Raw genomic sequence first — 72,089 nt, forward strand, 5'->3', positions numbered from 1 at the left:
TCTATCTACCTCTGCCTTAAAAATATTCATTGATCCAGCCTCCACCACTCTCTGGGACAGAGTTCCAAAGACCCGCAACCTTCTAAGAGAAAAAAAAAATCTCCTTATCTCCATTACTTTGAAACTGTGTCCCCTGGTTCTGGTCTCTCCCACAAGGGGAAACATTCTTTCAGCATCCACCCTGCCAAGTCCCCTCAGACTCTTATGTCTCAATAAGATCACCTCTCAATCATCTAAACTCCAATGAATGCAGGCCCAGCCTGTCCAACCTTTCCTCATGGAATAGCCACTTCCCAGGAATCCATCAATTGAACCTTCTCTGAAAGCTTCCAATCCTTCCCTAAATAAGGAAACCAAAGCTCTACATGGTATTCCAGATGTGGTCTCGCCAAGGCCCTGTACAGCTGCAGTAAAACATCCCTACTATTCTATTCCATTCCTCTTGCAATAAACTACAATATTCTATTTGCCTTCCTCATCACTTGCTGTAGCTGCATGGCTTCAGTTCCTGAAGGCAGCTATTTTCAGGCCCATCGGTAAATGGTAACTCAGCGAGTGAAATGTTGTTCTTGAGAGGGATGTGTTATTTTGGGGGAAATCACATGCTCTAATTGCATCCACATTCTTTTTTTTGTGTGGGAAAGACAAATGAATGGTGTTGATTGATTGGAGTGGTCCAGGTTTTTTTTTATTAAGGACAAGCCTGCCTTCTGTCGGCCTATTTCTGGTACGATGTAATTGTGTATGGAGCTTTGCAGCGGGAGCCTTAGGCAGTGGCCCAAGACCTTTGCTTCCTTCTGCTTCTGAAATTTCTCCACCCTTTGCCCTAGGAAGCGCTCTCAGCCTCCGAGGGTGAGTGCTTAGCGTTGGACAGGGTTCAGCCCTGGCCTTCGCCAATCTTGGCTCGATTCCGCTGTGGACTTTGAGGGTTAATGATCTTCAGCAGGCAGCCAAGGCAGTTTGAATGTGACACCAGTCAGTATCGTGCAACCTGGCTTTCCTGGTCTAGCTGTAAATTGAGCCGTTCCAGTGGAATTTCGGATCCTTGGGTGTGACCTGAGCCTCAGTAGGAAGGTGTCCTGTGTAATACTTATCCAGAAACCAAGACCACAGGGAAAAAAACCTCCCCTTAGGCCCCAGCGAGCAACAGTGGGGTGGGGGGAGGAATGGAAATGAGGGAAACACGTGAGGCCAGAATTGGAAAAGTGCAGAGACTTTGGAGGGTGGTAGGGCCGGAGGAGGGTGCAGAGATGGGGAAGAGGTGAAGGGTTTGAGAATTTTAAAACTTGAGGTGTCGGTGGACTGGGAACCAGTGAATACGGGGCGGGGGGGGGGCGGGGTGGGGTGGAGGAGGGAGGGGGTGATGGGTGAGCAGCATGGTGTGAGTCTATGATATTCAGGCAGCAGAGCAGATGGGAGGCGCACCAGGAGAGCATTGGGAATGCCCATCCTGGGGGGAATGCCGAGGGTTCGGTAGCAGCTGAACTGAAGCAGGGGACACATTGGCAATATGAGGGAAGTGAAAGCGGGTGGCCTTGATAGTGAAGATAGCAGGTTGGAAGTTCAGCGCAGGGTCAGATAGGACGCTGATATCGCAAAACAATCGACTTTAGCCCGAAACAGTAGTATTTGGACTCCCGACTGCCAAATCTTTTTTAGTATCTCTATGCCTTGATCCATCTTTTTGTGAGCAAGCTCCCATTCTTTCATTCTCAAAAGCCACCTTGCTTTTCTCTGTACTAAACTGGGTCATCCACTCCCCTGTCCCACTCCACAAACCTCCAACTTCTTTTAATGGCTGACGATATGAAAGCAGAGATTTGGCAAACAGGTTATCCAGCAAGGTTATTGTGAACAGCAATACAACAGTTTTCATAGCGTGCCAGCCCACCAATTGGGATGCTGGAAAGGTATATCTCAGAACGAGCCATTCAACCCATTGTGCTTGTGTTGGCTCTTTCATCATTGATCTGTAAAATGTTCTCCTTCATCAAGCAGTGATGCAATGCCCTTTTGAATGAAGCACTGGGTTGAATGTCACAACTTGGCATGGTGAGATTTGAACTTGGGGCCTCTTGAGTCGCTGGTCCAGTACCATGACTTTTAAGATACCTTATGGAAGGTGAGTGAGCAGATGCTTGAGCACTGAACCTCATTCTTCAGTGTTACAGCACACTCTCCTTTCAAAACTGCCATCATCACCACCACCTCAATAAGTTGTGACCCCAATTATTCATCTTGCTCCTGAATTGCATTCTCTGCAATCTGTGAACATGGATGGGGTTCACCCTCTTCCATGCTACTTCATCTAATCTCATCAACATAACTTTCTATTCCATTCTCCCTCATATACTCATCTAGCTTTTGCTTTATGCACCTCTGCTATTCCCTTCAACTAACCCTTGTATGGCAGCGTAATCCACATTCTAACCTCTCCCTGGTTAAAGAGAATTCTCCTTATTGGATTTATTAGTGATAATTTTGCGTTTATAAGCCCGAGTGTTGGATCCCCCACAAGAAGAATCATTTTCTCTATGTTTACCCTATTAATTGCTTTTGTAATTTTGGAGAACTCCTGTGAGGTCAACCTGCAGCCTTCTCTTTTCTAGAGAAAATAAAAGAGCTATAACCTGTTCAGTATTTCCTGGTTTCCCAGAATGGACAGGTTATAACTATTGACAGTGACCAGACTCATTTCACAATTGTTCCGCTTCCCATCCCTGAACCATCACAACAATGTGAATTGTTTCCACACTTTTTCTATCTACAGACTTTACCGTAGCAATATCATCTATAGCCACGTGTTTCCTTTCATAATGACGTCTGTCGTTATCTCTCCATCTCAACCTTCTACTGTCTGCCCTATACAATGGGGATGATTTTCAAATTGCTGGGGTATACAATCTTGAGCACTGCCACACACTTTGTTCCCTGACTCCTGGCCTCATCTTCACCCCCCCACCCCCTGGCCATTGTCTTGGGCTGAAGCAAACTGTTTTCCATCCTGCTTGACCCCAAGCTGGGCTTCTGAACCTACCTCATTCACCGGTGTCCACCGACATAACATCTGCACCCCCAGCTATGACCTTAAATCACAGCTGCTGGGACTTCCCCCTCCCCTGATTGTAATCCTCTGGGACTTCTCAGCCCCAAATATTTTGGAATTGAGGGAAAATTATCGAGCTGGTTAGGAGGTCGAGAGAGTGACGGCACAGTGTATGGATGAAAGCAGGTGTTCTATTGCCAGGACAGGATCAGTGATGTCCCACTAGAATTTGTGTTGGGCTGTCAATTATTCACTATTAATTTACAGCTGAGATAAAGACACAAAGAGCCACGTATTCCCAAGTTTGTCAATGCCACAAGATTTGTAGCTTTGTAACCACTGTAGATGGAAATGTAAACTTACAAAGAAATATTAATAGATTCAGTAAATGGACAAAAAATATGGCAAATGGAGGCAAATGGGAGGTCATTCAATTGTGACTTGAAAATGAAGTACTTTCTAAAAGGTGGGAAGCTAGAATCCACGGGGATCCAACAAGATGGGGGGGGGGGACAGTTATCCAGGTACATAGAGCATTAAAACATTGTGAAAAGGCACAAAGTAATTGAAAAGGCTGATAGTATGCTAGGTTTTATATCTGAAGGAACAGAACTGTTGGGGGATGGGGGCAAGAGCTGAGGGGGCAGAGGTCAGGTTTCTGTTGATGGGTGAGTCTAGGACTCGGGGGACATCATCTAAAAAGTGGAGCAAGACCTTTTAGGGGTGAAGTTAGGAAACAATCTTACACAGGGGGTAGTTGAAGTTTGGAACTTTCTTCCAGGAACACCAATTGATTTGCTGGTTTTACATCTCACATTGGCAGGTTTTTGTTAACCAGTGGTATGAAGGGATAAGGGGCAAAGGTGGGTATTTGGAGTCAGGTCACAGATCAGCTGCGATTATAGAACAGGGCTCAATGGGCTGAATGGCCTCCTGCAGTACCAGTCATGCAGGCTGCTCCAGGTGTCGCTGCAACTGCCTGCAGGGCGCCAGGCGGCCGGAGGAGGGCTCCCTCTCGGGCATGCGCAGTTGCCCGGCTGCCACTGGGCCTCGCCCGGCGCACGCATGCGCCGCCGTCAGCGTTCGCTGACTGGTAGTTTTGCTGGCGCCTGCGCAGTGGGGCCGGTGCAGCTGGCAGGCGGAGAGTGAGGGGGCTCTGGGAGTCAGAGTGGGACAACAGGCTGAGGAGGACTGGGCTCTGCGGCTCCGACAACAGGCCTGGGCCGAGTGCCAGCAGCCTGCAGCTGTCGCCGGACAGGTCCGCAGACAAACAGGAGCGGCGGAGGCAGAGACGGCCTCCTTCCCTCATGGAGTAATAACTGGGGGCCGGGGATTCAGGAGGACACGTTGAGGAGAAGCCAGGCCGCTGGGGAGAGGAGGGGCCAGAGTGGGAGGGGCCAGTGAGGGGGGCGGGGTCAGAAAGGGGGCGGGGTCAGAGAGGGGGAGGGGCCGGTGAGGGGAAGGGGGTCAGGGAATGGAGGGGTTAGTAAGGGGAGGGGCTAGCAAGAGGAGGAGCTAGTGTGGGGGTGGGGCTAGTGTGGGGAGGGGGGCTGGGAAGGGTGTCAGGGAGAGACGAGTGAGTGGCAGGAGCTAGTGAAGGAAGGGATCAGGGCAGAAGTCAGGGAAAGAGGAGGGGCTAATGAGAGGGGGAGGGCCCACAGGGAGAGGGAAGGGCCAGTGTGAGTGAGGGGAGGGGTGGGTGGGCAACAGGGGCTGGTGAGGGGAGGAGATTGTGGGTGTCAAGCAGGGGTCTGTAAGAGGAAGGGGAGGGGCCAATGCAGTTTGGGGAGGGGCCAGCTAGGTGTGAGGGGTGGAGCCAGTGAGGGCTACAGAGGTGAGAGGTCAGCTGGGTGAGTGGGGCTGCAGTCATGTCGTTCCTCTTGCCCTTCGACAGCCTGGTCTGTACCCTGCTGGGCATCTCGCTGACTGTTTGGATCACCCTCCTCCTGGTCTTCATCATAGTGCCTGCCATCTTTGGTGTGTCCTTTGGCATCCGCAAGCTCTACATGAAAACCCTGCTGAAAATCTTTGAGGTAGGTCTGATAGCATTGGAACAAGTGATGAATAACACTGGGATCCGGGAACGAGGGGTACAACTCACTGTATAATTGCCCGACCCATCCCGATGGAATTATTCGGCTATTTTAGTGGACATCTTCATCATTTATTTCAAGGAACTCTTAAAATAGCTGAGTGATTCTGTGTGTCGGGGCGGGGAGGGTCTGATGGTCTCCCAGTTGTACGCGGTAAGCAAAATGACCAAGATGCTTGTGACCGGGCACTATGCTTTGGGAAGGCTCCCACCACCTTCGAGAAGAGATTTATTGGAATGACACCAGAGTTGAGAGACTTTAGTTTTGTGAGAAGGTTGGAGAAACTCAGGTTGTTCTCCTTAAGAGCAGAGAAGAGAAGATTTGATAGGGGTGTTCAAAATGACAAATTGTTTTGATGGAGTAAATAAGGAGAAGCTGTCTCCAGTGGCAAAGAGACCAGTAACCAGAGAAAACAGAATTTAAAGGGTTTGGCAGGACTCCAGAGTATCTAATTGGATAGCTCTTTGAAAGAGCTGGCACAGGTATTACAGGCTGAATGGCCTCCTGCGTGCTGTACCTTTCCATGGTCTATGGTATTTTAGTCTGCCTGAATGCCTGATGTGACCTCGCTCTGACTGTATGCTATCAGGATGTGTATGTCAAGATAGTTGGATATCACTGGGAATTCTGTACACTGTCCTGGTTCAAGTGCAAACACTTCACACTATGTTGATTTTAATGATGAAAAACTGCCCAGTGGCACACTTGCAGATTTTGTTTTGTGCGCCAACGATTTTGACAATTATTTGTAAACTGTGCTGATGACATAATGCGAACTTCAAGCAGCCAAAATTAATATTATAAAGAATTATTTTTATATTATTTGAATCTGTCCCTCTCGGGAGACGATGGACTGCGCCCTGGCGCCTGTCACCTCCATATTGAACACCGTCTGCTGTGGCCATAGAAGCTGATTCGGCAGTGGCAGTCCCATCCACAGCTGGCACAGGCGAATAATGTTGGCCAAGGTCGACTGATGTTTTTTCCCTCCGGCAGGCTCTCCTTTCCACCATCTGACCATTTGTCCTCAGCTTGTTCCACACCCTTCCTGACTGCTTTTATTACCAGGTGCCCCAGCCAGGAGCAAGGACTTGCCATGCACCGACTCTGATCCCAGGTTTTGCTTGTAACCCAGATGTGGGCCTTGTGCCCAATAGCAAGCTCATCATGCAGCATAGAAAGAATTTGCATTTTTATAACCCCTTTCACAGCCTCGGCTCATCAATTACCATTGTAACCATTATCATGTGTGTCAGAATGTTGGGATTCAAACTGATGACTGATGGAGGTGTTTGGGAACATAGGACTGAACAGGGGGAGGCCATCCAGCCCCTCAAGCCTGACCTGCCGCTCGAGGAGATCATGACTGACCTGTGACCTAACTCCACAAACTTGCCATTGCTCTATAATCACTGTTAATAAAAATCTATCAACCCCAGTTTTAAATTTAACAATTGATTTAGTGTCAATTGCCATTTGCGGAAGAGAGTTCCAAACTTCTACCACCCTTTGCCTGTTGAAGTGTTTCCTAATTTCACTCCTGAAAGGTCTGGGTCTAATTTTTAGACTGTGCCCCTTAAGTCCTAGACTCCCCAGCCAGTGGAAATAGTTTCTCCCTATCTACTCTATCTGCTCCCTATAATATCTTGAAAACTTAAATCAAATCACCCCTTAACCTTCAAAATTCCAGGGAATACAACTCTGCTTTATTTAATCCCTCCTTGTAATTTCAACCTTTGGATTCCAGGTATCAATTCACCTCCCACTGATCTTCTGTCATTTGACCCAGGAAGAAACCTGTCCTGTGAAAAGAGGGAAGGGGGCAGGACATCATTTCCAGTGATTGAGCGGGTCAGAGCAAGGGAATGGCATGGATTCTAGATCGAATTTAGGGTCGGGAAGAAGAAACAGGCTTTTCACATAGATGGTTGCATGATTGTTGAATGGGTTTGCAATTGAAGCAGAATATCATTTAAGAGCTGGTTAGGTAGCTGAAAAAGGTGGGGAGAAAGAGGTATAGGGACAGAACACACAAATGGGATTTATTGACTGCAGTTTATGATCAAAGTTTTCAAGACATTAAAGGGAACGGATGGGGTGGGTAGACAGAAACTATTTCTGCTGTTTGGGGAGTCTAGGACTAAGGGGCAGAGTCTAAGAATGAGAGGCAGACCTTTCAGAAGTGAAATGGGGAATGGGATTTAGACGCCAGTTTATGTGCCAGGTAAACACCATGATGGACTGGTCCCACCTTCTCAGTTCTGTGAAACAATGTGCCTGGGTTAAGGACCTCTTCCATAGGAGGAGACCATCCAATCCATCGGCCCTGAAGCATCTCTCTAAAAGCAATCCCATTCCCTCTTCTTTCCTCTTGTACACTTGCCTTTTCCAAGATTTGTCCCCTTGCCTTTGGAAAGCGACTTTGAATTCTGCTTCCACCTGCTCATTGTGGTCAGGATTTTCACGTGCAAATCCTCTGTGTAAAAACAAGTCATTCCAATCTCTCCATTTTGATATTTTGGCAATCAGAAATTTACCTCCTTCAGTTGCCAACACACTGATCATTGAAAGTTGTTTTTCCCGATTTGCAAAATCAAATTCTCTCAATTTTCAACCCATCTTCGCCTAATCCCCCTTGTTCCAGTGAGCAGAGCCCCAGTTTGGTCAATATCTCCACACAGCGAAGCTTCTTTATCTTTGCGACCATAGTGCATACCTTCTGCACCCTTTCAGTGGCAAGAATAGGGTAAAGCCCCTAAAACTTAACACTGCAGTCTAATCAATACTTTGTGCTGGATGAGCATTGCACCTTTGTTTTTGGACTCTCTACCCTTGTTCATGAACCCTATGCTGTTCTGACAGCTTTATCAATTTATCCTACCACTTTTCAAGATTTCTAGCAATTGTTTACATTGCATAGAGACCTTACAAATAGAACTGTGCTCTTGATAGTGTTCTTGCTGAAGGGCAGGGGAAGGACCACTAACTAAGGGCCATGTAACTGTCTTGTAGCCAGAGACACAAGTAGCAAATTCGCTAAGGACCATGCTGCACAAGTCCCTTTGAGGTGTGTTATAATTGCTGCCAATGTATGATAGATTTGGTGTTCCAGTAACATGCAAAGAGCTATAATCTAATCTTAGTTCTAGTTTTTTTAAGACCAAAGTTGCAATCTTAGAAGAATTATATATCTGGACTGAGAGATTAGATTACAACTTTGAGCAAGCTCTCTTTATTTACAGTACAGTACACACTGTTTCAACTCCATTGAGTCGGGGACAGTTGCTCCTGTTATTACTTGCTGTTCTTGTGTCTGACATTCTCTATATGGTTAAGTGAGGGCCTTGCTGCATTTAGGTTCTATAATTAATTGGAAATTCTGTATTCATTCCACTGTGAGTTTGCAAGATCACAAGGCCAGAATTTGTGACATGTTCAAGTTTGCGAGCTTAGACTCATTGTAATGAATGGGTGGATCTCATGGGCTGGTGAGGGCAGGAGCAGAAAATCCCAGTTCAAAAGCTGTGACTGAATACTACCCTTGCAAACTTGCAATCGCTCTTTCGCCTTGGACTTGTGCTGGCTCATGTTCCCACAGGCACCTGCTGTACCCCAGTACTTAAGCCAAGTGGACATTGTTCACAGGTGACCCAGATATATGGTTAACCTCAATCTAATTGCTATAAATCCCCACACAGAGCACACTTGCGGTTAGCGGTTTTTGGCTCTACATGAAAGAAGAGTGTTGAGGCATTGGAAGGAGATCAGTTCAGGTTCATGAGGATATTCTTTACTGTGAGGAAGTATGAAGAAAGACTCTGGGTTGTTTCCATCAGGACTGCAGAGATTAAGGGATGATTTGATGCAGTTGCCTAACATTATGAAAGATAGGTCACCACTGGTAGCTGCGCCTTCAGCTGCTAAGATCCTAAGCTCTAGAATACCCTCCATTCTGCCTCTCTGTCTCCTCTAAGACCCTCCTGAAAACTTGTCGCTGCTCTAATTTCTCCTTATGTGGCTCAGTGTCAAATTTTCTTCAGTGTCGCTCCTGTGACATGGCTTGGGACATTTTACAGTGTTAAATGGGACAATAGATGGAAATAGATTGTTTCCTGTCTAGAACAAAGGACGTGGGTGTAAGATCAAATTGAAGCGATTTGGGATATTAGATTTGGGAATCTTACACGGAGGGTTTATACTCTGAAACGAGTTAGTGCTTGAAGTAGAGACAAACACTGAAGAATGGGATAGGAAGAAGGAAATAAAGGGCAATGGAAACAGGGCAGGTAGATGGGGTGGTTGTGTGGAGGACAAACGCCCAACACTGACTGGATGGGCTCAATGGCCTGCTTGTTGTTTGCGACTTTTAAGCACTCACATTGCTTCTTGTTCATTCTGAGCCCCCTCCACTGTGTATCAAGAAACAAGAGAGAGCCAGGATCGATGGAATTAATTCTCTTGTCTGCAAGTTCTTACCTCGGGAAAACTCTTTTCTTAAAAAAACCCCTTCTATTCAGCTAAACTTCAGTTTTCCTTCTCCTTTTCTCCTGCCTGGGGTCCACTTATCTAGGCCAATAGGTGCACAGCAAGCTCCCTCAAACAGTAATGTGATAATGAGTAGATAATCTTTTCTTTTGGTGGTGTTGATTGAGGGATAAATATTGGACAGGACCCGGGGGGTGGGTGGGGGGAGAACTTGCCTATTTGTCTTCGAAAGTGTGCCATGGGATCGTTTACATCCATCAGACCAGGTGGAAAGGTTTAACATCTCATCAGGAAGACCTCTGACAGTACAATGTAGGCAAGCACATCCCAAGGGGTTTCACTGAAGTGTAAGCTGATGAACGTTGAGGTGAAGCAAAGAAGGCGCTGTTCTGAGAGCTGCCCGGACGCCTGCTTAAAGAGGTGGCTTTTAATGAGGGCCTTAAAGGAACTGAGGGAGGTGGAGAGGCTTTGGGAGGGAATTCCAGAGCAGAGCAACTCGATGGCAGGTTACCAGGCCATCGCTGATGGTGATGAGCGAGTGAAAGCACAAGAGGCTGACGTTAACAGAATGCAGAAGGTGGCCAGGAGAGCAGTGAAATAGTTTTGTTTGGAGATATTGAAAGCATGATGTGTTTCAACATCAGATGGGCAGATTGTGGCGACAGGCTGGTCTCTGTGATGAAGAAGGCCCTGCTGGTGGAAGCTCAGTTCAGGGCACCAAGGTTGGAAAGTCTATTTCAGCTGATACAGTGGCTCGGCGGGGAAATGGAGGCTCTGGTCTCTGGAAATGATGGCTCTCCCAGGCCTGGAAGTAGAAGTGGACGCTGTAGTTTGTACAGAAGCAGTGAAAGGGAAATGTGGAGTAGAGCAGGATTCATCAGCGTACACAGGAACAACAGAGAAAACAAACAACTCAGATGGTGCCATTCTCTCAGTTCCTTCGCCTCCGTTGCATCTGTTCCGATGATGCTACCTTCAAAAACAGTTCCTCTGACATGTCCTCCTTCTTCCTTAACCGAGGTTTTCCACCCACGGTTTTTGACAGGGCCCTCAACCGTGTCCGGCACATCCCCCGCGCATCCGCCCTCACGCCTTCTCCTCCCTCCCAGAAACATGATAGGGTCCCCCTTGTCCTCACTTATCACCCCACCAACCTCCACATTCAAAGGTTCATCCTCCGCCATTTCCGCCAACTCCAGCATGATGCCACTACCAAACACATCTTCCCTTCACCCTCACTATCGGCATTCCATACGGATCGTTCCCTCCAGGACACCCTCGTCCACTCCCCCATCACCCCCTACTCCCCAACCCCCACCTATGGCACCACCCCATGCCCACGCAAAAGATGTAACACCTGCCCCTTCACTTCCTCTCTCCTCACCGTCCAAGGGCCCTAACACTCCTTTCAAGTGAAGCAACATTTCACTTGCATTTCCCCCAACTTAGTGTACTGCATTCGTTGCTCCCAATGCGGGAGAGACCAAACGTAAACTAGGCGACCGCTTTGCAGAACACCTGCGGTCTGTCCGCAAGAATGACCCAAACCTCCCTGTCGCTTGCCATTTTAACACTCCACCCTGCTCTCTTGCCCACATGTCTGTCCTTGGCTTGCTGCATTGTTCCAGTGAAGCCCAACGCAAACTGGAGGAACAGCACCTCATCTTCCGACTAGGGACTTTACAGCCTTCCGGACTGAATATTGAATTCAACAACTTTAGGTCTTGACCTCCCTCCTCCATCCCCATCCCCCTTCTGTTTCTTCCCCCTTCCTTTTATTTTTTTCCAATAAATTATATAGATTTTTCTTTTTCCCACCTATTTCCATTATTTTAAAATATTTTTAAATCTTTTATGCTCCCCCCGCCCCCACTAGAGCTATACCTTGAATGCCCTACCATCCATTCTTAATTAGCACATTCGTTTAGATAATATCACCAACTTCGACACCTATGTGTTCTTTTGTTCTGCCGTCCGTGACATCTTTTGATGATCTGCTTCTATCACTGCTTTTTCCTACAACCACACCAACCCCCTCCACTTCTCTCCCCCGACCCAAACCCACCCACCCCCACCCAACCCCCGCACCACCACCTTAAACCAGCTTATATTTCAACCCTTCCTGGGATTCACCTAGTTCTGTCGAAGGGTCATGAGGATTCGAAACGTCAACACTTTTCTTCTCCGCCGATGCTGGCTGACCTGCTGAGTTTTTCCAGGTAATTCTGTTTTTATTTTGGATTTCCAGCATCCGCAGTTTTTTGTTTTTAACTCAGATGGTGCCTTTCACAAACTGGAGATGTCTGAAAATGCTATCAAGTACTGGGAATGAAAAACGTGCCAGTAAAATCCGTCTGAAGTGTAGTCACTGGTGTAATGCAGGAAAGCAGCAGCAAATTTGGACACAAAGAGCAGCTTGTGATTTCAGTGATGTTAGCTGAGGGATCATTGTTGGTCAAGGCACAGGGAGAACTGCCGTGGGAACTTTAATATGCACCTGAGAAGGCTCATGGGGATTAAGCTTAATATCTTGTGTGACAGTCCGATAGTGCAGCGCTCCCTCAGTGCGGCGGTCCCGCAGTACTGCCCCTCCAACAGTGCGGCGCTCCCGCAGTACTACCCCTCCAACAGTGCGGCGCTCCCGCAGTACTTACCCCTCCAACAGTGCGGCGCTCCCGCAGTACTTACCCCTCCAACAGTGCGGCGCTCCCGCAGTACTGCCCCTCCGACAGTGCGGCGCTCCCGCAGTACTGCCCCTCCGACAGTGCGGCGCTCCCGCAGTACTGCCCCTCTGACAGTGCGGCGCTCCCGCAGTACTGCCCCTCCGACAGTGCGGCGCTCCCGCAGTACTGCCCCTCCCTCAGTGCGGCGCTCCCGCAGTACTGCCCCTCCAACAGTGCGGCGCTCCCGCAGTACTGCCCCTCCAACAGTGCGGCGCTCCCGCAGTACTGCCCCTCCGACAGTGCGGCACTCCCGCAGTACTGCCCCTCCGACAGTGCGGCACTCCCGCAGTACTGCCCCTCCGACAGTGCGGCGCTTCCTCAGTACTGCCGCTCCAACAGTGCGGCGCTCCCACAGTACTACCCCTCCAACAGTGCGGCGTTCCCGCAGAACTGCCCCTCCGACAGTGCGGTACTCCCGCAGTACTGCCCCTCTAACAGTGCGGCGCTCCCGCAGTACTACCCCTCCAACAGTGTGGCGCTCCCGCAGTACTACCCCTCCAACAGTGCGGCGCTCCCGCAGTACTGCCCCTCCGACAGTGCGGCGCTCCCGCAGTACTGCCCCTCCGACAGTGCGGCGCTCCCGCAGTATTGCCCCTCCGACAGTGCGGCGCTCCCGCAGTACTGCCCCTCCGACAGTGCGGCGCTCCCGCAGTACTGCCCCTCCCTCAGTGCGGCGCTCCCGCAGTACTGCCCCTCCAACAGTGCGGCGCTCCCGCAGTACTGCCCCTCCGACAGTGCGGCACTCCCGCAGTACTGCCCCTCCGACACTGCGGCGCTCCTCAGTACTGCCCCTCCGACACTGTGGCGCTCCTCAGTACTGCCCCTCCGACACTGCGGCACTCCCTCGGTACTGCCCCTCTGACAGTGCGGTGTTCCCTCAGTACTGCCCCTTCGACAGCACGGTGTTCCCTCAGTACTGCCCCTCCGACAGTGCGGCGTTCCCTTAGTACTGCCCCTCCGACAGTGCGGCGTTCCCTTAGTACTGCCCCTTCGACAGCAAGGTGTTCCCTCAGTACTGCCCCTCTGACAGTGCGGCGTTCCCTCAGTACTGCCCCTCCGACAGCACGGCGTTTCCTCAGTATTTACCCTCCAACAGTGCGGCGCTCCCTCAGTACTGACCCTCCGACAGCGCGGCGCTCCCTGAGTACTGACCCTCCGACAGCGCGGCGCTCCCTGAGTACTGACCCTCCGACAGCGCGGCGCTCCCTGAGTACTGACCCTCCGACAGCGCGGCGCTCCCTGAGTACTGACCCTCCGACAGCGCGGCGCTCCCTGAGTACTGACCCTCCGACAGCGCGGCGCTCCCTGAGTACTGACCCTCCGACAGCGCGGCGCTCCCTGAGTACTGACCCTCCGACAGCGCGGCGCTCCCTGAGTACTGACCCTCCGACAGCGCGGCGCTCCCTCCGTACGGACCTTCCGACAGCGCGGCGCACCCTCAGTACTGACCCTCCCAAAGCGCGGCGCTCCCTCAGTACTGACCCTCCGACAGTATGGCGCTCCCTCAGCACTGAACCTCTGACAGTGCGGTGCTCCCTCAGTACTGACCCTCCGACAGCGCAGCGCTCCCTCAGTACTGACCCTCCGACAGCGCAGCGCTCCCTCAGTACTGACCCTCCGACAGCACAGCGCTCCCTCAGTACTGACCCCCCGACAGCGCAGCGCTCCCTCAGTACTGACCGTCCGACAGCGCAGCGCTCCCTCAGTACTGACCCTCCGACAGCGCAGCACTCCCTCAGTACTGACCCTCCGACACTGCGGCGCTCCTCAGTACTGCCCCTCCGACACTGCGGCACTCCCTCAGTACTGCCCCTCCGACAGTGCGGCGTTCCCTCAGTACTGCCCCTTCGACAGCACGGCGCTCCCTCAGTACTGCCCCTCTGACAGTGCGGCGCTCCCTCAGTACTGACCCTCCGACAGCGCGGCGCTCCCTGAGTACTGACCCTCCGACAGCGCGGCGCTCCCTGAGTACTGACCCTCCGACAGCGCGGCGCTCCCTGAGTACTGACCCTCCGACAGCGCGGCGCTCCCTGAGTACTGACCCTCCGACAGCGCGGCGCTCCCTGAGTACTGACCCTCCCAACGCGCGGCGCTCCCTCAGTACGGACCTTCCGACAGCGCGGCGCACCCTCAGTACTGACCCTCCCAACGCGCGGCGCTCCCTCAGTACTGACCCTCCGACAGTACGGCGCTCCCTCAGCACTGAACCTCCGACAGTGCGGCGCTCCCTCAGTACTGATCCTCCGACAGCGCAGCGCTCCCTCAGTACTGACCCTCCGACAGCGCAGCGCTCCCTCAGTACTGACCCTCCAACAGCGCAGCGCTCCCTCAGTACTGACCCTCCAACAGCGCAGCGCTCCCTCAGTACTGACCCTCCGACAGCGCAGCGCTCCCTCAGTACTGACCCTCCGACAGCGGAGCGCTCCCTCAGTACTGACCCTCCGACAGCGCAGCGCTCCCTCAGTACTGACCCTCCGACAGCGCAGCACAGCTCCCTCAGTACTGACCCTCCGACAGCGCAGCACTCCCTCAGTACTGACCCTCCGACAGCGCAGCGCTCCCTCAGTACTGACCCTCCGACAGCGCGGCGCTCCCTCAGTACTGACCCTCTGACAGCGCGGCGCTCCCTCAGTACTGACCTTCCGTCAGCGCGGCGCTCCCTCAGTACTGACCCTCCGACAGCGCGGCGCTCCCTCAGTACTGACCCTCCGACAGCGCGGCGCTCCCTCAGTACTGACCTTCCGACAGCGCGGCGCTCCCTCAGTACTGACCCTCCGACAGCACAGTGCTTCCTCAGTACTGACCCTCCGACAGCGCGGCACTCCCTCAGTACTGACCTTCCGACAGCGCGGCACTCCCTCTGATGGTGTAGGCGAACTGTACATTGTAAATTAATATTTGCTGCACTGAACTTGTGTAAGTTGGTAGTGAACATGAAGTCATTCAGTTGCAGGAAACCTACATTTAAAGCAGGTATGTTTTTGCATGGAATAAAGCAATCTTTTTATTAACCAAATCTCTGTTGAGGTGTACAGTTAAATGAAGAAGCACAAAGCTTGTTTGATGAGAGTCTGATGTTTTTGCTGATGGTGAGTGCCAGCAGGAACTGGATGACCTGTTATGCAAACCAGGTGACAGCTGCTCAGTAACTGAGCCTGACACTGCGACCTAAAGGAACATGCTTGTCAACAGAGCACTGAAGCCTGAATAACCAGCAGCAACGTACTCTGCAGAGTTAGCCACACTGTAAGGATGGGAATGTAACATTAACTGGAAAAATGCCTGTGTCGCCACAGAGATAAAGCAAAAGGTCACGTCAAATCTAGGCGATCAAAAGTGCGTTGCTGTTCAGTGAGATGTTAAGCATGTGCCCCCCCCCCCCCCCCCCCCCCCCCCGCCCCCATCCCCACACAATATACTCCAGCAGTCGATGAAGTGTCAGGTAAGGGATACCCAGTGACGGTAAGTCACAGAGCCACGAAAAGCTCGTCCTTACAACCAGTGCACAATCCTGGACGTGGTCATCACTAGCCGGAGAGATACAGATAGTGATACAGTCACTGGTGCAAGTGTTGGGGAAATGCTGAGAAAACCTGCTGGCAGAGATTAGCGACATGGCAAGGTGCTGTACGCTGATTACAGTAGATTAACCAGTATAATACCTCTTCAAAGCTGCACATAGTTAGACTTCAGCTGGGATCTGATTGTCGTGGATCATAAATGTGCACGTTTCAACAATCGCTAGAGCTGTGTCATTGTTTCGTCCTTCTGCTCAATTTCTATTTCCCAGAAGGCGCGGGACTGTATCCCCTGGAGTTAGAAGTATGGGAGGTGATTTAATTGAAACATATCAAATTTTCAGGGGCTTGACAGCTCAAGGAGTTGTGAATCTTTGGAATTCTCTGCCCCAGATTGTTTCGAATGCACCTAATGATCCAGTAAAGCTCAACGCAAACTGGAGGAACAGCACCTCATCTTCCGATTAGACACTTTACAGCCATCCGGACTAAACACTGAGTTCAACAACTTCAGGACAGGAACTCTCTCCTCCATCTTGACCCCATTTTTGATCCCTTTTTAAAAAATATTTATTTTTTTGATTTTTATATATTTTTTTCCCACCTATTTTTATTATTATTATTTTTAAAATTTATTTCCATTCATTGTTTTATCCCCACTTTTTAGCCTATTTTGATCTTTTCTCTCACACCTTCCCCACCCCCGGCCATCTGTTGCTTGCTCATCCTGCTTTCTACTCTTAATGTCATCATTAGCACCTCCTTCAGCCAGTATATCACAACCATCAACACCCCTTCGACCTTTTGTCTATGACATCTTTTGCAATCTCTCCTTTGCCTCCACCTGCCACTGGCCTTCTATCCAACTCTACCTGTCCCACCCCCTTAAACAGTATAAATTTCACCACATTTCTACTTCTCTTTAGTTCTGAAGAAGAGTCATACGGACTCAAAACGTTAACTCTGTCTGTCTGTCTCTCTCTCTCTCGCTCCACAGATACTTTCAGACCTGCTGAGCTTTTCCAGCAATTTTTGTTTTTGTTTAACAATTTCAAAGTTTGTGGATGACACAAAGCTTGGGAAAATTGAAAATTGTGAGAAGGACAGTGCAGAACTTCAAAAGGACATTGACACATTGGTGGAGTGGGCAGATAGGTGGCAGATGAGTTCAATGGGGAGAAGTGTGAAGTGATACACTTTAGTACAAAGAACATGGAGAGACAGTATAAAGTAAGGGTGTGCAGGAACAGAGAGATCTGGGTGTATATGTGTATTAAGTACATAAGTCATTAAAGGTGGCAGGACAGGTAGAGAGTGTTGTTACTAAAGCATACAGTATTCTAGGCTTCATTAATAGGAGCATAGAGTACAAGAGCAGGGAGGTTTTGATGAACTTATATAAGACACTGGTTTGTCCTTAGCTGGAGTACTGTGTACAGCTCTGTGCACCACACTATAGGAAGAATGTGAATGCTTTGGAGCGAGTGCAGAAGAGGCTTACGAGAATGGTTCCAGGGATGAGACACTTCAGTTCTGAGAAAAGATTGGAGAAGTTGGAACAGTTTTCCTTGGAGAGGAGAAGGCTAAGAGAGACTTGATAGAAGTTTTCAAAATCATGAGGGATCCAGACAGATTAGATAGGGAGAAACTTGTTCCCGCTTGTAAATGGATCGAGAACCAGAGGGCACAGTTTTAAAGTGTTTTCCAAAAGAAGCAAATGCAAGGTGAGAAAAAACTTTTTCACACAGCGAGTAGTTAGGGTTTGGAATGCACTGCCTGGAAGTGTGGTGGAGGCAGGTTCAACTGAGGCATTCAAGAGGGCGTTGGATGATTATTTAAATAGAAACAATGTGCAGGGTTACGGGGAAATGGCAGGAGACTGGCACTAAGTTAAAATGCTCAGAAAGCCGGTGCAGACATGATGGGCTGAATACCTCCTTCTACACCGTAACAATTCTGTGATTCTGTCAGAAGGGCGGTCCTGAGGGAGTGCTGTACTGTTGGAGGGTCAGTACTGAGGGAGTGCTGCACTGTCCCAGAGTCAGTACTGAGGGAGTGCTGCACTGTTGGGGGGGTCAGTACTAAGGGAGTGCTGCGCTGTTGGAGGGGTCAGTAGTGAGGGAGTGCTGCACTGTCTCAGGGTCAGTAGTGAGGGAGTGCTGCACTGTCCCAGGATCAGTAGTGAGGGAGTGTTGCACTGTCCCAGGGTCAGTAGTGAGGGAGTGTTGCATTGTCCCAAGGTCAGTAGTGAGGGAGTGTTGCACTGTCCCAGGGTCAGTAGTGAGGGAGTGTTGCACTGTCCCAGGGTCAGTAGTGAGGGAGTGCTGCACTGTCTCAGGGTCAGTAGTGAGGGAGTGCTGCACTGTCCCAGGGTCAGTAGTGAGGGAGTGCTGTACTGTCCCAGGGTCAGTAGTGAGGGAGTGCTGTACTGTCCCAGGGTCAGTAGTGAGGGAGTGCTGCACTGTCCCAGGGTCAGTAGTGAGGGAGTGCTGCACTGTCCCAGGGTCAGTAATGAGGGAGTGCTGCACTGTCCCAGGGTCAGTATTGAGGGGGTGCTGCACTGTCCCAGGGTCAGTAGTGAGGGAATGCTGCATTGTCGGAGGGTCAGTACTGAGGGAGCATTTCACTGTCAGGGAGACAGTTCTACTTTAATTGGGAATTATATAGAAAGTTTAAAAAAAACAGGCACCATCTTGGTGCTGTGCCCCGAAGGCATACCTGGTTTAGCAAGCAGTTTTAGTCCTAATTCTGGACTATCAGAACTGGAACTTGCCTGGAAATGTTAAAGTGGACGCCTGCAGCTTTCGTACCCAAGTGCTGACTGGACATTATTTTCATGGAGCAGTTTCTGTGGGTCCCTTGCACCCATTTCCACTGAAGTTGTGGGATGCTGCAGCTGAGACACAGAGGCAGCATTTAGGATGGCTCAGGGACTGAATGAGAAGGTTCGTAAGCTCTCTGACACAGCACTGGAGGTCCTGCTGGGGGAGGGCCAGAGGAGGAAGCATGTGCTCCAGGGGTAAAAGGTCCAACACCCTGGCCTGTCTTTCTCTCATGCAGCAGCTGGTGAAGCTCGGCCTGGCCTTATGTGCTCCTTCCATTCCTTGTCCAGATAAAGTGAGAGCCCTGGATAGATCAAACTCTCCCTTTCTCCTGGTGCCTTATATAATGTGCTTACTCTATAAAGGTGAAATCCTCAGTGAATTTCCAGAATAAATGTTGATGGAGGGTTGGTGAAGTTTTGACAGTGCCCTACAAAATCTACTGATGTGTTTCAGAAATCCTCTTCAGTCTTCAGCAGCAAGTGTACAGTAAATGGCGATATTCCTTTACATAGTATTTGAAATTCTCGACCAGGATGAGGTTACTCCCAGTCAGCTGCTTGCTGTTAGGAGAGGATGTTTTGATGAAGAACTGTCCACCGGAATGTCGGGAAGGCTCTTTGACGTGCACAAGCAGGCCTCTTAAATGACTCATTCCTTAGAGATTCAGAGGGCAGGCTTCAAGATGGCGTCTTGTGCTAAACATGGACTAAACTTGTGTTTCAGCTCCAGCCCCTATGTTCATCACTGAGACTCTTCAGTGCCTGAAGGAGCCATCATAATCACCTTTTTATTATGTAACATGGTGGTAATCTCTTCATGGTATGCCTCTGCCTCCTGACATAGAGATTGGATGTAAGACAGATGACAGTAACACTGAAAACTGTTTTGTGAGACCGCCTGACAAATATAAGTGGCGGGTGAGGATGTGGATGTTTTAGGCTGAGCTCTCAGCTAATCGGTGTATCTTGTTACAAAGGAGACATTAGTAACAAGAATACTGTGCAGGCTCCAAATGCTGAATAAGTGCAATATTTGAATGTTTAGGATGCTGTCCAGCAGGCTGAAAGTAATTCAAATCAGTGTCCTTTCTAGCTTGTGGAACAGGAGCTGGCAGCCAGCTGTTGCTTTGTACTATCCCTGGAGACAGTTTAAACAAACAAGAAATTGTCGGTGGCCTTAGCTGTCCTTGACGTTTGAGGCTGCTTTTCATGAACGTGCGAAATAATCTTTTTGTTTTACGGTGTTCTTGCTGATTTAAGTGAAATGCTTTGAGTGCTGAGAAGGGAGGACAAAGAGTAGGGCCATTTGACGAATTGGCTAGCTCTTTCAGAGCCAGTGCAGTTATAATGGGCCAAATGAGCACCTTCTGTACTGGATCATTCTCTGCACCCTGTCTCTGTATCAAGCCTGGTGAAGTCTTGTTCAGGTGAGGAGTTTTACTTTCAGCCTCTGTACTGTGAGACATTTTTCCTCTCCTCTTGTCACCCATCCGAGTGCACCTTTTGGTAAATGGAATTGCTGATTTGTTATGCATTCAAGGCAGTTTTTAACTTTGAAACCGTACACTAGAACCAGGCTTAAGCTTGCCTTGGATGTTTGCAGGGCGTTTATACTTCGCCTATCACGTTGTTGGTTGTGCGTCACTCTCTTCCTTTTACCCTGATACTGGAGACTCTGTGTCTGTAGGTGAGCTGGGCCCTGCTTTTAGACAGAGATCCAGATTTAAAAATCAGTGCAGGTACCCTGACTCTAACGGAACTGTGAAATCAATAGCAAGTAATGGGGTTCAGGCTGATAAAACTGTTTCTAGTTGCACCTTCATGTTGTAGATGGCCAGGAGTGCCAGCCAGTGATCTGAGCATAGCTCAAGGCTGCCATGTAAATTATCCTTGGGCAGTCAGTATCTTATTACACTGTAATTTGCAAATTTGTTGTGTGTGTGTGTGTGTGTGTGTGTGTGTGTGTGTGAGACAGTTGGCTGGGTATTAAAGAAGGATGAGATGTAATCAATAGCACGAGGAAGCTGCAAACTGTTTTTTTGCACATAAGACCTATGTTAAAGCCACATTCAACTGCACCTGGTGAGGTGTATCTCTTTCCCAGCAGTGAAAGCAGTCCACAGGGACTGCAGAGTTTCAAGAAGGCAGCTCACCACCACCTTCTCAAGGGCAGCCAGGGATAGGCAATAAATGCTGGCCCAGCCAGTGAAGCTCACATCCCATGAATGAATAATTTTAAAAAAATTCCTCAGCTTGGGATCAAACGCTTCCCTCAACTGGGCCTATTCAAAATCTTCTACTCGTACCCCTTTGAAATATAGCTGATCAATATTAGCAGGGGTCTGATGTGAAACCTGGAGGTCTTTGCAATGTTAATTTTCCTCCCAAAAGATCATTTGAAATCAACGCTAACTTTGTGTGTCATGTTCAACTCGACATTTTGGACAGCAAGTTAAATTCTTTGTGTATTTATTCCAGGGATGGTAATTGGTCAAGCACTGCATGATGCAATACTGAGCCATTCAGACTGAAGTCTCCAGCCTGATCATGGTTCAGAGAATGATTTGGTTTCAATGCCCCCACCCTCCCCCCACCACAACGCCCCCCACCACCCTCCCCCCACCACAACGCCCCCCACCACCCTCCCCCCAACACAACACCCCCCACCACCCTCCCCCCACCACAACGCCCCCCACCACCCTCCCCCCACCACAACACCCCCCACCACCCTCCCCCCACCACAACGCCCCCCACCACAACGCCCCCCACCACCCTCCCCCCACCACAACACCCCCCACCACCCTCCCCCCACCACAACGCCCCCCACCACCCTCCCCCCACCACGACGCCCCCCACCACCCTCCCCCCACCACAACGCCCCCCACCACCCTCCCCCCACCACAACGCCCCCCCACCACCCTCCCCCCACCACAACGCCCCCCACCACCCTCCCCCCACCACAACGCCCCCCACCACCCTCCCCCCACCACAACGCCCCCACCACCCTCCCCCCACCACAACGCCCCCCACCACCCTCCCCCCACCACAACGCCCCCCACCACCCTCCCCCCACCATGCGCCCCCCACCACAACGCCCCCCACCACAACGCCCCCCACCACAACGCCCCTCCACCACCCTCCCCCCACCACAACGCCCCCCACCACCCTCCCCCCACCACAACACCCCCCCACCACGCGCCCCCCCACCACAACGCCCCCCACCACAACGCCCCCCCACCACAACGCCCCCCCACCACAACGCCCCCCCACCACAACGCCCCCCACCACAACGCCCCCCCACCACCCTCCCCCCACCACAACGCCCCCCCACCACGCGCCCCCCACCACGCGCCCCCCACCACAACGCCCCCCACCACAACGCCCCCCACCACAACGCCCCCCACCACAACGCCCCCCACCACAACGCCCCCCACCACAACGCCCCCCACCACAACGCCCCCCACCACAACGCCCCCCACCACAACGCCCCCCACCACAACGCCCCCCACCACAACGCCCCCCACCACAACGCCCCCCACCACAACGCCCCCCACCACAACGCCCCCCACCACAACGCCCCCCACCACAACGCCCCCCACCACAACGCCCCCCACCACAACGCCCCCCACCACAACGCCCCCCACCACAACGCCCCCCACCACAACGCCCCCCACCACAACGCCCCCCACCACAACGCCCCCCACCACAACGCCCCCCACCACAACGCCCCCCACCACAACGCCCCCCACCACAACGCCCCCCACCACAACGCCCCCCACCACAACGCCCCCCACCACAACGCCCCCCACCACAACGCCCCCCACCACAACGCCCCCCACCACAACGCCCCCCACCACAACGCCCCCCACCACAACGCCCCCCACCACAACGCCCCCCACCACAACGCCCCCCACCACAACGCCCCCCACCACAACGCCCCCCACCACAACGCCCCCCACCACAACGCCCCCCACCACAACGCCCCCCACCACAACGCCCCCCACCACAACGCCCCCCACCACAACGCCCCCCACCACAACGCCCCCCACCACAACGCCCCCCACCACAACGCCCCCCACCACAACGCCCCCCACCACAACGCCCCCCACCACAACGCCCCCCACCACAACGCCCCCCACCACAACGCCCCCCACCACAACGCCCCCCACCACAACGCCCCCCACCACAACGCCCCCCACCACAACGCCCCCCACCACAACGCCCCCCACCACAACGCCCCCCACCACAACGCCCCCCACCACAACGCCCCCCACCACAACGCCCCCCCACCACAACGCCCCCCACCACAACGCCCCCCACCACAACGCCCCCCACCACAACGCCCCCCACCACAACGCCCCCCACCACAACGCCCCCCACCACAACGCCCCCCACCACAACGCCCCCCACCACAACGCCCCCCACCACAACGCCCCCCACCACAACGCCCCCCACCACAACGCCCCCCACCACAACGCCCCCCACCACAACGCCCCCCACCACAACGCCCCCCACCACAACGCCCCCCACCACAACGCCCCCCACCACAACGCCCCCCACCACAACGCCCCCCACCACAACGCCCCCCACCACAACGCCCCCCACCACAACGCCCCCCACCACAACGCCCCCCACCACAACGCCCCCCACCACAACGCCCCCCACCACAACGCCCCCCACCACAACGCCCCCCACCACAACGCCCCCCACCACAACGCCCCCCACCACAACGCCCCCCACCACAACGCCCCCCACCACAACGCCCCCCACCACAACGCCCCCCACCACAACGCCCCCCACCACAACGCCCCCCACCACAACCACCCCCACCACAACCACCCCCACCACAACCACCCCCACCACAACCACCCCCACCACAACCACCCCCACCACAACGCCCCCCACCACAACGCCCCCCACCACAACGCCCCCCACCACAACGCCCCCCACCACAACGCCCCCCACCACAACGCCCCCCACCACAACGCCCCCCACCACAACGCCCCCCACCACAACGCCCCCCACCACAACGCCCCCCACCACAACGCCCCCCACCACAACGCCCCCCCACCACCCTCCCCCCACCACAACGCCCCCCACCACGCGCCCCCCACCACGCGCCCCCCACCACGCGCCCCCCACCACGCGCCCCCCACCACAGCGCCCCCCACCACGCGCCCCCCACCACAACGCCCCCCACCACGCGCCCCCCACCACAACGCCCCCCCCACCACCCTCCCCCCACCACAACGCCCCCCCACCACCCTCCCCCCACCACAACGCCCCCCCCACCACCCTCCCCCCGCCACAACGCCCCCCACCACCCTCCCCCCGCCACAACGCCCCCCACCACCCGCCCCCCGCCACAACGTCCCCCACCACCCTCCCCCCGGCACAACGCCCCCCACCACGCGCCCCCCACCACGCGCCCCCCACCACAACGTCCCCCACCACCATCCCCCCACCACAACGCCCCCCACCACCCTCCCCCCACCACAACGCCCCCCACCACCCTCCCCCCACCACAACGCCCCCCACCACCCTCTCCCCACCACGCGCCCCCAAGGCAAAGGAAGGAGAGTCAACCACAGCTCCTGCTCCTATCAGCTACCCAGTAATACCTGGGAAGTGTAGATGTGTGGGTGCTGAGTGAGACAGAATCGAATTTGCTTGCGATGCCCCTCATGCCTCAGTGGATTATCCAAACAGTCTGCCAGAATGACTCAGTTGGGCAAGGGGTAGATAGTGTGCTTGTGCAACTGAGTGAACATCTGCACTTTGTGGAGAGGACGGAGCAAACATTGTGTGCGAAACCTTGCAGACGTTCAGGACACATGCCCACATGTAGACAGCTTGAGGTGTCACTGGACAGCCCATGGAAACAGAAGCTGAGAGTGACTTTTTGCCTTGGATGTTCAGGTGGAATTATTGGCCTGAGACAGACTGGCCAAGCCTAGACTGAGACTTTAAGGCTTTGTGGTTCAGTATCACATCAGGCAATGCATTAACTTTGGCTGAGCTATTTTGAAAACAGCATGTTGTGTGGCACATGCTTACAGCGTTTCTCACTCAAAGTTCTTGGTGTGTGGATGACACTGGCAAAGCTGTATTTATCACCCCCATCGTGGTTGCTCTGAGAGCTGGTGGGGCTTGTCTTGCAGCTCTTGTGGCACTGTTCCTAGGATGGATGAGGTAGGAAATTTGAGGATATGAACCAAATAAATCTAACATATGTCCAAGTCAGGATGGTGTGTAACTTGCAGGTGTTATGATCTCCATAAAAACTGATAACTTTTAAAAATAAATATCAGCTTCCGGTTTATAGCTGAAAGGATGACATGACTCGATCTTGCTGGTGAGAGAGTCAGCAATGGCAGTGCCTTTAGAAGCTCACAGGGAAGTGGCTGGACTTTCTCTTGTTGGAGATGGCCATTACCTGGCACTGTTAGCTGCCAATTATCAGCCCAAGCCTGGATAATTATGCAGCCCCTGCTGTAGGTTGGCATGGGCTGGTTCATTTTCTTCCCTCACCTCCTGAAGTCACTGAGGAATGGCAGAGCGTGCTGCACAGGTGCTGACTGTCCTCCTGCTCTGTGATTGAGTCGCCATTTTCCATGTGTAAGCCCTGTCCGATGTGTTTCATAACTTTCTGACAATCAAAGCCGATTCTATCTTCAGCCTGTCCATGTACACGTTTTCAGAGCAGGAACTTGGTGCTTTATTTTTGTTCCCTTTTTGCCCATTCTAGGTGAGCCCTGAACTGTCAACACAGGTGAGACTAAAAAAGAAACATTGTGATTGATACTGTTGGAATGGTGGATAGGTCAGTACACTCAAAGTTGACTTTGGCTTTGATGGCTCCCGGAAGACCTTGGCAGTCTGTGTGACTCAGTAATATGGATGTCATGCAAGTAGATCACTTTTCTAGATTTGCATTGATACAAAATACGAAAATTGCAGCTTCCTTTTTCTGCACAGTATCTGTATGTCAGATCTGTAGCACTCTTTAGCTTTTGAGTCAGTCTCTAATGCCCTCGGTATTATTTGCATTGTCAGAGGTGCCGCCTGTTTCAGATATTCAGTTTGAGACCCAGTCTGTCCACGTGGACTTGATAGTCCCATGGGCTGTTTTAAAGAAGAGCAGGGGTTGTTCTGCCGGTTTTGTGATTAACACAACTCCCTCAATTTACACCATCAAGTAGCAGAATAACTGGGCATCTCCTCTGCTGGTTGTGGGACCTGGCTGTGTGCAGTTTGGTGGTCACGTTTGCATGAAGCAGAATGACAGAAACATGAGGGCAGGATAAGGTGCTGTATAAATGTGCACATGGTAGAAGGTCAGCACTGAGCTGTGAGAGATGTTTTCATGGAGGTTGACCCTAATGTGTCAATATGTTCGGCCTTTCTTAGGAGAGGTTCACTTGTTGGATGGGGTGCTGGAAAATTCCCCTTAACAACCGTCCTGGGCTGAGGCATAGTGAAGAGTTATCAGCTAACTATCTATGTTCATTTTAGAGCACAAGCAGTTCATACTGTTAGACCGAACTCAATGGAACAACAACTGCATTAAGTGAAGCTACATCAAAGATCAGGCTTGCTACTTGTTATTGCAGGCAGCAAATAATTTTAGATGTCACAGTTTTTCTCTTGCTCAGCTTTTTTATCACTGCTTCCATGTTAATTCACTTTACTATTTTTGCCTTAACCCAGTGACCCGCCTCGAGTAGTTGTCAAATATGGCTATAATTATTAAGTATTCAACTGGGATTGATGTGCCCATAGTTATATCAGTTCACTACTGTGGTTCCATGCTCCCATTTAAGTGAGAATGATATTGGTGATCAGTGAACCAGTTTGGTAATGGAGAATTCTGCTGCTGCTAAACCCATGGAGTCCTTTCTCAAGTAATATTTTCAGATTCTTACACAAAATGTTCCGTTAACTTACTGGAAAATGAAGGAGGTTTCTCTGATTGACTGGTTTTCAAAAAAAAAGTAGTGTGGTACTTCATCAAACAGCTTTTGAAAGTCGACATATATCACATCAACTGCACTACCCTCATCAACCCTCTCCGTTAGCCCGATCAAAGAACTCAATCAAGTTAGTCAAACTTGATTTGCCTCTAACAAATCCATGATGGCTCTCATTTATTAATCAAATTATCAGTTAATTTTGCCCTTGATTAATGTGTTCTCACCACTGACATTAATGCTGACTAGAGTGCAGTTACTGGGTTTACCCTTCTCCCTTTTATTTTTTGAATGAGGGTGTCACGTTTGGAATCCTCCAGTTGCCTGGCTCCACTCCTGTATCCAAGGAGGATTGAAAGATGGTTGCAGAGCCTCTCCAATTTGCACCCATCCTTCCCTCAGCAACCTAGGATGTATCCCAAAAACAGAAAATACTGGAAAAACTCAGCAGGTCTAACAGCATCTGTGGAGAGAGAAACCGAGTTAATGTTTCGAGTCCGTATGATTCTTCTTCAAAGCCATACTGATTCTTCAGAGTCATATGGACTCGAAACGTTAACTCGGCTTTTTTTCTCTCCACAGATGCTGTTAGACCTGCTGAGTTTTTCCAGCATTTTCTGTTTTTGTTTCAGGTTTCCAGCATCTGCAGTATTTTGCTTTTATCTAGGATGTATCCCATCCAGACTGGGTAACTTTTCCACTTTGAAGGCTGCCAATTTTTAAAGTATCTCCTCTGAAAGTATTTTCTTGCTATCCAATTTCTCTACTACCTCCACCTTGATTGTAACAATGACAGCACCATTTTCTCTACTGAAGAGCGACACAAAATCACTTATAACCCAGTTCTGTCCTCTAACTCCACAAGAAGATCTCCTTTTTGGATCCTAATAGCTGTCACTCTTTTACTGTTTATATGTTGTTAAAGATTTGAGTATTCCCCTTTGTGTTAGCTGATAATTTATTCTTATACTCTCATTGCTTTCTTATTTCCCTTTTCTGTTCTCATCTGCATTTTCTATATTCTGCTTGTCTGCTGTGTTAGCAGTCTGATTTTATCATAAGTTTACTTTTATTGAATTGTAACCTCTAGCTCTTCAGTCATTCCAAGGGTTGTCGTTTCTGATGCCCTTTTCTCCTCGTAGGGATGTGTTTACTCTGCACCTGGACTATCTCCTGTTTGAAGGCCTCCAATTGCACATTTACTGTTCTACCTGCCATGGGTCAGATCCCTTTTTGACTCACTTCCATTTGGCTTTACTTTTGTTCCTTATCCCTTTCCGTAACTATTCTAAAGCTGATGATATTATGATCACTGTTTCCCAAATGCTCCCCCACTGAAACCTACTCCACTTCCTCCACTCCATTCCCCAGAAACAGATCCAGCACTGTTTCCTTCCTCATTGGCCTGGAAATGCACCAATCAAGAATATTCTCCTGCACATTTACAGATTTCTTTCCCCTTCTTGTCCTTTATACTGTTTGTTCACAGTCTATGATGTAATTTAGGCTTACATTGTGGTACATTATGCTGAATAATTGCTGCATTGTTGGTGCTACTGTACTTGGAATGAGCTATTAAATTAAGGCTTTGTCTGCCTTTGTAGGCAGGTGGTAAAGATCCCATGGAAATGTTTGAAGAGGGATTTCTTCATGTCCTGGCCAACATTCTGCCCTCAACCACTACCACAAAAAGCCAACTGACTGGCCATTCAACTCATTGTTGTTTGTGGGACCTTGCAGTATGCAGATGGCTTTAACTTCAGAGTAACTCACTGTGTCTGAAAGTTATGAAGAGCTAAGATATAGACACAAACCTCTTTCGCAGCAGTTGGTGTTGTGATGTTTTATAACAATTTGCCCATTTACTGAGAATTCTTGTGAAAAAAAAACTGTCGATTCAAACTAGGGGTTATTGCCATTCATTGAACCTTGCTGCTGCTGCTGTCTGTTTGTGAGCAGTATTGACACAGTACAGCAATTATGCTTTCCAAGGCAGTGAACATCCAAGTCAGCATTCTGTGTCAGCTGACACCATCGATGCTGTCTTGCCCTCTAAACTCATCTCTCATGGTTGGCTAATTGGAGCACTTGTGCTATTTGCAAAATGGATGGAGCTGTGCAGCAGGCCCCTGAGCTTGTGTTTCACCCGTATTGTTTACAGACATTTTATTCTTACACGTTTCCTAAGTCCTTACTGCCACACCATGTTTAATGGAGGGATCGATCGCTCACGCACCCAAGAATAGTCGGAGGTCTAACAGCTGTGTTTCAAGAAGTGGTGCTTCTTTCTGCAGTTGCCAGCTAGTTTAATTTAAAGCTGTAACTAACCTGTGTGCTAAGCATTTTTATTCCGCTGTTTTAAAATTTAATATTGAGATTGTCCGAAGACCTGATAGGTAATTTCACTGCGTGCTAGCAGACTAAGTGTCATAGACCTAGAAACTTCAGTGTTCAGTCTGTACTGAGTTAGCTGACCTCACTCAGGTTGGTGAAAGGCAAGCTGCAACTGGCCTTACTGCTCCTGAGCTAGGGAGGAGTGGGGGAATCAAAACGTTCCCAATCCTGATGGGTTTTCCTTGCTGGAAAATGCGTGTGTTGCCTATCACAGGATGTGACGGGTGGTGTGCCACAGGGATCAGTGCTGGGGCCCCAACTTTTTACAATTTATATAAATTACTTTTATCAAAAGACCCTTGGCAATGGTTGTCAAATTTGCTAATGACACAAAGATAGGTAGGAAAGTAAATTGTGAAGAGGATGTAAGGAGGCTACAAAGTGGCGTAGATAAGGTAAATGAGTGGGCAAAGATCTGGCAAATGGAGTATAACGTGGGCAAATGTGCAATTGTTCATTTTGGCAGGAAGAATAAAAGAGAAGCTTATTATCTAAATGGTAAGAGATTCCAGAGCTCTGAGATTCAGAGGGATCTGGGTGTCCTAGTGCATGAATCACAAAAGGCTAGTATGCAGGTACAGCAGGTAATTAAGAAAGTTAATAGCATGTTAGTGTGAGGGAATTTGGTTAAAAAAGTAGGGAGGTTATGCTTCAGTTGTACAGGGCATTGGTGAGACCATATCTGGAGTATTGTGTAGAGTACTGGTCTCCTTATTTAAAGAAAGATTTAAGTGCGTTAGAAGCAGTTCAGAGAAAGTTTACTAGACTAATACCAGGAATGGGCAGGTTGTCTTATGGGGAAAGGTTGGACAGGTTAGGCTTGTATCCACTGGAATTTAGAAGAGTAGGAGGTGATGTAATTGAAACCATTAAGATCCTGAGGGGTCTTGATGGGGTGGATGTGGAGAAGATGTTTCCTCTTGTGGGAGAAACTGTTTAAAAATTCACTGAGGAAACTTTTTCTCTGAGGGTCGTGAGTCTCTCTTCCTCAAAAGACGGTGGAAACAGAGTCATGGAATATTTTTAAGGCAGAGCTAAATAGATTCGATTAATTAGGGGGGGTGAAAGGTTATCGGGGGTAGCTAGGAATGTGGGATTCAGGGTACAACCAGGTCAGCCATGATCTTATTGCATGGTGGAGCAAGCTCGAGGGGCTGAGTGGCCTACTCCTGCTCCTAATTAGTATCTGTAGGGTAAGGACAGAGTAAGTTTTCACTGTAATATGTCTATTTACACTCACAATCCCAGAAATGAAAAGAATCTACTCATAGCATCAAAACAGCTTGAGGAAGGACTTATACTTGGCCCATTCATCCCGGGACTGGGAGTAGGAGCCGGTCATCAGTTTAGCTATTCCTAGGCTGTTTGTAATGGCTCCGATATTGGACCTTATCAAAGTGTATCCTCCATTATCTGAATCATTTTTAATAAGTACCCTCACCTAAGGTCTGTCGTTACGACACACAGGACATGGAGCCAAATGCTTGCTTTCACTGGCCTCTCCACTTTTTGATCTTTCTGCTACTTGATGTGTCTGCATAGACCCCTTTTAATTTTTTTAAAAACCAAGATGGTGTGCATTAGTCCAGTGAGTGTTTCTGTTTCACCTTTCAGTGGGCAACACTGCGGATAGAAAGAGGAGCCCGGGAGAGGAAGCATCTGATCTACAAAACCAACTCTAATGGTAAGTGCCGACTGATGAGTGCACTGCCATGCTCATCATGTGTTACTACGATGGGGAGACATGGGATCGTCACCTGCCATTGAACAAGCTTTAAAGTTTGCCATGGGCTAGTCCAGAGTAACACAGAAGTGAATTGACCTGTTGGGGAGCTCATTCTCTGATTTAACAGTGGGTCCAGGCACTACCAAGCCTTGAGAATTTTCAATGAATAGTAAGTAAGTACCGTGCCGGACTGGTTGAATTTCGCGACAGTCAAGTAAAGAAAACGAGGCTAAAGCCAGCGTGTATCGATGATTCGATAAATGGGGAGGGTGAGCGGAGGAAATGCATCGGCTGTAAAATCCCACCCGTTTAAATCCAAAGAAGTGATGGTTGATAGGAAGAAATGATCAATCAGCATTGTGGCAATCCCATGTAACAAGGGAAAAACCGAAAAAAAGAGAGAGAGAAATGAAGGAAACGGGCTGACTTTCTGTAAAAGTGGTCAATGTGCAAAGTCCTAGCACAAGGTTGCTGCAGTGTGAAGTCATGTCAGAAAGTTTGAAACTAGCAAAGGCCAATTCACTGACAGCAGCATGGGGCTTGTGTTACTGGACTAGTAATCCAGAGGCCTGGACTAATACTGCAGAGTCGTGAGTTCACATCCCTCCACGGCAGCTTGTGGGAATTTAAATTTAATTCATTAATGAATTTGGAATGAAAAGCTACCAGATTGTAGCTGCCTGGTCCACTAATGTCCTTCAAGGAAGGAAATCTGCTGCCCTTATATGTGACTCCAGCCCGCTAAGCACGATGTCGGGTGAAGTCAGGATCAGAGTGGGACTTCTGATACATTTCTCTCCCACCGCCTGTGCTCCACAGGTATGTGGGCAAAGATCTGTAGTGAAGTATGAATCTTTCAAAGAGAGAATAAATTGAAAAGAAACTAATTTCATCTATGTTACCTTCTGGGTAAGCACTTGCATTGAAAGTATATTAAGAGCCAAGTGGATTCTGTGTTAGCTTCTCTGTGCGACCTCTTAGTTTAAGCAGTTTTCCCACCAGCCGAGATGACAATGGGTGAAGTATAATGTCTTTGTCTCTCCTCTCTAGGTATAATAGTGAAGGAGCCCACGTCTCTGGAGGAGGAGATAAAGCAGATGAGACGGACTGGGAGCAACAGAGCCCTGGACAGTCGGGAGTTTGAAATGTCTGATATCTTCTACTTCTGCAGGAAGGGCGTTGAGACCATTGTGGACGATGAGGTAACAAAACGGTTTTCTGCTGAGGAGCTGGAATCTTGGAATTTGATGACAAGGACAAACAATAATTTTCAGTACATCAGCCTTCGCCTGACTGTCCTCTGGGGGCTGGGCGTCTTTGTACGGTACTGCTTTCTACTACCACTGAGGTAAGCACAAAGTTGTCATGTCATGCTTACTGGTGAGACATGCTCATGGTCTCTCCTCAATTGTTCAATTCAGTGAGCATAAAACAACACGGAATCTCTTGAGTTGTTGAATTCCTTCTCCAGATGTTTATGGGTAGTTTTGGGCTAAATACAGGGTCCTAGATTAATGTTGTCTTGCTGGAAGGTTTCCATTGAGAATAGTGTCCTTAGTATCAAGAGAAGAAAACAGGCTGTGATGCCTGCCATTGTGGAACAGTACACTGTTCCCAGTTTTGCCTACTCCATTCCCTTTCCCTTTCTGCATGCTCGGTGTCCACTGTGTTGCTTTCCCTGTCGTAAAATGTTTGGAGATGCAATTCTGAACATGAGAAGCATTATACAAATGCCAGTGGCTATGCAGTAATCTCATGGCGATTAAGAAATATTGTTCTTAAAAATGCTGCCTAAATCCTTCCATTGAGTGGATCGATTGTGAGAAGAGAGCATGATAGCCCATGGCCTGGCTTAGATTGACACGTTCCGAATAGGAGAAAGCTGTGTTCCAATTGCTCTTGCCACCCAGTGTTTCAGCAGAAGAAGCAGGAGATGGTGGAAACATTAATCATCTCGTGCCAAAAAACATAGACTTGAGTTGGAGCCCTTTCAGATTGCCTTTCGCAATTGTAAAAAGTAACATTTCTAGTATTTTCCAGTCATAGAGCAGAGCACAGCACTTTATGTCTTGTATGTCCTTGACTGAAGGAGAAAGCAAGCACTAGGATTGGGAAATCTGGCTTTACATTGTGACACATGGTGGGGGAGACAGAGGGGCTGCATTGACTGCAGCATTGAATGTGAATCAAGAAGTATATAATGAGAAAAATTGGCACAAAGTAAAGAAAAAAATGACAATATCAAGGCCTTGGGATGAGCTCAATTTTATGCAGGAGACATTGGATCAGTTGAGTCTGGAGGTGAGAAAAGACTGGATGAGTCTTTCAGCAGCAGATGGGCTCAGATAGGGCCAGAAACCGACAATGCTATGTTGCTCAAATTAGACAGCCTTTTAATGGAGAGGATATGGTGCCTGAAGCTCAGCTTAAGTCAAACAAGACAGCAAAGTTCTGACAAGTCTGGTTCAGCCTGGGACAGTGCAAAGTGCTGTAACAATAATTTAGTGTTCATCTCTATATTCCCGATCATAAATTTTACATGTCTGCGCAAGATGTTTCTTTGTGTTTGGCATGGTCACTTCTGCAAATGGACTTGGTGTCCCTGGTAATCTGGAGTGCACCTTTGCTTTCCAATATCTAGGTAAAGAATAGCAACCTGGGCATGGCAACAATTGACCCTAGGTTGCCCATACTGGATAGTTTGACCTCAAATGTGCTTGTGCTGTGTGTTCTTCTGTCTGAAAGTAGGCAAGTTGCAGCTGACAAAAAGCCGATAGAACAGGAGTGCACTGCAGACCAAGCCATTGCCAATCTGCTGCTAAAGTTGTCTTCACAGGGAATGTCACATCTGGGATTTTTATCTATACGCTCTGAAAGGAGCTTTGTTTCAATTCAAGTTCAGTTATTGATATAATGCCGGTTTACAATGGGTTAACTCTCAGGCAGACAAGCCATTAGGAAATACAAACAAGTTACAGTACAGTACAGAAAGAGTCCCTTCACCCCAGTTCATGCTAGTATTTATCCATCAACTGAACAAATAGTCTAATCATCTTTACCCACCTTGTTTCCACATCACTTCAACCCCATTGCCTTTATCTGCTTATCCAAACTAATATACAATGTTGACAGAATTTCTATCTCAACCACTAATGCTGGAAGTGAATTCTGCAGCCTCACAGCTCTGAGTGAAGCCTTTCTTCTGCCCTCTTCAAAATCTCTTCTAATTCATCTTGTATTAATGGCTCCCTTGTTCTAGACCATCAAATACTGCCACCATTCTCTCTCAGATGCAAGTAGACCTGTGTGTCTCGAGGATTTTCTGGTTTAATTTCGACCTCTTGCACTTAGTTTTCATTTGTCCCATCTCTTACTGTGAGATGGTTTCAACACTGATCAGCTATTTCCCTTAAATCTCAGGTGAAATTTAAACTGGACTAGTCATCGATACATGTTCCGTGAGCTGATTGAAGTGGTTAATTTAACCTGAAAAGCCATGCTGATGTGACACATATAGGATTTCAGATGATTAAAAAATTGTTTGTGTGACATGTCAGACAACTTTACTGAGCTGACAGTCGGGAGCCACTGTTCAGGGTGAGCTTCCAAAGCTAGCAATGAGTGCGGCCATCAGCTAATTTGTGGCTGTCTGAAACTCGTTGAATTTTTCTGTGTTTTTTTCCCCCTCCTCCTCAGGCTTTTTACTGGACACTGTTTCACAAGCAGCAGCAGCAGCAGGCTGGCAAATCACCAAGTGATCGCCCTTCATGTGTGTGCCAGTCAGTGAGTGGCAGTGAGCCCATATTGTTAACTGCAAGCGCCTGAGGTCTCTGTGGCCCAATTATAGACTGCCTTGTCTCTACGAACTGAACCATCAGGAGAAACAACTTTTGGTTGGAAACGGAATTTCTTGTAAGCCGTCCATCAACCTCCCACCAGAGAAAAGAAATCATGAAATAGTACAGTACTGAAGGCCATTCAGCCCATCAAGTCTGTGCCAGCTCTTTCAAAGCAATCTAGTTTGTCCCATTTCCCCCCACCATATATTCTTGCAATCTTTTCTCCTTCAAGTATTTATCCAATTCCATCTTGAAGCTACTGTTGAATCTGTATCCACCCCCTTTCAGCCAGCCCATTCCAAATCCCAGCTACTCGTTGATTAAAGAAGTTTGTCCTCACGTTAGCTCTGGTTCTTTGGCTAATCATCTTAATTTTGTGCCCTCTAGTTTGCAACCCTTCAGCCACTTGAAACAGTTTCCCTCTACATACTCTATCTAAACCCTTTGTGATTTTAAACAGATCGAGCAAATCTCCTCTTAGCCTTCTTGGCTCCCTCTTTTCTAGAACCAGTAAATCTCTTCGGTATTCTCCCCAAAGCCATCACACCCTTCCTGAAGTATGGTCCCTGGATTTGGACACACTCCTCCAGCTGAGGACAAAGTAGAGAAACGGGGCTGAGCTCGTAGTGACAGTGTGAACCTGCCTGAACTTGGCACTGACTGAAATTTAAAATGGCAATGTTACGAGCAGAAACCAACAGTATAGCTAACGTGTGATGTTGCAAATATCACACTGGAGCAAGAAGAGGATGTGCTACTGGGGCTGGGTTGTGCCAGCACAGAAGGAACTTTACAACGCATCTACCATCTGCCTGACCTTGGTGTGGCTGAAATAGAAAATATTTCACTCCTCGGTACTGAAATTTGTCATTTTGGTAAGCACGAAACACAACACATCCTTTCAACCCTGCACGAGGTCCATGTGTTTGAAGAATATCTACTAAATGAAACAGGAAATATAACTTGGAAACTGATGGGAATGGATAGAGGATAGAGAGTTCTAAAGGCAGTAGTTCCTTCTTTGGATCGATACCCTGACAATAAGACTTTCCTCAAGGTTTACATGAGGACTTTGTTTAAAAAAGATTTTTGTATACTCATTAAAGCCTGATTGTGTGACACTCTTATTTTTTTTAGGGTTACCCTGGCAATTACTGGCATTAGCTTGTTGGTGATTGGAACGACCATGGTGGGATATTTGCCAAATGGTTGGTGAGTGTTGTCTCTGCTATAACCAGAAGAGCCCTGTTCATGGCTCTGATATGACCTTCCCCAATTTTCCATTGCTGCTTCCTCACTGAAGATGTTGACGCTCACTGGGCTCCAACTCTAGAGCTCTGATAACTCGCCAAAGTGGTCAGTCTTCACTAATGATCTTGGGTGTAAGAGCTGAGCTGTCAAAATATTCATTATTGGAGGTTATTTCAACCGAGCCTCAGCCTGATCCTGTCCTTGTTTGACGTCCAGATACAGGGCATCAAAACTTGGGTTAGTTACGCCCTCACTGACTGCTTACACATGCACACCCCAGCAGATGGCATTTTTCTGTCCCTGGACTGTGTTCCTGAGGGCACTGACACCCAACGAGTAGGTCAACTGAACCCAAGTACCATTCATGTTCAGTCGTGCTACAGTTAAAAATCTAGAGGGCTTAGTTTAGGTTGGTTGAACTTTTCGTAATGTAGTTTTTATTGCAATGCAGAGAGAAAGTTCATCCCTCCAAGGTGTCTAAATCCATTCAGGGGTTGCTGCATATGGTGCTACCCCAGTGCTCACTTATTTCATGAAGATCCTTAATCCATTTGTCATTTGAGGGTGTTTGTTTGCATCTAAAATTTGTGAGCAGCCTATGACAGGCTGAATGGGAATGGGGGAGGTTGTAGCCTGCGCTTTGGAATTGTAATAGACATCTGTTGTCTTCACTTTCTCATTCACTATTCAATGGTGCACTTTTCAATAGGAGCTGTGGCTGATTTTTGATTACTCTCTACAGCTAAGGGACAGTGAGACCAATTGTAATTCCCCCACGAAACTCTGCTGATGTAGACTGCGAATTGAATGTGGCATTTTGAACAGATCCACAGGAGTTTTTGTACATTTTATTTAATTCTTTTTGCCTTGCATACTTCAGCTTCTGTTAATCGCTCCCTTCACTAAAGTTTGGCAATGTTTCTCCTCCCTTTGTCTAGGTTGAAAGACTTTCTCAGCAAGCATGTACATTTGATGTGCTACAGGATTTGTGTTCGGGCTCTCACTGCTATAATTCACTACCATGACAGGTGTGTATGTAACACTGAATACGGTAGCTGCTTTTATCCCAGAACTTGGTATCTTGTGTTTGGCCATAAAAATTGGAGGCACTGTCACATGTTTTAAATTACAGGCACCTGCTCCGTTTAAAGCGTGTTCTAATAGCACATTTTTGTCTCAGCACTGTTTATAAATTAGGGATCTTCCCTGAATAACACTGCCTCCATTTTCATTTTAGCGCAGTCCCAGTGTAAGCGTCAAGAACTGTGTTGTAACAGCGCATGCACAGTACTTTTTAAATAAATCGCCACTTTCCCTCTCCCAAGCCCCTCACTCCCTCCCACCAGTTGCTGCCCCCTCACTCACTCCTTTCTTCCCCTGGCCCCCTTACTCTCTCTCCTGCTCACCTACCACCTCACTCACTCTCTCCTGCTCACCTACCCCCTCACTCACTCCCACCCTTTCGCTGCACCCTCACTCAGCCCCTTCCTCTCCCAGATCCCTCACTCACTGCTTTCCTGTTGTTGCTTCACTCTCCCAACCCAGCTCTCACTTCCACTCACTTGATGCTTCCTTCTCCCGGTCCCCTCACTCATTCCCACCTGCTCACTGACCCCCCCCCCTCACTCACTCTCTCTTCCTCTCGCTGCTTCCCTCAGTCGCTCTCATCTGCTGACTGAGCCCCTCACTCACTCCCACTCGCTCACCACTTATCTCTCCCGGCCCCCTCACTCACTTGTTCCCTCTCTCAAACCCCTCCCTGAGCCCCATACAATCGCCAATTACCTCTCCCGACCCCCCCTCACTCCCAACCATTCGCCACTTCCCCCTCCGGACCCCCTCACGCATGCTCACCCACTCACTGCTTCCCTCCGCCTCTCCCTTCCGCTTGCCACTTCCCTCTTTGGACCCTCCCTTACTCCCTTCCACTCCCTACCTGTCTCTCTGCTTCCCTCTCCCGACCCCCTCATTACTTTCTGCTGGCCATCCATATGGGTGGGAGAAGGGCGGCAAGCGGAAGCCTGGTGAGGTTCGGGAGAGGGGCACTGAGCAGGAGGGAGCAAGCGAGGTGTCAAGAAGGATGGCATGGGAGGGAATGAGAGGGTCAGGAGAAGGAAGTGGTGAGCAGGAGGTAGGGAGAGAAGTAAGCAGTGAGCAAATGGCGGGAAACAGCGAGTGGGAAGTTAGTTAGAGTAGTAAGTTAGTACGAGTCCTTGGTTCAAACATGGACAAAGGAGCTGAACTCCATAAGTGAGGTGAGAGTGACCGCCCTTGACATCAAGGCAGCATTTGACCGAGTGTGGCATTAAGGAGCTCTAGCAAACCTGAAGTCAATGGGGATCAGGGGGGAAACTCCACTGGTTGGAGTCATACCTAATACAAAGGAAAATGGTTGTGGTTGTTAGAGGTCAATCATCTCTGTTCCAGCACATCACTGCAGGAGTTCCTCAGGGTAGTGTCCTAGGCCCAACCATCTTCAGCTGCTTCATCAATGACCTTCCTTCCATCATAAGGTCAGAAGTGGGGATGTTCGCTGATGATTGCACAATGTTCAGCACCATTCGTGACTCCTCAGATACTGAAGCAGTCCATGTCCAAATGCAGCAAGACCTGGACAATATCCAGGCTTGGGCTGACAAGTGGCAAGTAACATTCACGCCACACAAGTGTCAGGCAATGACCATCACCAACAAGAGGGAATCTAACTGTTGCCCCTTGACATTCAATAGCATTACCATTGCTAAATCCCACCCCCATCAACATCCTGGGGTTACCATTGACCAGAAACTGAACTGGACTAGCCACATAAATACTGTGGCTACAAGAGCAAGTCAGAGGCTGGGAATCCTGCAGTGAGTAACTCACCCCCTGACTCCCCAAAGTCTGTCCACCATCTACAAGGCGCAAGTCAGGAGTGTAATGAAATACTGTCCACTTGCCTGGATAAGTGCAGCTCTCACAACACTCAAGAAGCTTGACATCATCCAGGACAAAGCAGTCTGCTTGATTAGCACCCCATGCACCACAATAAACATGCATCCCTTGCACCATTGGCCCACAGTAGCAGCAGTGTGTACCATCTGCAAGATGCACTGCAAGAACTCACCAAAGTTCCTTAGACAACATCTTCCAAACCCATGACTACTTCCACCTAGAAGGACAAGGGCAGCAGACACATGGGAACACCATCACCTTCCAAGTCACTCACCATCCTGACTTGGAAATATATCGGCTGTTCCTTCACTGTCGCTGGGTCAAAATCCTGGAATTCCCTCCCTAACAGCACTGTGGGTGTACCTACACCACATGGACTGCAGCGGTTCAAGAAGGCAGCTCACGACCACCTTCTCAAGGGCAATTAGGGATGGGCAATAAATGCTGGCCCAGCCAGTGACGCCCACATCCCGTGAATGAATAAAAAACAAAGATAGCAGATGGAGCACAATATAGGGAAATGTGAAATTTTTCACTTTGGTTGCGAGAATGAAATAGCAGAATATTTTTTAGAGGTGGGAAACAAGTTAATGTTGATGTTTGAAGACACTTGGATGTGCGTATACAAGGAATGCAGAAAGTTAGCACACAGGTACAGCAAGCAACTAGGAAGCCAGATGTCATGTTGGCCTTCATTGCAAGGGAATTGGAGAACAGGAATAAAGAAGTCTTGCTACATTCGTACAGGGTTTTGGTGAGACCACATCTGGAGCAGTGTGTCCATCAGGGGTACAGCGAAGGTTCATTAGATTAGTCCTTGGGGTGAGGGGCTTGTCCTATGATGAGTGACAGAGTAAGTTAGCTTATATTGTCTGGAGTTTAGAAGAATGAGAGGCAATCTCATGGAAACCTGCAGAATCCTGAAGGGTGGACGCTGAGAGATTGTTTCCATTGCTACTTTAATTTAGGACTCTTACTAACTTATATAAAAACATAAGAAATAGGAGCAGGAGTAGACCACATGGCCCTTCGAACCTGCTCCACCTTTCAATACGATCATGGCTGATCTTGGGCTTCAACTCCATTTTCCTGTCTACTCCCCATATCCTTTAATTCCCTGAGAGACCAAAAATCTGTCTACCCCAGTCTTAAATATATTCAACGATGAAGCATCCACAAACCTCCCCATCTCGGTCCTAAATGATTAGCCCCTTATCCTGAGACTGAGCCCCTGTGTTTTAGATTCCCGACCAGGGGAAACAATCTCTCAGTGTCTACGCTATAGAGCCCCTTCCGAATCTTGTTGCACAGGTTTTTCAGGCTCCGCGCTCTACAGCAATTAGCTTGCATTGTGTTCATTCCTTTTATTCATGTCCCTGGCAGTGAAAACAGGCCAAAAAATGGAGGCATATGCGTTGCAAACCACACTTCTCCAATCGATGTAATCATCCTGGCAAGTGATGGCTTCTATGCTATGGTGAGTGCTTTCTAAACCTTAGCACTGGAATCCTACAGTTGAAAGAAAACCAGACTTCATTAGATTGTGTATCTGGGATGGTGAATGTGATCTCCTTAAACTTCACTTCTATGTTTCAACCTACCATTCTGTCTCCTTCAGTCCAATTTAACCTTGTGTCGTCCAGTAAGGAGTTGTTCACATTCAAGTGAAGTATGGTATTCAACAACCTTAGGTACATTCTAAGTCATACGATCATGGAAACTTGTAGCACAGATAGAGGCCATTCAGTCTGTTGTACTTGTGCTAACTCTTTGAAAGAGTGGTTGTCCTCAGTCCCATATGCCTCTTTTTGTCTGTCCCTCTGTAAGTTCCTCATGCTCATACTTGTCCAGTCCTGTTTTAAAATTATTTAGGGAATCGGCTTCCAACATCTTTTCAGGAGAGTTCTGGATCTCAACAACTCTGAGTGAAAATATTTCTCCTCATCTCCCCTCTAGATCTTTATCCAATGATTTTAAATCTGTGGCCTCTGGTGACTGACCCACTCACCAGCGGGAATATTTTTTCTCTGTACCTGCTTTATCAAACCCTCTCATCATCTTGAAAACCTCTATTCATTCACCTCTTAACATTCTCTGTTCCAAGGAGAACAGTCCTAACTTTCCCAAACTCTCCTCAGAACTGAAGTCCCTCATCCCTGGGAACATGCTGGTAAACCTCCTCTGTATCCTCTCTGAGGCCTTTACGTCTTTCCTGAAGTTTGAGGATTGTCTACAGTACTCCAGCTGAGGCCTGACCGGTGATTTATAAAGTTCCAGCAGGATCTTTTAGCTCTTACGTTCTATATCTCTATTTATAAACCCAATTAATCCAGATGCTTTTTCAAGCAGCCTCATCAGCTTGCCCTGTTACCTTTAAGGATTTGTGCCAATGGGCACCAAGGTCTCTCAGTTCATTTGCACTGTTCCGATTCCTGCCATTTATAGTTTACTGTCCTCCCATATTAGTCCTTCCAAAGTGAATCACGTCACACTTCTCCACATTGAAAATGACATCGACAACCAGAGTGAAATGTGGGCATGCTGGGATTGTGTGGAAAAGGTGACTTTGCAGACTGTCCTTTATCCATACTTTTTCAATGGTGGTTGAATCATGCTCAGAAAGGGAAGGTTTGGCTGCGGTTAACTCAAACTGCACAGCAGTTCCTCAATTAAATGTGCTTTGGTTTCGGAATGGGGAGAGATTAAGATTGAGTGACTAGAGCTAAATACATGGACGCAATCTTTCATGAGAACATGCAGTTTAGAAATTGGGACAAAAGAAAAGTTTGTCACACTTTCCGTAAATCAGCCCCGCTTTTCAGCATTTTTCTTAATATTTTTGCTGCCTAGAAACAAAATCCATCTTTTGAAGCAATTCACACTGGCTGTTTAACCACCTTCTCTGGAATTTATTCAACTTGGCCTAAGCACTTTCACTCCGGGGCAGAAAAGAGGGAGGTTGAGCCCATTAGTGGGGTGAGGGCACAGAACGTGCAATGTTATAGATATGTAGGCAATGCTAAACTCACGTCCTGGGAGCTGCTTTTAGCAGCTCATGGTCCCATGGCACGATGAAAAGAGCAGGGAACCCGAGGAGTGCTTGAAAACATTTCTTTCTCAACCAATACAATCGGAAAAGGTAGTGAAAATTTATATCACACATTTTGGGATGTTACTGGAACAAAATGGCTGCTGCTTTTCCCTACTTAAAACCAAAAGTAATGAATCTTATGAAAGGCCTTGAGATGTCTTGATGTGGTAGGGCATTGTGTAAATATAATTATTAATATTCTTTGATCAAGCTCTGATTCCCTTTCTGTCTGTAATATTCCTTACCCTTTTCCTGAAACTAGTCGGGACTAGAGGAGTATAAATGCAGGCTGTTCATTGTCACTCAGGTTAAGGTGGGTTGGGGAAGAGAGGAAAGCCATCCCTTAGTTCTTCAACGAGATAAGAATTTGCCTATTGATTTATCAAGAACAGTTCTAATGCCGTGTGTGATTGCATTTTTCAATAGGTAGGCCAGATTCATGGTGGACTGATGGGAGTCATTCAGAGAGCCATGGTTAAGGCTTGTCCTCATATCTGGTTTGAGAGATCAGAGGTCAGAGATCGCAATCTCGTTGCAAGAAGGTGAGATAAAAGGACATGTCAGTTCAAGGGTTCGGTAACTGTATTGTCCTTTAGCTTCATTGGCAGGTTGTCAGGACACAATTATTGGTGCCAGTAATATGGCCTGTTGGTTTGGGAGGGGGAGGCTGATTACAAAGTTCACTTTCTTTTGAATGCTTCTGGGATCTGATCCGTCCACATCACATCATTGCCTGAATGAGTGAGGCTCCTTTGATAGGTCTCAGGGAGCTCGACACTATCCAAGACATTGCTTGCTTGATTGGCACCCATCCACCACCTTAAACATCCCTGTATCACCAGTGGCAGCAGTGTGGACCATCTACAATTTGCACTGCAGCAACTCGCCCAGGGCTCCTTTGACAGCAACTTCCAAACCCGCAACCACTGCCTCCTAGAAGGGCAAGGTTAACGGTGCATAGGAACACCACAACCTGCAAGTTCCCCTCCAAGTCACTCACCGTCCTGACTTGGAAATATATCGGCCGTTCCTTCACAGTCGTTGGGTCAAAATCCTGGAACTCACTCCCTAACAGCACTGTGGGTGTACCTACACCACATGGACTGCAGCGGTTCAAGAAGGCAGCTCACCACCACCTTCTGAAGGGACATTTAAGGATGGGCAACAAATGCTGGCATTGCCAGTGAAGCCCACATCCCAAGAATTAATTGTTAAAAATTCTTAAAAGGGTACCTCAGAAAGCCAAGACAAGTTCTACATCTGAACATGTGTTATAGGACTTGGAAAAGGCTCACTCTGCTCTTTTTGATCTTTTTAGGCTGAGTGAGCACGTAAGAGACCAGGCTAAGCTTCCGATTCTGATTTTCCCAGAAGGTAAGTGCCTGGGCGTTGAATAGTTTGGGTGTAAATGATCTCTCTGCAGTCCTACAGGTAGCAGCTGACATGGTATGGGCATCACTGAAAACAGAATCATTGTTAGATAGGCAATGAAAGACCTTCAAAGTAAACTGATAGAGTCCGTGGATGCCTCAGTTGGCAAGGAAAGTATGTAACTGAGCTACAGAGGGCAAAAGGCCCCAGACTTGATTCCTATTCAATGTTAAGAGCAGTTCAGCTTGAGCAGCACTGAGGTATGAAGACCCTGACTCAATACAAAACTTGGAAGTATTGTGATCTGTGAGAAGGATAGTGTAGAACTTCAAAAGGATGTAGACAGGTTGGCAGACAAGTGACAAATGAAATTTAAAGCAGGTAAGTGTGAAGTGATACATTTTGGTAGGTAGACCGTGGAGAGACAATATAAAATAAAGGGTGCAATTCTAAAGGGGGTGCAGGAGCACAGGGACCTGGGTGTATATGTGCATTAGTCAATGAAGATGGCAGGACCGGTTGAAAGCACAGTTAGTAAAGCATACATACAGTATCCTTGGTTTTATTCATAGGCATAAAGAGTACAAAAGCAAGGATATTACGTTAAACTTGTGTGTAGAACATTGGTTCAGTCTCAACTTGTGTCCAGTTCTAGGCGCCACACTTTAGGAAGGATGTGAAGGCACTAGAGAGAGTGCAGAAAAGATTCACAAGATTGGTTCCAGGGATGAGGAACTTCAGTTTACAGAGAGAGATTGGAAAAGCTGGGACTGTTTTCCTTGGAGAAGAGCAGGTTGAGAGGAGATTTGATCGAGGTGTTCAAAATCATGAGGGGTCTGGACAGAGTAGATAGAAAGGAACAGTCTCCATTGGCAGAAGGATCGAGAACCAGAGGGCACAGATTTAAGGTAATTGGTAAAAGAATCAATGGCAACATGAGAAACTCATTAACGCACCGAGTGGTTAGGATCTGGACTGCGCTGCCTGAGAGTGTGGTGGAGGCAGGTTTAATCGAGGCTTTCAAGAGGAATTGGATAATGATCTGAAAAGGTGCAGGGCTCCGAGGAGAAGGCGGGCGAGTGGCTTTTGGTAAATTGCCCCTGCAGGGAGCCAGCACAGATACGATGGGCTGAGTGGTTGTCTTCTGTGCTGTATCTGTTCTGTGATTAGTATCTATTGAGCGCCCTGCTGGAAAGGCCAGTCATCATTGGGATTGGCTCACACTGATCCAGCTGTGATGCTGTTCATTATGCAGCGGCCTCTCGAGGCTTAATTTCCTTGCTGTCTCATGAAGATTGAGAAAGCAAAAGGGCCTCTGTACACAAGGAATAAGTTGTTTGGGGATGAAATTAGCTGTCTTCATTACGATGCTATTTCCTGCAGGAAGTGTTTCCTACACAACTTGTCTTGTCACGAGCTTTGTTTTGAATTGAACAGTACTGACACATCTGTGCAGCTTAAAACGGAAATCTGACGAATACAAATGTGAGATTACATGTGTCAACAGCAAGTTTCAGCAGCATTTTTATTCCAGACGAGGCAGGTGCATGAGCTGAATTCAGTACTTTCCGTGCATGCTTGTACCTTTTGCATGTCTCTCAACATTGATTGCGTGGGGAATAAAGTGTGCACATGTGCCTAACCTGTACTCGTACCCTCTGGACGATGGATAATGCTCTGATGGCCAGTGAAGCATTGCTGCCTCAGCTCTCTATAAGGCAGGTGCCAATTCACAGCTGTCACATCGCAAGGTTATATAACCAACTTGTAATGCCGTTTTCTTTAACCAGACTGCAGCCACCTGGGGAGATCTCCTCACAGATGCACTTCGGTTGTGCTGGAAATTTCCCACTGAAAAACATTTAATATCTATGATCACCAGTTCTCCTGAGAGTGTGACAATGCAACTAGAGAGAGCTGCCCTCCATTTCTCAATTGTAAATTTGTGATTTTCTTCCTTGCCCCTATAGCCTCCGGTTTTCTCTTTCCTTTCCTTCAGCAGAATGCTGTGAGCTGCAGTTCCTCACAGGCTCGGGTATCTCCCGTGCCTCATACGAGCGGCCAGTTTCACTTGAGAGCCAGAGGTTCAGTGGCTTCAGGGTATTGGAGTGAAGTGGGTGTCACAGCTGGACACAGGACTCAGAGTCTCAGCGTACGCTTCCCAATAGGCAGTGGTCAAGAACAGGAACCCCCTCAGGTGACTTTATCTCCTGACTCTAACCCTGAATAAATGCAGCACAGTGCTGCCATGAATGCTTCTAACTTAGCACATGCTAGGAATGGGAATGGGATTGAGATCTGCTGAAATTAGAGTGCAGAAAGGGGTGGTTTGCCCACCAGTCCATGTGGGTGTTTGCCCAACACAAGAGCAAATAGTCTGAAGGCCACCTTGATCCCATGTTTCTTTATTTGTCTATCACTGCAATCATAAATGTGAATATAGTCTCTATGTTGGCCACTGACTGTGGAAGTGAATTCCACAGCCCCTCAACTCTCTTTGGAAAGAAGTTTCTTTTCCTCTTTCCGAAATCTCTTGCATTTTAATTTTGTACCTAAAGTCCCCACGCCCCCTGACTGCTGGAAGCAGTCTGCCACTAGCATAGAACTCACTGAGTTTCCAGCACAGAAGCAGGCCATTCTATGCTGATGCACCAACCCCTCATCCTTACCCTGATCTTTATTTGCACGTCCACATAAGACTTTACTAATTCTTTTTATATTCTTTGATTATTTCATTATATGAATGACCCATACCTTTCCAGTTGTTGCTTTTTTCTTGACTTCTTTTCTAACCTGTTAGCATTCCCTGTTGTCACCCAGACAGACTGATCAGGAAGGTGAATGTGTGGCTGAAAGACTATCGCTATGAGGGGCTGTGCTTGAACCCTACTGGGATCAAAGTCAAAGCTGAGAGGACAAATAGGGCTGCAGAAAGAACTTTTAAACCAAAATTGGTTGGGGGAGGGGGAAGGTTCAGATAGAAATGGAGAAAGAGAAAGGACGAGAGCAAAGCTCAGAGTCCAAAAAAATGATGCAAGTAACTCCAATCTCGAGGGAATTCAGTTACGAGGAGAGATTGGAGAAGCTGGGTTTGTTCTCCTTGGAACAGAGAATCTAGAAGAGTGATTTAATAGAGGTGTTCATTGTGGGGTATTGATAGAGTGGACAGGGAGAAACCGTTTCTACTGGGAATCAATCACTAGAGGCCATGGACTTAAGATCCTTTGCAAAAGAAGCAAAGATTTTTCTAAACAAATAAATCACTGTTACAATTAGGAGTGCACTGCCTGAAAGGGTGATAGATGCAGGTTCGATAATAACTTTCAAAAGGGATTTGAATATAAACTTAAAAAAGGAAGAGTTTGTGCTCTAGGGAAAGAGCAGAAGTGGGACTATTATAATAGCTCTGAGAGCTAGCACAGGCACAATGGGCCGAATGCCTCCTTCTACACTGTATGATTTTATGGTACTATGTTAGAGATTGTTTTCTAAGTACAGAGCCAGTTAAAGTGGCGGTGAATCATTGGAGGATTTGAATATTACCCCATCCATCAGCTGATTCAGATTGGTTTTTATTTTCCCCCATTTACCTACCTTGTCCCTTCCCTATTTCTAATGTAACATTAGGGCCCTCTGCTCAGATGTAGCCTGTTTGGAGAAAATGTAGCTTTAAGCAGGAGATGCAATTGAAGCAGGAGAAACCTTCAGTGGGCAACATTCCCTTCAGAAGAAGATGTTAAAAAGTAGTGAAGGGCAGAAAGGAGCATTTGGAAGCACCTACATCTGGTACGCAGGCATTTTCCATCATGGGACCTGTTTGTCTTTAAAACGCTTTCACACATGAGACCTCGGTGGACCTAATTAAGATTGCGATGAACTTAAACATATGATAATTTGCGGCAGAGAGCTTTAAAACCGCGACTCTTCTTCCTTAAAATGAAGTATATACTAAGTGAAAAATAAAATTGAACCTGGAGCATGATCAGACTTGGAGGGCAAAGAAAAGCTCACTCTTCAATGTCGAGCAGTGAAAGCAGTCAGCGTGCCAAGCCTTTCTGGAGGTAGCTAGACAGAGTAATGGAGATATAAAAGATGAGTTTGTGGGAAAATCCCAAATTCTGCTTAAATGGTGGCCTGACTGTGTCCGTCTCTGCAGGAACGTGTATCAATAATACCTCCGTAATGATGTTTAAGAAGGGAAGCTTTGAAATTGGAGCTACTGTCTACCCAGTTGCCATCAAGGTAAGCCTAATTTCAACAAGTATCTGGCCGGGTCTCAAGGTGAGCGACACCATTGTTAAGATGTGGAGTTTCTAAGACCTTTGGGTATCCTTTGGGCTTTGTAGAGTTTCTGAGCAAGACACCTTATCATCATTACCTTGTCAGTGCATGATACACTCTGCAGGAGTGCAGTGTTTCCCCTCTCCTATCAGGAGCTTTTCAGAATGGGATTAAAATACCTAATTCCCTGAAATTGAGGGTGCAGCTAGGTTCTGCCATACAAAAATCCACAATCGTTTTGGGTTTTATCAGTAGGACAGAGAGTGCAGCAGTAATGAGGAAAGACTTTTTTAAAATTTGTTTTTGGGATGTGGGTGTTGCTGGCTGGGCCAGCATTTATTGCTGATCCCGAACTGCCTTTGAGAAGGTGGTGGTGAGCTGCCTTCTTGAACCGTTGCAGTCCCTGGTGGTGTAGGTACACCCACGGTGCTGTTGGGAGAGAGCTCCAGGAAATTGCTCCAGTGACAGTGAAGGAATGGGGTTCCTTCAGGATGGTGAGTGACTTGGAGGGGAACTTCCAGGTGGTGGTGTTCCCATCTGTCTGCTGTCCTTCTAGGTGGTAGTGGTTGTGGGTTTGGAAGATGCTGTCAAAGGAGCCTTGGTGAGTTGCTGCAGTGCATCTTGTAGATGGAATACACTGCTGCTACTGTGTGTCGGTGGTGGAGGGAGTGAATGTTAGTGGATGAGATGCCAATCAAGCGGGCTGCTTTGTCCTGGATGGTGTCGAGCTTCTTGGGTGTTGTTGGAGCTGTCCTCATCCAGACTTGTACAAGCCAATGCTTAAAGCATGCTTAGATTAGTATTTCTGGTCTGTACTCTGATTCAAAGACTTCAAAGTCCATCACCAGGAGTGGCTTAGTAGCCACACTCATGTCCAAAAAGGCTAATTCCTGAAGGACTTACCTTCCAAACTGGGCCTGCGGCAAGTGTTGAGAGAACCAACACAAGAGAAAAACCTACTTGACCTCGTCCTCACCAATCTATCTGTCTCAGATGCATGTATTCACGATATTATTGATAGGAGTGACCACCGCACAGTCCTTCTGGAGACGGTGTCTCATCCTCACACTGTGACACTATCACTATGCTCAATGGGATGACTTCCAAATACATCTAGCAACTCAAAACTAGCGCTGTGGGCCAACAGCAGCAGAGGCAGCATTTTATTGCAATAACCTCATGGTCCAGCATATCCCTGAAAATGTGGACAAACAACCCCACCCCCGCCAATCTGACTCCAAATCGTGAAAATGACATCCTGGGATTATTCCCACTGGAGTTATGTTTTATTTTAAGTTATGAGCATCTTCTGATGGGGTTGGGTCGCAAATGGCAGTTAGAGAGTCACTGATGAGGGGGTTATCCATTTTAAATTGTAGGTAGGTAGCAGCATTCATTATATGATTTGAGTTTTACATTCAGTTTGAGGGAGGGAAGAGTAGGTCTAAGACTAGTATTTTAAACTTAAATAAGGGCAATTATAGGGGCATGAAAGCAGAGCTAGCTAAAATGAACAGGCATATTAGGTTAAGGGATAGGCCCATACAGATGCTGTGGCAGACATTTAAGGGCATATTTCACAATACACAGAATAGATTAACATTCTAATGAGAAAGAAAAGTTCCAAGGGGAGGACCCACCATCTGTGGTTAACTAAAAAAGTTAAAGGTAGTATCAAACTTAAAGAAAAAGCATATAATTGAGCAAAGATGGGTGGCAGGCCAGAAGGTTGGACAGAATAGAACAAAACAGCAAAGAATGACTAAAAGATTGATAAGGAAGGAAAAATTAAAGTCCGAGAGAAAGCTAGCTAGAAATATAAAGACAGAGAGTAAGAAAAAGAAAAGAGTTAACAAAGTGAGTGTTGGTCCTATAGAAAGTGAGTCTGGGGAATTAATAATGGAAAATAAGGAGATGCCAGTTGAACAGGTAGTTTGCATTGGTCTTCACTGTAGAGGATACAAGTAACATCCCAGAAGTAGTTGTAAATCAGGAAATGGAAGGGAGAGAGGAACTTGGGAAAATTACAATCACCAGGCAAATTGTTGGAGCTGCGGTTGACAAGTCCCCAGGTGTTGATGGACTTCATCCTAGAGTCTTGAAAGAAGTGGCTAGGGAGATAGTTGATGTGTTATTTTTAATTTTCCAAAATTCCCTATACTCAAGAAAGGTTCCATTAGATTGGAAAGTAGAGAATGTAACTCCTTCATTCAAAATGGGAGGGATACTAGAAGCAGGAAACTACAGACCAGTTAGCTTAACGTGTCAAAGAGAAAATGTTAGAAGCTATTATTAAAGATGTTATAGCGGGGCACTTCGATAAATTCAAGGTAATTAGGCAGAGTCAACATGGTTTTGTGAAAGGGAAATCATGTTTAACCCTTATTGGAGTTCTTTGAGGAAGTAACACCTGCTGTGGATAAAGGGGAACTGGTGGATGTGCTGTACTTAGATTTCCAGAAGGCATTTGATAAAGTGCCACATCAAAGGTTATTGCAAAAAATAAAAGCTCATGGTGTAGGGGGTAACATATTGGCATGGATGGAAGATTGGCTAGCTAACTGGAAGCAGAGAGTAGGCATAAATGGGTCTTTTTCAGGTTGGCAAGACTTAACAAGTGGTGTGCCACAGGGATCAGTGCTGGGACCTCAACTGTTTACAATTTATATAAATGACTTGAATGATGGGACAGATGGTAGGGTTGCTAAATTTGCTGATGACACAAAGATAGATAGGATAGTAAGATATGAAGACGACATGAGACTACAAAGGGATATAAATAGGTTAAATGGGTGGGCAAAGTCTGGCAGATGGAGGATATTGTGGGAAAATGTGAAATTGTCCATGTTGGCTGGAAAAATAAAAAAGAAGCATATTACCTAAACGGCGAGAGATTACAGAGCTCTGAAATACAGAGGGATCTAGGTGTCCTAGTGCATGAATTGTAATAGGTTAGTATGCAGGTACTGCAAGTAATTAGGAAAGCTGATAGAATCTTATCATTTATTGTGTGGGGAATTGATTACAAAAGCTTCAGCTACATACGGCATTGATGAGACCACATCTGGAGTACTGTGTACAGTATTGGTCTCCTTATTTAAGAAAGGATGTAAATGCATTGGAAGCAGTTCAGAGAAGGTTTACTAAATGAATACCAGGAATGGGTGCATTGTCTTATGAGGAAAGATTGGACAAGCTGGGCTTGTATCCGCTGGAGTTTGGAAGAATAAGAGACGACTGTAAGTGTCAGGTGATGCACTTGGGCAGGACAAACAAGGCACGGGAATACACGATGAATGGTAAGACCCTGGGAAGTACCAAAGATCAGAAGGACCTTGGTGTGCATGTCCACCAGTCCCTTAAGGTAGCGGGACAGGTAGATAAGGTGGTTAAGAAGGCATATGGGATACTTGCTTTTATTAGTTGAGGCATTGAGGCAGGGAGGTTTTGCTGGAACTGTATAAAATGCTGGTTAGGCCACAGCTAGAGTATTGCGTGCAATACGCATTATAGGAAGGATGTGATTGCACTAGAGAGAGTGCAGAGGAGATTTACCAGGATGTTGCCTGGGCTGGAGAGTTTTAGTTATGAGGAGAGATTGGATAGACTGGCGTTATTTTCCCTGGAGCAGGGGAGATTGAGGGGGGACATGATTGAGGTGTACAAAATTATGAGGGGCTTAGATAGGGTAGACAGGAAGGAGCTTTTCCCCTTGGTGGAGGGATCAATAACCAGGGGGCATAGATTTAAGGTAAGGGGCAGGAGGTTTAGAGGGGATGTGAGGAAGAATTTTTTCACCCAGAGGGTGGTGGGAATCTGGATCTCACTGCCTGAAAGGGTGGTAGAGGCAGAAACCCTCATAACATTGGAGAAGTATTTGGATGTACATTTGCGATGCCATGACAAACAAGGCTATGGGCCTAGTGCTGGAAAATGGGATTAGAATAGTTAGGTACTTGTTTGACCGGGGCAGACTTGATGGGCCGAAGGGCCTTTTTCTGTGCTGTAGACCTCTATGACCTAATTCAAACATGTAAGATCCTGAGGGGTCATGACAGGGTGGATGTGAAGAGGATGTTTCCTCTTGTGGGAGAATCTAGAACTAGGATCACTGTTTAAAAATAAGGGGTTTTGCCCATTCAGGACAGGGATGCGGAGAATTTGTTTCTCTGAGGGTCACGAGTCTCTCTTCCTGAAAAGGCGGTGGAAGCAGAGTCTTTGAATATTTTTAAGGCAGAGCAAGATAGATTCTTGATAAGCAAGAGGGTGAAAGGTTATCTGGGGGAGGCAGGAATGTGGGGTTGAAGTTACAATCAGACCAGCCATGATCTTATTAAACGGGGGGGGGGGGGAGCAGGCTCGAGGGGCCGAGTGGCCTCACTCCTGCTCCTAATTGGTATGTTCGTATGCGAATGAGGAGGCATGATAGGATAAAACCCCTTCAGGATTGTTGGGGGCACAGAACACACTGTCATGGAGAGTGGTTGAGATCTTGTAAGGGTAGGGTGTGTAAACATTTGAAGCAGACAGAAATACAGGACTTTGGAAGGAACAGAGGACAGCAAGATTATTTCTGGATTGCTCCTTTTGGTTCAAGGTCTTGTGCCTCGACAATCTCATAGAAAAGGTGAGATTTGTGTAGCTATTTATTGCACCCACGAGGTGATAATATTCTTCCAGTAGATTCCCCTCTCCAAATGGGACCCAGAGAGTTTTGTTTCCGCTCCGTTGCAGATGTGTTTTTAGCCTACTCCAGCTCCTGTTTTTTAGGAGACTTTCATCCCTTTCATTTTGATTAAATTGTGCTGAGGCTTGAGAGGCCAAAGGCCGACCTGTTTAACTCATTGCCCAGTCCCTGAGAGTGTCACTTGGACCCTGTGTTCTCCTTTTCCTGTTTCAGTACGACCCTCGATTTGGAGAAGCGTTTTGGAACAGCAGCAAGTACGGGATGGTGAACTACCTCCTGAGGATGATGACGAGCTGGGCTATAGTCTGCAGCGTGTGGTACCTACCACCAATGACACGCGAGGTAAGCTGTTGCTTCATGCGGCTGTGGAGAAAGGAGACATGGGCGGGGAGGGAACCCTGGGGAGTAGAGCACAGCCCAACTTCTTTAAAAAAAATAAGAGTTTATTTTCTTTTAGTGCTCCTCCTTTTCAGTCATCTCTTGTAGGTTCTGGGTTATTATATGGGAATCAAGAGGCCACTCTTCAACTGTGAACTGATATAGTGAGCGCCAAGAGGCGTTGCTGCTCTCACACCCCTTGCCACGTCTCTTCCTCCACCAACCTGTTCCGGGTTCCACTGACATTTTCAGGCCCCTCTTCTCATTCTGTACTGTGGTAAAATTAAACTAGGCTTTGTGCACGATATGAGGAGCAAGAGGAGCATGAAGAGTCCGTGGAGTTTAGTGCGGGCGAATGGGCTGAGGAAGAGGCTCGTGAGTAGGCAGAAGAGAGCGCTGTTGTTTATATGTGACATCTTCTGCTGCAGAGGTGTACTGTGATTGTTGAACAGACTTCAATGCTACCATAAATACATTGCCTTTAGCGTACTATTCGAGATTTATATATCACGCCACAGTTCCTTTCACCACCTCAGGATGTCTCAAAGTGCTTTAAAGCCAATGAAGCACTCACAAAGTGTATTCACTGTTGTAATGTAGGGAGCTGAGCAGCCAATTTGCACACAGCAAGTTCCCAGGGACGTTGATAGAGATGAGGCAACAATTGTATCGTCACTCAGTGAGGGGCTCAGTAGAACAGCACTGACTGAAACGCTTCCTTTGTGTCGCACAGGAAGATGAAGACGCCGTACAGTTTGCGAACCGGGTGAAAGCAGCGATTGCTCGGCAAGGTGGTCTTGTAGATTTACTGTGGTAAGTACATCTCTTCCAGTGTGTGATCCAGGAGCATCCAGCACTGACAGTGGCCTCGTCATGTCTCCCCTTAGGGAGGCTACACCTTTTGTATGCCTCTTTTTTTAAAAAAAAATTAATTCAATCAGGGTCTCCAAAGGGGATCATGTCCTGAGTGACCCAAGTGTATTATGTTGAATTTTCGAGGTTATTTGTCAGAGTGTTATGGCATACAAGAAGGGGCTGGCAGGTCCCACTACTTAACGTTCCCTGCCCTTAATACCAGGTGTCTTTTCACAACCTCCTTTCGGAAGTCCCACAACAAAAGGAGGACCGTTTTGTGCATTGTCTGGCAGGTTACTCTGAGACGAATGAAGACTCCTGGGGTTTGATGGTTACAGATCTTGCATGGTCAGAGGCAGCACAGAAGAAGTTGTGTGCTTCAGGTCATGTTAGTGTTAACTGTGGAGCAGTCAGTGCCAGCAGAGAGCTGAATCCTCACCTCTATACCCTTAGTACCAGACAGAACCTTTCTGTTTCACTGGGTTTCATAAAAATGGCTGCGCGCTGCAAGAACATTCATTTGCTGGTGACAGATGCAGTGGAAGCCCTTTCTCTTGTGTCAAAACACTGGCACTTGTGGGCGAATCCAGTGGCATCAGGAAACCTTCAGTGGGCAATTTTGTTTGGTCCTGTCTGAACTAGGATGGAGATTTTGGTTATAGACCAAGTTCAGACTCTGGCGTTAACCGTGTCTATCTACACTGAGGATTTTTGGCTGTACCAAGCCAGGAATCCCACAGTTTATATGTCAGTGCAGCCTGTAGAGAGAGAGAGACCTGAAGGCAGCAAATGACAGTGGGCACCACTTTGTCATAGCTGCAGCTTTTACCGGCTCTAAGGTATGACGTTTGCCAAATTTGAGAGAGAGGTGAACAGCTCGAGCAGCACTCTTTGAGTGAGAGTGGTTGGCCTTGCTTTGGGTTCCTGTTTGTTGCCAAGCAGTTCTGAAGCAGCAGCAGTGTGTACAAAAGAAGGGAACATTGTTCTGCTTGAGAGGTGGAGTGCAAATCATGGTTGGAATCGTGACCAGTGCTCCTGTTGGAATCCAGGTACAAGCTGCGTATGATCTGTTTCATCATTGCTGCTTGTTAGATTTTGGGAGCTGCTGGACTCTCAAAGTGAGAGTGTGCACAGTACCTGGCTTTAACCTGGTGTGTCTGTGCATTGCAGGGATGGTGGCTTGAAGAGACAAAAGGTGAAGGACACCTACAAAGAGGAGCAGCAGAAACTCTACAGTAAGATGATAGTGGGAAACCATAAAGACCGAAGCCGTTCATGAACTCTCCATGGGACTAGCTGTTGCACTACCAGTATGGGCGTGTGGAAAAGACACATCTTAGGCTGTTTTTCTGGCCTGAAATGAACTGAAGGGCACCAATTTGTCCAAGTACTTTGTTTGTTTCTCTCTCTCGCTGAGGAATATAAAAGTCGGAACCGCGGGAAGAAATCTATCGAGGCTCAAACCAGCCGCACCTGGAAATGGGACAGTGTCTCACCAAAATGGCAAACGTGTTGAGTAGTTGTTGGGATGAGGGATAAAGAATGTTACATGACTGATCGCAAGGAGGAAGGGAGTGGTGCAGCTGGTGTGGGCTATACCAAGCCTATTTCCAGACCAAATGGGACACTTAGCCATAGTCTGTCTATTTTAGCTCATTGGGTCTGTAGCATCTTATTTGGGGAGGGAGGCTGTGAAGAAGCAGAGGCACAAAGCCTTTGGAACAATAAACTGACTCAAAGAGGGCAGCTGTGTTGTCAGAGACCCTATGATGCATGTTTTGACGTGTCTTCATTTTATATCGACCCCTGTTTTTAAGATGTGTACTTGCATGCTTTGTTTTTTTTTAAATTGCGTAGACTAACATTTCACTGTAACCACGAGAGGAGAGATTCTGCCACCTGAGCAGACGTGAAGGATCATCATTTCTCATCCTAAGTTTGCTTTAACTGAAGTGTATTGTCAGGGTGAAGACTAGTGAGGAAGGTCACTTGCAAACACCTGTCAGTTCAGTTCCTCAAGGGTTATCCCTCTGTTGAAAACCTACTCTGAGCAACCGAGTCTACTTCAGAAAAAAGAAATGCTTTTCATTCCAGTTTGATGAAATGATCTTGTCCATCTCCAGGTCAAAGCAAATGTGGAATAGTTCACAATCTTGAGTTCTGTTGGTGTGTCTTCAACCACTTCCAAGTGTCATGTTGCGTGAACCCGATTGGATGGCTTCAGAAGGAGGCTGACTAGAATAAATCACTTTTGGTTACAATTATTTCAGTGTGGTGTCTTGTAATTGTTATGGAATGCTAGATTTGTCCGTCGTATTAATAGCACAGTACATGGTGGAGGAAAGCCCCACGATGGAGACTAGAGTTAGTGTTTGCAGTGGAGGGTCTGTATTTAATGAAAACAAGGAAATAGCAGAGGCTTTGAACAAGGCTTTTGTACCAACTTCACCGTAGCAGACACAAAAAGCATCCTAAGAATAGTACAAAATCATGAAGCAAAAAGGGCGGAGGAACTTAATCACTATCACTGGAGAAAAAGTATTGGGAATACTAATAGCACTTGAGGCTGACAAGCCCTCTGGTCTGGCCTGCATCCTAGGGTCTGCAAAGAGGTGGCTGCAGAGATGGATGCATTTGTTGTTATCTTCCAAAATCCCCTAGATTCTGGGAAGGTCGCAGCAGAATGAAAAAAGTGCAAATGTAACACCTCTGTTCAAGAAAGGAGGGAGACAGAAGGCCTAACATCTGTCATTGGGAAAATGCTAGAATCCATTATTGAAGAGGTAGTAGTTGGACATTTGGAAAACCATGGTACAATCAGGCAGACTCAACATGATTTTGTGAAATAGAAATTGTGTTTGACAAATTCATTAGAGTCCTTTGATAATTTAACAAGCAGGGTGGATGAAGGAGAAGCAGTAGATGTAGCGTATTTAGATTTCTAAAGGAATTCAATAAGGTGACAAATAAAAGATTACTGCACAAGATAAAGAGTTCATGGTGTTGAGGGTGATACACTAGCATGGATAGAGAACTGGCGAACTGATAGGAGACAAAATCAGGATAAATGGGTCATTTTCAGGATGGCAAACTACTCCAGTGGAGTTTCGTAGGGATTAGTGCTGGGACCACAACTATTTCTCATTTGTATGCCTGAATTTGATATGGAAACCAACTGCATTGTAGCCAAATTTGGTGATGGATCAAAGATACTTTGGAAAGCAAGTTGTGAGGAGGATACAAAGACTCTGCAGAAGGATTTAGATAAAGTGAGTGGGCAAACATGTGGCAGATGGAGTGTAATGTGGGAAAATGTGAGGTTCTCCACTTTGGCGGGAAGAATATTATTTAAAACTATTATTTAAATGGAGAGAGACTTCAGAATGCTTCAGTAAAGAGGGACCTAGATGTCCTTGTACATGATTCACAAAAAGTTAGCATTAAGGTACAGTGAGTAATTAGGAAGGCAAACAGGATGTTGGCTTTTATTGCAAGGGAGATGGAGCATGAAAGGGAAGTCTGCTACAATTGTACAGGGCATTGGTGAGACCACACTTGGAGGACTGTGTACAGTTTTGGTCACCCTATTTAAAGAGTTGCATTGGAAGCAGTTCAGAGAAGATTTACTCGGCAGATTCCTGGAATGAGGGGCTTGTTGCTTGTTTTATGAGGAAAGGTTGAGCGGGTAGGGCCTGTACTCCTGGGAGTTTAGGAGAATGGGAGGTGATCTTATTGAAACATAGAAGATTCTGAGGGGGTTCGACAGGGTAGATGTTGAGAAGATGTTTCCCCTCGTGGGGGAATCTAGAATTAGGGGGCACAGTTTCAAAACGAGAGTTCTCCCATTTAAGGCAGAGATGAGGAGCAATTTCTTCTTTTGGAAGGGTGCTAGTGTTTGGAACTCCCTTCCCCAGAGAGTAGTGGAGGTTGGGTCATTGAATATATTCAAGGCTGAGTTAGATTTTTGATTGACAAGGCGGTCAGAGGTAATGGAGTGCAGGCAGGAAAGTGGAGTTGAGACCACAATCAGATCAGCCGTGACCTTATGCAATGGCAGAGCAGACCCGATGGGCTGAATGGCCTACTCTTATTCCTTCTGTTTAGTGGGCCAGATGGCCAGCCCAAAAGAGTTACTTAGATGTCAGAGGAACATCTTTACGTTGGAAAGCCCTGTAGGGATGACTGTCTCTATAGGGATGGCGAGGGGAGAATATGAGAATGGAGTGGTGCTCAACATTAAAGGGAGCCCAAAAATCTTCCACTGGCCTTTAAAAGATAGAGTGGGCCCTATGAGGGTCCAAAAAAGTGATGTGTGCTTAGAGTGCAAGACAAGGCTGGAATACTTAATCATTTCTTAATATCGATGTTTATTGAGGAGGAGAAATGTGACAAAATGTCAATAGAAGTGGAGATAGTAGAAGCAACGGATAGTGTGAAATTGAAAGGGAGGTGGGGTATTGGAAAAACTGGCTATGCTTAGGGTAGATAAGACATGTGGTCCAGCTAGCTTGCATCCCAGGTTGCTAAACAAAGTGAGGGTGGAGACAGTGGAAATGCTTGCCTTAATCTTTCAATTTTCCCCTCAATATGAGGAAGGTTCCAGAGGATAGGAGAGTGACAAATATGATATCCTTACTCAAGAAAGGGTGTAAGGGCAGCTCTAGCAACTCGAAGCCATTTAATCTAACATCAGTGGTGGGTCAGGTACTGAAATCCTTAAGCAGTGCAAAAAAAAAACCCAACAAGCACTTGGAGAGGTTTGCATGAATTAAGGAGCAGCTCCGTGGTTTTGTAAAGTGAAGATTGTGCTTGGCATCTAGTTGAATTTTTTGATTCAGTTGATGAAGGAAATTAGGTGGATGTTGTGTATATGGATTTTCGTAAAGTGTTTGACAAAGTATCACACGGTCGGCTGGTTAACAAAACTGAGGCTATGGAATGAGAAGGTCGGTGTCAAATTGGGGAAAAGATTGGCTTAAGGGCAGAAAACAGGGAGTTATGGTAAGTGGTTATTTTTCAGACTGGAGGATGGTAGACAGGGGTGTCCGGCAAGGGTTCGTGTTCAGATTACTGTGTTTTCTTTTGCTACTTGGATCTTGGAATATGTAGTAAAATTTATAAATTTGCTGATGATGCCAAACTTGGATGAGTGGCAAACAGAGGACGATGGGAAGCGTCTGCAACATGACTGCCAGAAGGGATAGGGAGAGGCAATATAGACTTAATAACCCAGTTCTAAAGCGTGTGCAGGGATAGAGACACCTGGGGGTTCATGTGCAGGACATATTGAGAGAGTAGTTAGCAAAGTACGTGGGATCCTGGTCTTCATAAATAGAGACGGAGTACAAAACCGGCAAGCTATGCTGAGCCTTTATAAAGCTCTGGTTAGGCCCCGACTAGAGTATTGTATCCAGTTCTGGTCACCACGCTTTAGGAAGGATGTGAGGGTCCTAGAGAGGACATGGAGGAGATTTACCAGAATGGCACCAGGGATGAGGGGTTCTAGCTACAAGGTTGGGTCGGAGAAGCTGGGATTGTTCTCCTTGCAGCAAAGGAGATTGAGGGGAGACTTGATAGAGGTGGGCAAGATTCTGACAGGTTTGGATGAGGTAGACAAAAAAGAACTGTTCCCATTGGCTGATGGTGCAAGGACTAGGGGGGTCACAGGTTTAAGGTTTGGGGCAAGAGACACAGGGGGCGATGTGGGGAAGAACTGTTCATGCAGCTAGTAGTAATGGCCTGCAGGGTACTGCCCACAAGATTGGGGAATGCAAAAGCAATCAATGATTTTGAGAGGAAATTGGATGGGCACTTGAAATTAATAAACTTGCAGGGCTATGGGGATCGAGTGGAGGTGGGGACAGGAGTGGAACTGACCTATTTCGATCCCTTCCCCCACCCCCACTAGGGCTATCTGTACCTTGCTCGTCCTGCTTTCTACCCTTAATGTCACCTATTAGCACATTTCTTAGCTAATATCACCACCTTCAACACCTCTTTGTCCTTTTGTCTGTGACATCTTTTGGCAATCTCCACCTATCACTGGCCCTCTATCCAGCTCATCTTGTCCCACCTTCCCCCCCCCCCCCCCACCCCGCCTTAAGCCAGCTGATATTTCACCTCTTTTCTATTTTTCCTTAGTTCTGTTGAAGCGTCATACGGACTCGAAATGTTAACTGTGTTCCTCTCTGCAGATACTGCCAGACCTGCTGAGATTTTCCAGCTATTTTTATTTTTGTTGTGGAACTGACTGGATTGCTCTGCAGCTGGCTTGCATGGACTTGATGGGCCAAATGGTCACCTTCTGTGCTGTTTAAAAAAAAAAGCAGGCAAACAATGGGCTGTGTTATGCCATGTCTCAGAAGATCTTTGAATTGCAATAGACCGGACTGGTTTTTCTGTTGGCTTTTAGCTGGTCTGTCCTCTTGTGGCCACCAGCAGAATTGCAAGTTTTTTTTTCCCCACTGAACCTGTGTCAAAGCCGCGCGAAGCTGAATGACAACACACCAGGCAATTACTTCAAGCTGATAAAAGAGTCAGAGCGATTTCCACTACTCAACATCACCGTGAGCCACGGTGAGAAAGAGAGAGAGAGAGCGCAATCTCAGTCTCAAACAAGGACAATGTGCGCCCACTAAATAAAAAGTTATTGTGTAGAGACACCTTCCTAATGATTCCCAAGCAAGTCTGCTGCTCTGCTCTGAAGCCTGTGGCACAACAATGTGGACCCCAATGTCCCACTGACAGGCGGCGTCTGTGTTTCACTCACTCGTGATGTCAGTGCACAAAGGCTGAAGAGTTGAATTTTCAAACAGGTGCATCTCTACATTGGAATAATTCCGGTTGTTTAACTATCAAATTTAATTAAAAAGTACATGAGGTTATTTATGACAGGCCAAGATTTGCACCATCGTCTCTGGGAGGAGCAGCCTGCTGTACGAGCATGTTGTAAGGACTCTACCCGTTTGATCACTGGCTCCTGCAGGAGCTTGAGTCTTTCTGAGTATATTAATCTTGTCATGAAACCATCATAAGTTTTACGTTCTGAAAGATTATTAGGGTGAAAGCTTTGCTTTAAGAGTTGTGGCTCTCAAAGAAAATCAGGTGGGGTTCAAATCCTGATGAGGAAGGGGGATTTTTGATTGTGGGCTCAAGTGGAGCCCAGCAGTCTCTGGTGGCACTCCCTACATTTATCATTGAGTTAGTACTCAATCTTACTCTGCACTGAGTCTCACCATTAAACCTAACCTATCTGAGCCTATGTCTAAGGGCCTAGATGGGACTTGAACTGAACAACTTTCAGGCCACAGCCAAACTCTCTAACCACATAGCCACCAGACACATGTCTGAAAGAAATACTTTTGGGAAGTACTTGTATGTTAGTTTTTAACTTGCCACTAAAATTCTGAGTAATGTGCCATCATTCAGGGTAAAAGGAAGCTCATTCCCACGCTCACTGTGAACTCTAACTGCCATGTCGACATGCAAACAGCCTTGGGCCTCCAGCACCGACACAATGCTTAGCTTTAAAGATTTGTATTTCTGAACCCCAAGTCTCTGTCTTCCATTTAATGTTTTTCTGTACAGTGCACATGCCCTCTCATTCACCGTCCTGAAAGATTTCACCTTGCGTTCCTTTAATATAAATTTCATATGCCAACTCAGGTTGCACAATCTATTTCATCTGAAAGATGTACTGTTATCTTGGGGTCAGGTTGTTCAACAGCAGCTTCCAAACCCCTTACCTCTGCCACTGAGAAGGACAAGGGTGGCAGATGGATGGAGATGGGAACACCACAACCTGCAAGTTCCCCTCCAAGCCACTCACCATCCCGACTTTGAACAATCTCGCTGTTCCTTCACTGTCACTGGGTCAAAATCCTGGAACTCCCTCCCTAACAGCACCGAGGGTGCACATCCACCATAGGGACTGCAGCGGTTCAAGTAGGCAGCTCACCTCCACCTTCTCAAGGGTCAATTAGAAATAGGTAACAAATGCTGGCCTAGCCAGCGACACCCATACCCCATTAACGAATACATTTTTAAAAATCTCTGCTCCCAGTTCCTCCATCTCCACTACCTTTGATGGGAGAATATTTGTACCTTTTGGTATTTGTGAATCAAAATCAGAGGAAAGGCACAAGTTCCAAAACTATTGCTGGTGACCATAATTTATTAAAATAAGTATGTCCTCTCACACAAAAAATTATCCTTTTTAAGTTATAAAGTACCCGAATATCAAAAGAATGAAAATCTCTGGTTCTAAACATGCAGCTAAGATATGGTCATCACGTTCAAGCAAGCGATTGGTTTAAACAGGCCATTGCCACAAGCAGCACCAGAGAGAGCTTTCAACAACACCTCAGTCACCTTGACATTCTCCTTTCACTAGTGACCGATATGGGCTTCAGGTGGGGTGTGTGGTTTGTCGAGTATCGGTGGGGGGGATTCCAAATATAACCTGCTGCATCGGAAACATCGTGATGGGTGATGGAATGAAGTTGTCCGAGTGAGGGTTGACTGCTGGAGCAAAGTTGAGAGTGTTGGAGAAAACAATCGCTCGGGCGGTATTATTGGAGGGAAGCACCAAGACAGGCCATCTTAATCCATTCCTAATGGAATCATGAGTCTGATAAATGACCTTCCTCGATTACACATTGTTCAATATTGAAGGCTTTCTCTGGTGAGGTCCTAATGCTCCAGCCATCTGAAACTAGACACTACTCTGGATCCTTTGCGCTGAGCTCAGGACCAAGCCTAGAGGTTTAGGTGCCATCAAATGCACCCAATGTCCTGACTTGTTGCTGGTTTCTGACAGGGTGTCAGAAAGGAAGCTTTCATTTCTTCCATTTGGATTAGATTTACAGTATGTCCAAGGAAGAAATTTCAAAATCCACTGCACCACCTTCCATAATCTGTTCTATAGGTCAAAGGATCAGGTCCATACTCTATGCTGATAGTTTTCAAACTCTACATCAATACTTTCCTCAATTCCTGTCCTCAATTACTAATTCCATAGGGATTCAGCATTGTAGAGAAGATGTGGAGTTCCCTAAGCCTCCCCTCTGGATTCACAGTTCATAACTGTGTCTCGTCAGTAACTTGCTGTGTGTATTAATACTGCAACTCTCCAGTAATACTGCACCTCCTTGGTAATAGTGCTCCCTTTCAGTGAACCTATCAACAGCACTGCAACATTGCATTAATACTGTTGGATACAGTACATCAGTAACACTACTAATACTGAGAAGTAGCAGCATAATATGACATCGAAAGTAAAGTTCAGCCCAACTGGTCCAAGCTGGTGTTTGTTCCACACAAGCCTCCTCCCACCCCTCTTCATCTCCTTCTGGTCGTTTTTTCCTCATGCGAGCAACCAGTTTCCTGTTAAATGGATCTCTGCTATTTTCCTCAACTGCTCCTTGTGGGAGCCTGTTCCACATTCACACTGCTCTCTGGAAAAAGACACTGCTCCCAAATTTCCTGTTGGGATTTATTCCTGACCAGCTCATACCTTATGGCTCCAGTTTTAGTTCTGCTGAGGAGTGGAACATATTGACTATGGCCATCCTTTCATGATTTCAAAGACGCTTATCCAAGTCACCCACCAGCTTTCTCTTTGCTGGGACACTGAGCTACAGCCAGCTCAGTCTTTCCTGAAAAGCGTACCCTCTTCAGTTATACTTCACCGCAGTATGCTGCAGGTCTGGCTAGTGTTTGTGAAGCTCTTGGTGTTTGTTGGAAAGCAGCTGGTCGATTTTGGAGAAAAGAAACAAAATTGTGCAATGAAGGTGGCTGGTTCCAGAGTAACACACACACACACAAAAAAAATCTATCAACCACCCCAACATTTCTCTCCCTGAATCATCTCTCCCTGTCAGCCATCGCTTTCTGTCCACCTGCCCCCTCTGTTCTCCCTTCCACCTCTCCTTCCTCTCCACGCCAACCAGCTCTTTTGGCCGGCCAGCTCACCAGACCGTGACATGCGGAGAGAGAAAGGGGAAGGCAAAGAGAGTGCTCGAAGTGCAAGGAAAGAGACTTGCCACCCGCGGAGGGAGAAGGCAGCTTGAGCATTTCAACTGAGGAGCCTTGGTCAGAACTGAGAACCTTTCCAATCTTGCCTGAAACGTTACCTGCTCCCCGCACAGACGCTGGCTGCTCACGGAGTCTCTTGGAACCTTACCGGAGCGAAGAGGGTTAAACTGATTCGAAGAGGGCTTCTGTTTTGTCAAGAAGGATGTTTGAGAGGTGATTGGAGAAATGATTTCCTTGAAATTCGAGCGCTAGCCCATTCAGAGGGGTGATGTCAGGAAGTAGTTCTTCACAATGAGGTCTGGGAATATGGAATTCCCTCCACCAAACAGCTGCTTGGGGGGAGGAGAGAGCAGTGGGAGGGGGGTTCAACGGGAAAATGTTAAAACTGTGAGATCAATCATTTCTTTTTTGGGCAAGTGTAGGCTGTGGAACTAAGGCTGGTTAAATGGAGTTAAGATACAGATCATGTATTACATGATTTAATATCGTTGGTTGCAAAAGCAACAGAAAAAAACCTTTGACCCCCACCCTTCCCATACCCCCATCTCTCCCCATCTACCATTGCTTCGCACCCACCTGCCTTCTCTCCAAAGATACGTGACTTAATTCAATGGCAGGAGAGCTTCGATGGGCTGAATGGCCTCCCTCTATTTCACTTACAGGTTAGACACTGGCCCTGAATGTTGTTGTTCGAGAGGGTCACTAACTGCTGGATCAGTAAATATTCCGTTCATCCTGCACGTGTGTATGAAGTGACATGAATTCCTAACGCTCCGCAATGAGCAGAGGGGCATTTTGATAAGAGGAGCAGGGAAGAGTCACATTACATGCTGAAATGATCACTTGCCCCTTCAAAAACCAATGCTTGTTAAGTCAATATTTGTGCAACATTTGCTTTCCACTGACAGTGATGTAAATAAAGACAGACATCATCATATTAAACCTAATCCCAACAGCAAAATACTTCAGAGGCCGGAAATCTGAAATAAAGACAGAAAATGCTGGGAACACTCAGCAGATCTGGGAGCGTCGTCGGAGAGAGAAACAGAGCTAACGTTTCAGATCAGATTCAGAATTTGAAACCTTAACTCTGTTTTCCCTCTCCGCAGATCCTGCTGAGTATTTCCGGCATTTTCTATTCTTAATTACAATGTTGGAAGCGTCCTTGATGAAAAGGAAATGGAAATAAATGATTATAAATGAAGCAAATCAGACCGGGATCATACATTCACAGCTTGATTGTGATTGTCACCTGAATGAATGCCAAACAAGCAGAAACCCATCTCCAAGTGGGAGAAGAGTGTTAGGTATTCGCCAGTTTGCTGTATGTCTCAGATGTCTAACTTATCTCAGAGCAATACAGAGAGGAAGAGTCAACAACAGATTTATCTAGAGAACTTAAAAATATCTCAGAACTCAGGACTTAATGGCATACATGGTCTCAGCTCAAAGTCTCAGGTCTCTCTCTGTTTTCTTAGCTCTCTGGCTCCACCCACAGGCTTAAACAGTCCAGCTCAGGGTACACAGATCTATTACCAGAATAACAGAACCAAACACAGATCAATCAAACCATGGACTACAACAGGGAAGGTGGTCAGAAGCTCTTGCATGCCAATCGACAGGGCTGCAAACTGACCAGACTTCCCTCCCATCAGCAAAAAGTCCACCTCCCAGACCCTTAAATGGAAGGTACAAGAATTTGAGATCCTGCACAAACAATGGGTGGCAAAAAGTTGTGTCCACAGTGACAGCCATTGACAGGAAAATGGCACACTGCACATGCTGCAGGGGTCGCAGGAACTGCCACCCATATTCCAGTCTCACTCTCCTCTATTTTCCAGCAAACAGGATCCAAGTAACTCTTTGAGTTAAACAAATACTCAACATTATACACTCTCTTATGGGTCTGTGGGGAGATATTGAGTGAGGTAGGAGCCCATGGCACATTCAGGACTAGGGTTGTCAACTGTAGACTCATAGATGTTTACAGCACAGGAGGCTATTCAGCCCATCATGTCCGCACCGGTCAATAAAGATCTGACTACACTAATCCCATTTTCCAGCGTTTGGCCCATAGCCCTGGAGGCTATGGCAACACAAGTGAATATCTAAATATTTCTTAAATGCTACAAGGGTTTCTGACTCAACCACCTTTTAGGCAGTGAGTTCCAGACTCTCATCACCCTCTGGGTGAAAAAATGTCTCAATTCCCCTCTTAGCCTTCTACCTCTTACCTTATATCTATGCCCCCTGGTTATTGACCCCTCTACTAATGGAAAAAGTGTCTTCCTATCCACCCTATCTATGCCCCTCATAATCTTATACACCTCAATCAGGTCCCCTCTCAACCTTCGCTGCTCCAAGGAAAACAACCCCAGCCTATCCAATCTTTCCTCATAGCTCAGACCCTCCAGCCCAGGCAGCATCTCGGTAAATCTCCTCTGCACCCTCTCCAGTGCAATCATATCCTTCCTATAATGTGGTGACCAGAACCGCATGCAATACTCTAGTCGTGGCCTAACTAGCATTTTATACAGTTCCAGCATAACCTCCCTGCTCTTGTATTCTATGCCTCGGCTAATAAAGGCAAGGATCCCATATGCCTTCTTAACCACCTTATCTACCTGCCCTGCTACCTTCGGGGATCTGTGGATATGCACACCAAGGTCCCTCTGATCTTCAGTACTTTCCAGGGTCCTATCATATTGTAATCCCTTTACTTTGTTAGCCCTCCCCAAGTGCATTACCTCACACTTTTTCCAGGTTGAATTCTATTTGCCACTGCTCTGCTCACCCGACCAGTCCTTGGTCCAACCAGTAGTTGGACCTATTCCTGGAAATTTCCTTGCACAACTCCCCAACTTCACACTCACGCCATCGTTCACACAATGCGTTCATCCTCACGGGACCTTACCATCCTACAGCCAATTGAGAAAGTGAACAGACTTTCCGCTGACTGATTAGATGATTCCTGACGTGACAAAACACTTCTTGTTCCCCCACTGCCGCCCGTGAGTTTTCTCTTATCACATGCTCCCAGCAGTGTCTGGAGATTAATCTTCAATTCCTGCCGATTTCAGTGAAATCCTGGCATCTCAGCAATCCCTGCAAGCACACAGCCTCACTCAGATCCCCTTTCCCTTCACACGGTTGCTACGTGCTGTACATCTATTTGAACAGCTTAGAGCACTGTGCTGATGGGTTTGGGCTTTGGAGGGCCGGAGTACCCATTGGCGTGAACTCAATTGGATTTCTCTGGGCCAGCATCACAGCCTTCGAATCTCACCGCAAGAATGGCAGTGAACCAACAGCTGAATCTGGTGCCAGGGTTCTTGGCCACACTTTAACACACTGTGTTGAACCTTCTTTCCTAGACAATCCTGTACTGTACGTTGAACACAGAAAGGGATTGTTTTATATATGCATTTTAAATAAACATGCACTGTTCTCTTTGTTAATCTATGTATCGGTAAGATTTATATACCTCTCGGACACTTGTGGAAGAGTAATATTCTATAGTTTTAAGGCAAAGTGGCTACAGATAAAGAAGCCATGCTGAGAGTGCAAAGTTTCTGAAGGACACACTCTAGTTCTGGTAAAAGAGATCAGAGAGCTCTGGGTTAGTGCAGCAGCCAAGTCATGCATAAGTGAAGTGCATCAGCAGTTCCCTCCTGATCTTTATTAGGCAGAAGCCCTTTGTACATTGCTAACAGAGCATCTCACATACACACACACACAATAAACTGGGAGCTGGAGGGGGGGGGATTGGGGTGACAGAGGGGGATGAAGCTCCTTTCAGTTAACAGGATAAGAGAATCTTGCAAATAAAAATAAATTGCATCATGAAAGACACTGTCAGAATTTAAATTCGATCTCGCCAAGGTATTGTAAACCTGACCAGCTTAAGGAGGTTGCATTACTGGTCCGCGTGCTGGTCAATGGTGGCTGCTGCTCCCCAGGGGAGCATCGATTTCAGGTAGGGTGGGCTAATAGGGGCTGCTGGCAAGGCTAAGGTTAACTCATGGGTTCCAGTCCTGGCCAACAAGGAAGGTGTCTCTCAACAGTAACGCACACTTTGCAAGCTCCTGCATCAGCTGGCTGTGCATTGAAGCCAGTTCAGTCCTGACACCTGGAGCCAGTGAACTGCCAACCTGACACTGACCCACTAGAGAATTCGAAATGGCATTCAGATCATGTGCTGAACTCTGGGATCACAGGGAGCTAAGGAACCTTCAATAAATCGCAAGAGCAGTGGCGGATTTGAGAGGAAAAGCGAAAGGCGCTGTTTCTCACTGAAACGAGAGCGTGAGTGTACTGGATATGTGGGGTCCTAAATCTGAGCAGCACCTCAATGTTACTGAGCCCACTTTGATGCTGAAATTGGAATCTGCAATAAGGTCGCTTGTTATATAGGGGAGAGGGGCATATTGGTTACTGTACTGATGTGGGAGACAGACATCCTGTCTGGTCTGCAGGAAATGTCCATGGCAGGATGGCCTGGCTGGGAGTGACCCATGGTCTGGGACAGTGTGCAGTGCGAGGAGACTGACTGAAGGAACGAGGAACAGCAAACACAACACGGCTCTGAAGTGCACCAAACGAGTGTGGATTGCCTTACTGCTGCTGTGTGCTGTACCTCAACTGTTTCCAGGCATTACATATGGGAGAAACTCTCAGGAACCTCAAATGCATGGGAGTGTTTAACCAAACTGTAGGGCTTTCTCAGACACAGCATTTACAGCACCCGAGGAATGGCTGTTTCGCCCAAAGTGTCTGTGCTGATTGTGAGCCTCTTCCCACATCTTTCCCTGTCGTGTATCCTTCTGGGGAAAGAGAGAGTTTTGGAAATAATTTGACCTACCTGTGCTCCTCTGGAGCTTCACTACCCCAGACAGCATATTGGAAATTGGGAATGCCCCAAAAGTGCTGGGCAGGTCACTCGCAAATTTCGGAAGACTCCCTGACAGCAGAAGATGAAGCTTAACATTACTGCTTTGAGTGGGGAGGGGACTGAATTAAAATCAAAAGATCAAAACTGAGCCAAGGTAGTCCTTGGCTAACGTGAAGGGTCAACCATGCCCCCACCCCCCCCCCCCTCCCAGAGAACAGTGTGAATGGAGGAGTTAGGAGTAAGAAGGGCTGTTGGGGACATTTTCACCCCCCAAGGGTGATTGGGTTATCAGACAGGAAGTGTAAAAGGGCTGAAGAACCAACAGGAAGTGTTTCTGCGGAGAGGTTTGCAGGGATAAATGTGACACTGTTTCTGAAGGCCCCAACAGCTAGAGAGGAACCTAAAACTTTGTGGTTCAGCCTCACTGTCTGGGCCCCCCTATTAGATGACAGTAAACCCCTAATCGCATCTCCAAACAGTATGCAGAGCTCCAGTTGCACTCAGGGAAATACAGGACACTTTTACTTCTACAGTCTCTGGCCAAAAAAAAATGATGCAGAGGCAGAACCTTTCCTGTTGAACTCAGAGTCTGCTTTCACTGGACTTCAATCCTGACCCTGTTTGAGCAGCCTACTACTTGGTTACTCAGACATTCTTGGAACATTTCTTTATCTTTCCAGTATACAAGATATAAAATGATTAAGATACTCGGAGCAAGAAGGCCCAAAGCCTGGGTAGGCCCTGAACCCAGAGCTACTGGGGGTTAAATAAAAAGATCGTGACAAAATTGATTGGTTTTGGTGCATTTTTACTTTGAACTAATTCCGTTTTAACTCCAGAGTGAGAGCCTTTCTTTGGTTAAATAACATCTCTCAAGTGTAGAAATGAACTACACAGTAGTTTCGCTTATCTACAAACTGGAAGAGTTCCCCTGGGGGAGTTTTAAAGAAAATGTATATCTACCTGTTTTTTAATAGAGGGGTTTCCGTCAGTACCAAAGAGAGTGATGTCAGATCTGCTCCCCTTCAGCAAGCCATTTTGATTGGCCATGTTCATTGGTTAAGATCTCTTCTCAACCTCTTTCAGGATGAACATATATACATACATACATATATATGAACATATAAATTAGGAGCAGGAGTAGGCCATTCAGCCCCTCGAACCTGCTCTGCCATTCAATGAGATCATGGCTGATCTGATTGTGTGGCTTCAACTCCACATTCCCAACTACTCCCTCCAACCCCTGCACCACCACCCCCCCCCATATCAGGTGACTCCCTTGTTAGTCAAGAATCTGTCTACCTCAGACTTAAAAATATTCAATGACCCAGCTTCTACCACTCTCTAGGGAAGCGAGTTCCACAGACTCATGGCCGTCTGAGAGAAAGAATTTTCTCCTCATCTTCATCTTAAGTACGAGACCCCTTGTTTTTAAAACTGTGGCCCCTAGTTCTAGTCTCTCCCGCAAAGGGGGAACATGCTTTCAGGATTCTCTCAGGGTCTTCTATGTTTCAATAAGATCACCTCTCATTCTTCTAAACTCCAATGGATACAGGCCCAACCTGTCCAACCTTTCCTCATAAGATAAGATGTTCCAAGTTGTCCTGACTGACACTGCAGTGCAGCACCCTGCTGGGCCTTATGGGATGGATGTCCATGAACAATCTTTCTCTGCTTCAGAGAGAACAATCCCAGTTTTTCTAGTATTTCCAACTAACTGAAGTCTTTCATTCCTATTAGCATTCTAGTAAATCTTCTCTGCACCCACTCCAAAGCCTTCACATCCATCCTAAGGTGCGGTGCCCAGAATTGGACACAATACTCCAGCTGGGGCTGAACCAGTGTTTTATAAAGGTTTAGCGCAAGTTCCTTGCTTTTGTACTGTATACCACTGTTTAGAAATTCCATCTTGCCATTTGCCCCTGGTTTCAAAACGCCACCAATGGCAACTTAAGTAAATACAGCAACTTTAAGATAGTAAAACAGCCCGCAGCGCTTCACAGAAGTAAAACCTGACACCAACCAAATAAGCAGATTCTAGGATAGTTTGCTCAAGCATTTTAGGAGCATCTGGTTTCGGGAGGGAATCTTAAAGCTTCGGGTCTTGGCAATTGGAGGCACAGCCACCATCGGTGGAGTGATTAAAACCAGGGATACTCAAGAGGCCAGAATTAAAGGAATGCAGAGTTCCTGGAGGGTTGTGGAGATGGAAGGGAGAGAGGGACTTGAACACTGGATTGGGAATTTTAACATTGAGGCATTGCAGGTCAGCAAGCACAGGGCATGATGGATGAACATAACCAGGTATGGGTTAGGATGCAGATAGCAGTGCCTTAGATGCGCTCATGTTTATGGGGAGTGGAAGGTTACAGCTTGGCCAGGAGAGCACTGGGATAGTCGACTAGGGGGGTAACAACAGTGACTGCAGCAAAAGCACTTCATTGTAAAGATTTTTTAAATTCTTTCATGGGCTGAGGGTATCACTGGAATGTTGCCCATCCCTAATTACCCTTGAACTGAGTGGCTTGCTAAGACCTTTCTGAGGGCAGTGAAGTGTCAACCACTTTACTGTCGATCTGGAGTCACATGTAGGCACTCACTCACTCATCACACTCTCACATATATATGCTCACTCACACAGGCATTCACTCACTCATCACTCGCATTCGTTCACTCTCACTCACACGTATACGCTCACTCGCACAGGCATTCACTCTCATCACTCGCATTCATTCACTCACACATGTATACGCTCACTCGCACAGGCATTCACTCTCATCACACTCACATGTATACACACACATTTGTTCACTCACTCATCTCTCACACATGTATACGCTCACTCGCATTCGTTCACTCACTCACATGTGTATGTTCACTCACATGTATACGCTCACTCGCATTCATTCACTCACTTGTATATGTTCACTCACTCACATGTATATGTTCACTCACGTATATGCTCACTCACACACATGTATACGCTCACTCGCATTCGTTCACTCACACATGTATATGTTCACTCATGTATATGTTCACACACACAAGTTCATTCACATGTATATGCTCACTCACTCACACATGTATACGCTCACTCGCATTTGTTCACTCACTCATCACACTCACACGTGTATACGCTCACTCGCATTCGTTCACACTCACTCATCACACTCACACGCGTTTGTTCACTCTCACTCATCATACTCACATGTATACGCTTACTCGCATTTGTTCACTCACTCATCATACTCACATGTATACGTTCACTCGCATTTGTTCACTCACTCCCTCTTCATACTCACACGTATACGCTCACTCGCACTCGTTCACTCACTCGCTCATTCACACATGTATACGCTCACTCGCACTCGTTCAGTCACTCATCACACATGTATACACTCACTCGCATTCATTCACTCACTGTCATCACTCACACGTATACGCTCACTCACATTTGTTCCTTCACTCACTCATCACACATGTATATGCTCACTTGCATTCGTTCCCTCACTCATCACACTCACATGTATACACTCACTCGCATTTGTTCATTCACTCACTAATCACACATGTATATGCTCACTCGCATTCATTCACTCACTCATCACACACACGTGTATACGCTCCCTCGCATTTGTTCACTCATCACGCATGTATACGCTCACTTGCATTCATTCACTCATTCATCACACACACG

General features: G+C 47.3%; 1 protein-coding gene across 1 annotated transcript; it reads left to right on the forward strand.

The window, feature by feature from the left end:
- The first annotated feature begins 4,838 nt into the window (after positions 1-4,838).
- On the forward strand, positions 4,839-55,730 carry gpat4 (glycerol-3-phosphate acyltransferase 4). The gene is made up of 12 exons (XM_041210364.1): positions 4,839-5,079; positions 30,668-30,737; positions 31,830-32,127; positions 35,756-35,830; positions 36,808-36,897; positions 40,187-40,280; positions 42,321-42,436; positions 43,213-43,268; positions 47,422-47,507; positions 52,447-52,575; positions 53,345-53,424; positions 54,637-55,730. Exons 1-12 carry the CDS (start codon positions 4,915-4,917, stop codon positions 54,743-54,745), a joined length of 1,368 nt encoding a protein of 455 aa, XP_041066298.1. The 5' UTR covers positions 4,839-4,914; the 3' UTR covers positions 54,746-55,730.
- The last annotated feature ends 16,359 nt before the right edge of the window (positions 55,731-72,089 follow it).

Source organism: Carcharodon carcharias, chromosome 17, assembly GCF_017639515.1.
Source record: "Carcharodon carcharias isolate sCarCar2 chromosome 17, sCarCar2.pri, whole genome shotgun sequence".
Classification (NCBI taxonomy): Eukaryota; Metazoa; Chordata; class Chondrichthyes; order Lamniformes; family Lamnidae; genus Carcharodon; species Carcharodon carcharias.

Coding starts and splice junctions, on each gene's coding strand:
- gpat4 (XM_041210364.1), top strand. CDS start 4,915: ATGTCGTTCCTCTTGCCCTTCGACAGCCTGGTCTGTACCCTGCTGGGC. Junction 5,080..30,667: donor CCCTGCTGAAAATCTTTGAG/GTAGGTCTGATA, acceptor TTCACCTTTCAG/TGGGCAACACTGCGGATAGA. Junction 43,269..47,421: donor GATTCTGATTTTCCCAGAAG/GTAAGTGCCTGG, acceptor CCGTCTCTGCAG/GAACGTGTATCAATAATACC.